Raw genomic sequence first — 52,754 nt, 5'->3', positions numbered from 1 at the left:
TTTTCATTAGAAATATTTTTTCACCACTTCATATAAAAAACTCAAAGTAGCATGTGAAATGTAAGTTTATTACAATTTTCCCGTGGTGACATTTGAGTCGTAAGTGGTCGTAAGTATCCTTATTCTTCTAGTTTTCCTATTAAATTTGCTACCAATTTATCAAACCTTAGGCAGAAAGCGGAGCAGGTGCCATCCCTTTAACTGTCCTCGTGGATGTTGGCTAAATAAATAATTCATTCAGTAACAATAACAATGATTACTTCCAAACGAAAATTTAATACATTATTTTTCTTCGCAGGCAAATAAGCTAGGGTCGTGGTGGCTCAGGTGATAGAGCGCTTACTACCAATGAGGTTCGGATACCACCAGGTTCGAATAACAGTGTTGGTTGATTTGAATTTGCTCCCGACTCTCACCGACCACTCTGCTGACCTAAAATATCCCTTGAGATATATGGATTATGGGTTCGAATCCCTTTATCGACTTGATAACCTAGGGAGATTTTCATGATTTTCCCTTCCATGTAACGCAAATGTGAATTATTTCCACCAAAAAGTCCTCCCCGAAAGCTTTTTTTCTCAAAACTTGATCCAGGATTTCCCTTGTCTTCTGGGTTGGTTTCAAAATTACAATGCTGTGAAGTGGAAAATTGTTAGTTGTAAATTCAGAATTAGGTCGGCTGTGTAGCGCCGTTTGTAAAAAAAGAAAAACAACACGCTCTATATTTTTTTTTTCAAATATGCTTTTCAAACTATGTAAATTTTTTTATAACGACGAACGTATTTTGAGCGATATCCTAAATAAAAACTCCCTGACATAATATTTTTGTAGAAAAAACGCTCGAAAAACATCCATTGTTCTATTTTCATTTTAGTTCAAAGTACAGAAAATAAGAAAAGTGAAATTAAAAATTATTCTCCTCATAAACGTGTCATGCTTTTGCCGTATGACCCACGAACAAAGGTAAGGAATTTTCTTATATTCATTGTATGTTATATCAAGATAATTCTAAGGTTTCATCTGAAATCACCATTAAGCTATCTTGTATGTTTACACTGGAAGAAGTTTCCACAGTTGTTTGCATATGAATAGTTAAATTAGTAATGTCAACAATTTCTTTTGGAATATTTAGCGATAACAAAATTTTTAAGCAAAGAAATTTCCTTATTTATCAATTACATTGTTATGTAAAAAGATTATTTAGTAAATCGAAATCTTTTAAAAAGAAAAATACTGGGTATACCAGAATAAGTGTCCTTTAAAGTGTAATATAAAATTAAAATATTCCAAAATATTTGTTTTGATTATTTTTACATATTTATGCGACAATTTGCTTGACGACAATTTATTTGATCAAATGTTTTCCCCACTTTAATTCATAAATTAGTAATATCAACAATATTTAGTGATAGCAAAGTTTCTAAGCATAGAAAAATATCCTTCTTTATTAATGACTTTATTATGTAAAAAGACTATTTTGCAAAACGAAATCTTTTAAAAAGAAAAATACCAGATATACCAGAATAAGTATCCTTAAAGTCTAATATAAAATTAAAATATTCCAAAATATTTGTTTTGGTAATTTTTACATAATAATGCGACTATTTGTTTGATGAAAGTTTAATTCATAAATTAGTAATGTCAACAATATTTAGTAGTAACAAAGTTTCTAAGCAATGAAATATCCTTCTTTATCAATGTCTTTGTTATATAAAATGATTACTTAGTAAACTCAAATTCTTTTAAAAAGAAAAATACTAAGTGTACCAGAATAAATGTCTCTAATGTCTAATATAGAATTAAATATTCCAAAATATTTTTAAACATATTTATGCGACAATTTGTTACATGAAAGCTCAAATATTTTCCCCATTTTCATTCATAAATTTATGCAAGCGATTAAAAAATTTCTTTTCAGCTACCATATACTGCTCTTTCTAGAGGCTGATACCAAATTTGTGTCAAATGTTTTTAATATTAATTTTTTTTTAATTTTTCAATAGTTTTTTCGTGGATTTTATCTTTGAGAACATATATACTACCACATAAAATAATAAAGTAAATTTAAATCTGCACTCTTACGTACAGATGAAGTCGAGAAAATTGCTTCTTGTCTGGACCGTTTTTGATAGGTGGACTGTCACTGAGTTTTGTTGGAAGCAATATGATTACCCTCTGAATAAAGCAGAATAAATCAAATGCTTCTTCAAGACTTTGTTTCAAGATAGCGTTGATTTTAACACCTATATCAATAAAGATAACTAGGAACTTTTTTATTGGGAAATTGAATTCATGTCTTCCTTCGGATTAGTTATCGTTCTTCTGCTAACGTATCTTTGGGTAAGTTCGCAAGAATTGCTACTGATACAAAACTGTTTTACTAGTTGCGATTGTCCTTTAGGGTAAAAAGCTACAATCCACGTGCAGATTCTCGTAGAAACATCTTCCTCTTCTTAACTTTAGCTTGCTTTGGTAGGACATCAATTTATTGCTTTTTGTATGGTTTCAGATATAAATCTTTGAGTGTTCCGTTTACCCCTTGGGGACGGGTGATTCATAAAAGCTTTCGTACAAAATCAGAATCAGGATGCAAATAAATAAAAAACGGTAGCTTAAATGTAGGCGTTGCTAATTTGACTGACTTACTCTGTTTTCACTTTAACACGTTCACGCCGGGAAAAGTGAAAATACTGGTACGGGAAGAGAGCAAATACTGGTAGAAAAACTATTTCAATATCAGATAATATTCGGGAGGAGTTGATCTATTCTCAACAATAACAATTCCCTGTAAGGAAATTTACATACTTTTCCCAAAACGTGTAGAAAGTTGGTAGCCCTGCCACTATAATGAATTAAATAATCACCAGTGCTTCTGCTTACTTTTAGAGTGCTAGAAAAGTTTTTTAACTCACGCCAAACTCTTGAACTCTCTCGAAAATTTCACAAGATCTTAACTTTTTCGAATAAAAGTTATCCATAAACTTTGACTGAATGAATTTAGTTTTGTTCATCCGTTTTGACTATGCGAATTTAGACTGCAAGTAGAGCCACAAGAAAATTATGGTCATAGCCATATGGTTGTTCGAGGCCTTTAGGCTCCATGGGGGCCTTTCACCTCTCTATCATCAGTCACTTTATCTTGAAGTTGTTTTGATCATGATTCAAGTAAGTTCTTACTTTAAAATAAACTTTAAAAGTTTTTTCATGTTGAAAAAAAAACTAGTGAGAATTGGGGACATCTATTCTGGTACACCCTGCAAGGAAAGCTTGTTGAGTAATATTATAATAACTACATTTTCACATTTAAAAAAAAATCTGAATATTTCCAGAATTTAAAAAGAAAAGAAAAAAAAGCTTAAAATATTAGAAGAAAGCACAAAATTAAGAAGTATTATGTCCGTAAGTAAATCACTTCAATAATGTACTTTGTTTGGCTAATATCTGCCCGTAAAATACACATGTGGATAAAATTTAAAATTTCTTTCTTTCCACCGTTAAGGGTTAAAAGAAAAGTCGTAAATCAGCCTGAAAAATAAATAATATACGTAGTACATATACATGCACACACATATCTATACATAATTGAATTTAAAGTCTTTATATTTTTAATAAAGGTCATGGTAATGCTGATCCCTAATGGGGCATAATGAAAATTTCTCCCAATTATATTCAATCTTGGCATCGAAAATTAAGCTGATTTTGAAATCTTTTATTTTCCCCAAATTCCTTCAAAAGTTTCATCTAGAAGATCACCTCTTTTTATAAGAAAATAATCTTTTTCTTTTATTTTTGCTGATTTAACCATTTATTTTTTAGTTCTCATTACGTTTGTTGCAAGAGAAGAAAGATATAGAATAATATATATCTAAAGTTACGATGACAGAAGTTCTTGACCTTTTTTAAAAGATGCCACCTAGCATAAATTGACATATCTCCCTCAATCTATATGTTTATCTATGTTTAAAAAGATAATTTTCTCTGTGAACTTATTTTATGTAAGTGCTCTAAATATGAAGTTAGAATCAATATCTATGAATGAAAACTTCGTCCTTGGATTTCTTCTGGAAAGTTAAAATGTAACCTATTTATAAAACCATGAAGATCAATGACAATTATTTATAAACCATTTACAATTTTTTAAAAGGTTAAATGACATTCATGATATTAAAACTTTAAAAATGAGTTTCAAGTGTTGTTTTGAATGGGTACTTGACTTTAATGTAAATTATTAAAGTTATCTCTGGCTATAGAATATTATTTATCGATAAACTTATTTCATCATCCATTAAAGTAATTTTTTCCTATAATTTCCATAAATCTGTATTTAAGCGAAAAATAGATAGTTTCAAATTTCGTGAAATGTTCACAATTCCGAAGGATTGTGAAGAATATTTTAGAAAGTTGCGATTGATTTGAAAACGACTCATTCAAATTCGACTTGTACTTCAACAGACTTCAACAGAAAAAAGTTATTTATTTCTCAAATTAAATATTATATATAGGGTAGAGTTTTGTATTTCTACCAATTTTAATTATTTTAATATTTATGAAGAAAATAATAATTCATATAACTTAGAAATTTTGTGGGAAATACATAATGAGATTATTTATTCTTATAATTTTTCGGAAACATTATAATTAATAAATTTTACTTGGTAAACTTTATAATTAATTCTATAACAATAATTTTTCGACTTTTTCCACACAAAAAAAACATTTTTTAAAGTAAAAAAAATTAACCTAAAGACAAATTTGATGTTGTCCCTTGAACCATCTTATATTGTATCTTAAACCACCGTATATTATCCCTGGGACTTACATTGTCCCTTGGAGCATCATATACTTTCTCTTGGACCAACATGCATTGTCCCTGGGACTTACATTGTCCCTTGGAGTATCATATATTTTCTCTTGGACCACCATGCATTGTCCAAAGACCTTGAACCACCATGCACTCCTTGAAAAACTCCCCTTTTGAGTAATTTTTTCAAACTTACTTATTTATTGAATTTAAATATTCATGCAACTAAAGTTTATTTCTCTTATTGCCTGCGTAAGCAAAAATAAATGAAGCTATCATAAACGCTATTAATAAGAATATTTAAAAAAATTGTAAGCTTAGTAAGAACCTAAAATTTTCCACTATTGGGAGTAGCATAGTTAGGGATATAAAGGTGTGCTTATTGGGCCTGTTGTACATTACATTTACTGATCCAAGGTAAAATATTAAATCTAGTTCAAGGTACAAAAATATGCATTTTTTCCGATTTTGTCGGAGTTAACAAAAATAAATTATTTTCTTTAAAAGACTGTTATTTTATCTTAAAGAGAATGATATTTTGGTACTTAAACACTTCAGTTATATGTTTTCAAATAAAAGCGCAACAAAGTTTTATTTTCCATTTAAATTGATTAAAAAAGTATTACGTAAATAATTACATTAGTTCAAGTTATGTATGGTCCAATGTACAGTCAGCAAAAAAATAAATAAATAAATAAATAAAAAAATAAAAATAGAAATTTGAAAAAATAAAAAGGATCATCCTTATATCTTTTGAAGGGTTGGTCGATTTTCATCCTGTAAAATATTACGGCAATGTCTCAAAGAAATCTTTTAAATTATATCTAACACTTAACTGTTAACGGAATATACTTATTTTGACGAAAAACGCTCTTTTTCTGTAAAAACATATAAGTTTTTTATTGCATTCGATTCAGCGAGTAAAAATAACCTCTGGAATCTAATTTCATAAAAGTCTGACCATTAAAAGGGTCCTGCAGAGACCAATGAACGTCGCCAATTTTTGGCATTGGTTGGAACAGATTTATGTAAAGCATCTCTTAGGAATCGTTTTGTCTTAAAGCAATTCATTGCGCAAACGTTCGTTTTCTACAGTAAAATGAAATAAATGTGATTCCAAATTTAAGAAATAAATAAAAAGTAGCAGAAGGAATTTTTATGATATTCATTGCAAAAAAAAAAATCTATCCGCGTCATGAAGCAAATCTGATCCCAGAATTATAAAATAAATAAAAGTGGTAGGAAACATTTTCTGTCTTCTAATAAAAACTAGGAAAAAAAGTATTTACTTCTTTTTTTCCTGGCTGTTTGAAGTCAAGTTTGCAGAACGATTTTGCCTTAACTATGACTTTCGCATTCTAATCCTGAATCAATTCGTTTTTTCTTTAAATCATACTAATTAAAAAACAAAACTCAATATTTACATTTGTTTTTTGTCTTGAACGAGTTATGCTTTTAAAGGCAGAAATTATCCTTTGCACGTTTGCCCCCATATCGACTAAAGTTGAATTATTATAAAAGCTAAAAAAAAACTGGTATCATTAAATATTTCATGTTTTGCTTTAATAATAGGAAACGAAGAGAGCAAAATTATGTATTATCTAATCACCACGTTAGATAATTGCAATAAAAATTAGAATTCGCATCTGTAAATATGTGGTTCTTAATTTTTAAGGAATAAGCTGTGGCTTACATAATGAATAATTACTTAATATACATGTTAATAAATTATCATACCTTTCATCTAGCACTTTCTATACCATTGTAATTGGACTTTAGTACATATTTATTGCGTATAGAAAGATTTTTTTCAAGATTTCTACTAATCCGTTGTTGCTAAGTCATCCTTTCGGGACAAGCGGTACTTTTATTAAAAAAGTCATTAATGGCATTAACATGATCTCATTATTCACATTTATCTTGGTTAAACAAATAATATAAGCAAAACATATTTTCTATGAAATCTTGTATAAATATAAGGAGTTAATATATATGTATATATATATACAAGTAGTTATATATAAATATATAATTACTTTTATAATGGGAGAATTTTCCAATTTTCTACGTAACTTAAGTTTTTTTAAAGTTTTTAAGTTTTTAAATTTGCGCGCTAATGTGTGAAATACAATCGGAATTTATTTTATTATTGAAAGTTACGCAAGTTGAATAAAAAAATTTCATAAGGTCAGCTGTCCGTGTTGTTGCTGGATAAGTAGTTCAAGCACATTGCTCGAGGAAATTAAAATAATTGAAAATAATAAGAAACAGCTTGCTGAAAAACTTAAGATTGTTGGCTGTAAATAAGGATGAGGTTCATGCACTTTGCTCGAAGAAATAATATTGGTAAGAGTAAGAAAGCAATTAGCTCAAAATTTTAATTTTTGGTCGCAGATGAGAGTAAAGTATCAGCATGAGGGAACGCCTTACATTTTTTTGCACGCTGAACAGCCTATATTTTGTTTTAGTAGAATTGGAGTTTAAGAATTGGAGTTGAGATCAGGAGTTAATATTTCCACTAAAAAAATCATCACCCAATGATATTTTATATTCGAATTGTTTAAATTTAAAATTGGTATTTTTCTAGAGGATTATGAGATAGAACTTCTTCAGGTAGAAATTTAAAATTATAATATCAAAGTTAATAAAATAAAGATAAACGTGTTAAAGAAAAAAACTAAAACCATGAAAACTAAAATCACATTAATAAACTATTAGAAGGAAAATGAGAGAAGCAAATATTAAATATATTTTTTTAAATTCAAGTTATGTAAATGAACCCTTCCTAAGGCCGATCTAAATTTTAAAAGTTCTTGGTAAACTATTTTAAAGCTTTCAATTTGGTAGACTGGTAGAAATCACATAAATCTCTGTGAGCTGCCGCGGAGCGGTATTAACCGATTCATCTGTAGTAATAAATCGATGATGAGGAGTAGTGAGGAGGAATGGAGATGGGAAGAAGAGGGGGTGCTTAGCGCCAAAAAATCGAGAGGGGGTTCGTGTGAGTCGGCTGGGTGAATTTCGTGTGCTAGGGCAACACCATATCCCTAAGGAAAAAGGCAGTGATTGGGCTAAATTTAGTGTTGTCGTCAATTAGTTCTATATCTAGGAATGAGTTAAAATTGCTGGTGGTACAGGTTTTTGCTTCATCGTAGAAATTTTTATTTAAATTTTTTATATAGACGTTGATGTCATCAGTTTTAAGATCCCTTTTTATACTATTATTGCTAATGCATTTAGGTGCGCCGACGAGTCTTCTAATAATCTTCCCTTCTGCCATAGAGAGTTTATTTTTTAAATGATCACTTAGAGTGTTAATGGCGGGGCAGGCATAAGTTAGGATTGGCCTAATTGCCATTCGATAGACAGTGCGCTTGCATTTTAAGTCTAAAGATGACTTCGAGTTTAATATGGAGTTGAGGGCCCAATAGGCACCATTCTCTTTTTTAATAATGTTATTTATGTGTTGTTTCCAACTTAAATTAGAGGTGATAGTGACTCCTAGATATTTTGCACTCTTTGTGGGTTTAATGATTTGCTAAGCTTTCAATTTGGGTTTCCATCTGTTATTATCTGCAGCTCTGGTAACTATATGCCAGTTTTAGTTAACGTATGAAAAGTTGCAATATACATAATTCTTTTCGCTATTTGCAGTATTGTAAAAAATTATTTTATATGTCAAAAGAAAGTTAGTAAGTTCCTTACTTTCTTATGACACCTAGTGGGCTGTTTCAAACATGCTTACCTTAGAAAAAAATTGCGCGGAAATTCAAATTAATTTGATCCAATAATCTGAATGAGTCTTTTTCTGATATCAATTTCAATACCAAAAAAATAAAAACCGATTATATTTCTGCCATTAGCGCACGAATTTCAATACATAAGTCTCGTAAAAAATGGTGACATTGCATTTAAACTCAGTGAACATTAGTTTTCACTTTAAATTATGATAGAAGAATATTCACGTAATTCCTTATATGTATAAAAGTTAGTATTATAAGTAGTTTATGGGGAATACCATTTATTATATTAACCAAGAAAAATATAAATAATGAGCTCATATTAATATCACTAATTACCTCTTAAATAAAATTACTGTCGCAGCTGAAAGGATGACGAGTCAAAAACAAGCCAGTTAAACTCTGGAAATAAAACTTTCCATCCACAAGAAATATATACTAAAGCTCTATTTTTTCATTAAAATGATATAAAAAGTGATATATGAAAAAATGAGAGTATATTAATGTGTACATTAAGTAATTCTTTTTTATGTAAGCTACCACTTAATATTTAAAAATTAATAACCACATAACTATACATCCGAATTAAACCTTTGTAATCAAGTCAGGTCGAAAATTTCATGCTAAAACGATGATTCGAAATTTGGTGGAGCGATGTGTCACGGATTAGATGCGGTGATGTCACTTTAAGGAAGAGTTTTTCGAAATGATGCCATGCGAAAACGCTGCCTATAACTGATGCTGATCATGCTCTACTGACGTTCTCTTCTCCCTTGCGATGCCGGTTATGCTGAATTGATGCTGATTATCCTGAACGTTACGAGGTGAGTGATACAGATTTTGATCTCGTCAGGTTCCTGAGTCGGGAGAGACAATACTGACAACTGGCCATTTTGATGTCTGGATTTTGAGCCCGCCATTTTGTTTTTTCAAGTCATGCCGTATCATAAAACAGCTCGTGGTGGAAAGGTCTCACTCTCCATTCGTAATTCACCGTCGCATTGCAAAGAATCCACGTCATTAGAAGAAATCATTGCTACCTGTGGGATTTCAAAAAGATATATTCCACCAGTTGAACATGAACATATTGACGATATTGTAGAGTTTTACACTCAGTTTGATACAGAGGAGCTGATTGGTTTAGATAAATTACTTAGCAAACTGCTCATTCAAATAAGATCAAGTTACTCTGGAGACTATGAATACTCCTACTTCCTAAAACTGACAAATGCAGCTTATCACGTCAGGTGGAAGAGGAAAAACTTTCAAGCGGAAGAAAACAAGGAGATGAATAAAAACTCCATTCAACTCGAATCAATAATGACTGAAATTAATCCAAGCACTGAAGACATAACCATGGAAAATAAAGATGAAAACCTGAATACAACACCGAATACAGAAACAGACACGGACATCAATATTAACAATAGCACAGAACCACCTGCAAAGAAAAGAAAAAAGAAGAAGAAAAAGCAAAATGCAATCAAAACAATTGAAGATAATTCTACACTCATATCTGCAAACAGCTGTCCTTCTTCTAGCCAACATAATTCAACAGATGACGTCACTATCTTGCCGACAACAAAACCTAAGGAGGATACCGACAAAGTACGGGATCCGCCCAGCAAACCTGAAATAACACTGCAAGCCAGATATATTAAGGTTTTGGTCCGGGGCCTGCCTGTGGACTTTGATACAGATGCCATCAATACAGAATTACAGAAAAACAGTATTGAAACCTTTAAAATTGTGCAGTTTAAGAAAAGAATGGGAGAGGCCTGTCGGCTCCTTCCACTTTTTCTCATAATCCTAACATCAACGGCGAATCACCAAAGAATATTCGAAGTCAACAACATACAGCAGATCCCGATCAAAATCGAACGATTTCGAGGAGGTCGAGGACCTATACAATGTTACAACTGCCAAAATTATGGACATACACAAAGCCACTGCAATGCACCTGCAAGATGTGTAAAATGTGCTGAAAACCACAGGTCACATGAATGCAACAAAGACAGAACTACACCTCCAAAATGCTGTAATTGTTACAAAAGCCACACAGCCAATTATACTGGGTGCGAGACCCGTCCCAGCAGAAGGAGCCCTCGAACAACATCATATTCGACGCCTAAACTTGCTCATCGATTAGTGTCATTAACCCCTTGGGGACGGGTGATTCAGAAAAGCATTCGTACAAAATCAGAATCAAGTTGCAATTAAATAAAAAACGGTAACTTAAATGTAGTCGTTACTAATTTGACAGACTTACTTTGCTTTTATTTCAATTATTGTTAGTTTAATCATATATATAATCAATGTTAATTCAAAGTATAACTAAATAGTTTTATTTTGAACAAAGTAATGGTGAATTAAATAAATCAAAAAATTATAACTCCGCCTACAAATAAACTGCTAAAGAAATACTTTGATTACCAGTTTTATCTTCTTAATCTGATTGATACGGTTTTTTGCTGTCACGTATTTGTGACAGTCGGCGCGAAAGGGTTAATCAAAGAATTACAGGAATTGCTCAAAAATGAAGAAGTGCTCCGTCTTCTGCGGGGGATCATCGGGGAAACATCTCAATCCCAGTGAGTTCTACTTTTATTTTCAAGACTCTCAAGTTAAATTCACTGAACTTTTCACATCAGACTTTTACTTAAGTTAATTTAAATTACATTAAGAATTATTTTCTGATAATATAACCAATTTATGCATACATATATATCAACTTTGCATGTTAAATTCTTTTGAAAATTCTATTGTATTTAATGAGCAATACTTCTCTGATAAAATATATTCACTGCATTTTCTCCAAATATGTTATTTCATCATGTATCAAGGTATGATTTATCTATATTCATCAATTATGCCTTTCATTTTTCAAAAATCAATTACTGTACATATCAAATCATGTTTTATCTTTATTTTTAATTTAAGTCTACAATCAATATTTCTAGTGTTAAGTCAATTTGTCATATTAAATTTCATTGTTTTATTATTTCACAAGCAAACGGCTTAATTTTTTTTTATGGTTACCACAATGTATTCGAATGAACTTCAATGTATGTCACAATTAAATATGTGCTAGTTAAAATATAGAAATTTAATTAGTGAAATATGTATCAATTTATGTTATTATTTATTTATGTCAACTTACGTATATATATGTCAAATTATGTTTATATTTATATATATCAACTTAGATTCGATGAATCAGATGTTCAAATGTTATATTTACTCAAGCAAAGTGCTTGTTTTTCTATTAGCTACCACATCGACTGCTAAATTCAAAATGTTATTACTATAAATTTTCTGTAAATTTCTAGATGTATGGGATAGGGGCCGCTAAGTGGCCCAGGTGCCCAATTTTTGTAAATAAAGTAAGTAAGTAAACCTTTGTAATTATCTATCAAGGTTACTTTTTCTAATCAAGGTCATATTTTCTGTACATTTTTTCATGGCAATTACTGTAAATATCTCTGTTCAAGTTTGTATTTTCTCTAATCATGGTAATATTATTGTAAAGCTACCACAACGACTGCTTATATTCAAAATGTTTTTAACTCATTTTTGAAGTTTCATGATGAATGGGATAGGGGCCGCTGCGCGGCCCAGGTGCCCAGCTGTTTTTAAATAAAGTAAGTAAAGTATCAAGGTTACCACCGAATATATAATTTTATACTCTTCATTTTATATGAAAAAAGCCATTTTGAAATAATTATTATCTTTATCTTTTATTTATAATTATTATCTATTATCTTTATCTCTTATTATTATCTTTATATTTTTTATCTTTTTTAATAATTTAATGGATGCGGGATCAACCTTGTGAAGATTAATTTCGGTGCATTAAGAGCATATTTCTTTTAAGACCGAAAAAAAAAATTCCTATTATCAAGCATTATTTTTTAATTCGAATGATTTAAATGAATACAAAAAAAAAACAAAAAAAAAGTAGAAACTCCTCGGGAATAGAATGTTTAATAAAGCAAGAGCGTTCAGCCCATTTGAATTCAACAGCCAGGAAAGAAAGTAAAATAGTTTTTTTTTCCTTTGAGGAAAGGAAATCTTTACATTACGATTTATTTATATTATTAATCAGAGGTCAGATATACTTCATTGGGTGGATTGATAGATTTATGCTATGAATAACCTAAAATATCATGCTACCACTTTTTATTTAATTCATTAATCGGGGGTCAGATTAATTTATCTGAGTGTGTTGACAAGTTTACTCAATGAATAACGTTGAAGATCCTGTTACCACTTTTCATTTATTTTGAAATTTGGGTCACATTTACTTCAATGTACGTAAGAGTAAGTTTATGCCATTTATTAATTAAAGACAGTGCAATTCCTAAGTAATGCTTTGCTGTTTCTACCAATGCCAAATTTTTTTCTTTTATTTTTAAGCCAATTATTCATTTGTGTTTGTATGCCCCCTTAACACGTTGAGCACTGCGTCAGCCATCGGTGGCTGACACTGGACTTTCCATTTATGCCGCGTTAGCCACCTGTGGCTGACACTGAAATTACATTTAGTCCACGTCAACCACCGATGGCTGACATTGAAATTACATTTAGGCCGCGTCAACCACCTGTGGCTGACACTGAAATGACATTTATGCCGCGTCAACCACCGGTGGCTGACACTGAAATTACATTTAGGCTGCGTCTGCCACCGCTTGCTGACACTGACCCTTCACATAGGCAGCGAAAAACAGCTGGCAGACATCGTATAACATGATATAGAACTATAAAATTTACACTCTTTCATGGAATTGCTGAAAATTTATTCAAAATTTACTTAATTATTGTGATTCTTCGTTTAATAAATTCAATTTAGTAGATTTTTATCCACCACTATTTTTAAACAATTCGTAGGCACGTATAATTCACCACTTTTTTCAGATATGTCATGCTAAATCTTTTATAAACTAGCAAAATCTGTCTATATTTGCAAATTTAGTTGTAGTTATTTACCGTGTGGCCAGACGAGCAAGCCATGTAAAATTATAGTGGCATTCAACGTATTAGTTGTTAGAATTTCTTGAAATTTGGTTTCAAGAGTTATTTTTTCACATTAAATCCTAACCAAACTATTGGGACCATATTTCTCAGATAGAAAGCTACCCCCCATATTTTAGTGGTCAGAAATCCGTATTCGTCGAAAAGAAGGTTTGTTTATTTGTCTGATTTCGTAACTTGAAATATCGTCTGCACTTATTAATTAGCCTATTTTAACGATTGAAACACTTAGAAAAGCTAGCCTAATGTAGGTAGAATGCAATACGAAATCAATCATACAGGACACAGACGAAATAGTTGCGGAAATTTCTTCAAATCGAATGGCACTTTGTGTTTATATCAAAATTTGATCTGTAAATGTTTGTTTTAGCGAAACCATAACAAAACATTTCTTTTATCTAGTTACATCTGGTTTTATTATTCAGAGCTAAAAATAGTTTGTTTTTAAGCCTCAAATCAGTGTTTTTTATGAATAAGTATTAAGGAGTGCGGATCATTAATAAGTGCAAAATTACAATGATTTTTTTTAAAAAAAAGAAGAAATTTATTAAAGATAGTTCCTCAATTTTATTCCGTTATTTTCTGCAAAATTATTTCCATTATGAGCCGAATATCCCGATTTATGCAAGTGATTTTTTTATATTTTAAGTGATACCAAAATGCATGTGCAGTAATTTTTATCTAGGCTTAACAAAGTTGTTTCATAATGACTTTGATTATCACTATCATATTAATAATTGAAAAAATATATAAATTCATAACGAAATTCTTTTAAACTATTAATTGTGTTTGCATAGTCAAAATTATTCCTTCTTGCAATTGTAACGCCAATTGCTATATATTGCATAGCTTCCACCAATTGCTGCAAGTGCGAAATACACCGAAGAGACATTACATTATGACCACCCTGCTAATAACATGTAGGACCACCTTTAGCCCTCAAAACTGCTAGCACCGGCCTTGGCATTGATTCCACAAGGTGCTGATAGGTAGTCTGAGGTATCTGGTACCAAGCGCTCACCAACTGGTTCTGCAATTCCCTCACATTACGAAGGAATAGCGTGGCAGCACGAATTTGGTTTTTCAAGTAGGACCACAAATGCTCTATTGGATTAAGGTCAGGCGAATTTGGGGGCTAAGACATGACTTGAAAGTCACTGGAATGCTCATCGACGATTCGACCCTTATGACATGGTCCATTATCCTGTTGGTAAACACCATCCCTGCAGGAAAAACTGTAGTCATGAATGGGGGAACCTGGTCTGCAACTATGTTCAAGTAGCTTACAAACGTCAGGGATTGTCCTATGAGGATTATGGATCCTAATGTGCCCCATGAAAACCTGGGCGAGCCCATTGTTATAGATAGAGGGTGGTCATAATGCAATGGCTCTTTGGTGTATATCTCCTAGTGGTAATGAACTGAAGAAGAAATTTTTATAACCCTTTTATAAATACACAAGTGGGTGACCTTTGTGTTAAATTCTTACTGTTGCACTGATGAAGGTTGCCTTTTGAGCATCCGAAACAGTTGTCTGTATTTTATAAATATTTTTGTTTTCTTTAACGTTGCTTGCCTTAATCCTTTTATAGCTTAAACTTTTTCGAGGCGGGTGAGTCATGAATGCATTCGTACGGAATCAGAATCATGATAGTGAAAAATAAAAAGCGGTAGCTTAAGTTTGGGCATAGCTACTTTGACAGACTTATTTTTGCTTTTACTTTAAATCTAACACATCCAATCCTGTCAGAAGTGTATTTATACATTTTTTAATTCGAATTAAGTAGTTACAAGTTAAATAAAACAAACTATTATTACCCCGCCCACAAATAAACTGCTGTAAAAATAGTTTAGCTACCAGTTTTATTTTCTTTTTACTCTGATTATAGCAGAGATGCCAACTGCTCCGGACACGCCAAAATAATTAAAAAAACGGTAAATAACAGCACAGTAAGTTTTTGAAATAATTGACGATTTTTGCTTGCTTTCTAAAAGGTATAGCATGACATAAGTAGTGTAAAATGGTGAATTACATAAACCTACGAATTATTTAGAAATAGTGGTGGATAAAAATCTACAAAATTGAATTTATTAAACCAAGAATCACAGTTGAAAAACTGCCACTTCAAAATATATATTTGCTGTCCGGAGCAAGTTGGCATCTCTGTTATAGACACCCTGAGAATGCATATACATACCTGCCAACTTCTAATCCCTTCCATTATCATTTTTCCCACTGGTATTAAAATGGAATTAAAATTTCAATTTTAAACAAAAAAATAAGTTCTGTTTGCAAAAACTTAAGTTGACAGCCATGATCCTAGTCCTAGTGTTTAGATTTTATTGGGCACCTGGGCCGCGAAGCGACCCCTATCCCATTCATCTGGAATTTTTGAACAGTTTTGGTTGAGCAATGAGGTAAGCAGGCACTGGAGTTGCTTTTATGAATGTTTCAAGCTCTTTGCTTGGATAACTAAAAAGGAATCAAAAATAAATTGAGCAGCTTGCTCTTAACTGTGTTTGTTTGATTTTGGAGTTGTTCAGAATTGTATCAGCATGAGTAAACGTTATTTTCAGAAAGGTTGATGAAATTATTTGTTTTGATAGTTATGATATGAGGCGTCGGAGGTGAAATGTGCAGCTATTGGTCTGTAGTTTTTATCTTTGATATAATTTTCAAATTTAAAGATTTCATTAAAATTTGCTGTTTTACATTCTATGTCTTTATCGAAAAAATCTGCGGATTCCGGATGAACCATCTTGCACAGGTTATTTTTCTAAGGATCTTGTTTTGGCATTGGTTTAATTTCTTCAGTAGATGTTGAGGTATCGTTGTCCAGGCAGGTGAGGCATAGGTAAGTATTGGGCGGATCATTGCTGTATATAGTAGCTTCTTTAGTTTAAGTGACATATTCTGATTATATATTAATGGTTGTATGGCTATTATTGCTGCATTTGCTTTATCTATTGTGCTTTTGATGTGATCATTCCAGGTGAGTTTGCTATTAATTATAAGGCCAAGATAATTTGCTTTTTTAACTATTGGTATTGGTATGTTGAACATTTTTGGTTGAAGTTCTAGAAGTATTTTAATTCTTCTTTTTTGTATAATTAATATTTGTGATTTTCCAGCATTTACTGCAGTTTTCCATTTTAAGCACCAGTCTTCTATTTCGTCTATATGGTCTTGTAGTTTTTGAAGAGCATGATTTGGGTTTCTGGATTTAATAATAATACCGGTACCGTCTGCGTAATAGGCTGTTATGCTGTTATAATCGGCTTTGTTTATAGGAAAATCGTAAGTGTATAATATGTATAATATCGGTCCCAGAATGCTACCCTGTGGTACTACAGCCATGATAGTAACTTCATACTGATATATGTGCTTAATTTTTTAAGAATAGTGGTGATCAAAATCATTGAAAAATTAAGTTTATAAAAGAAAAAATAGTATATATTTACTACCACTTTAAATATAAAAATAAAATTTTACGCCAAATGCGTAAAAGTTGGCAGGTATGCATATATGACTCGCCCGTTTCGATGAGGTTAAACATACAACTATTTCAGAAACTCGCTTATTTCTCAGCTTTTTCATCGTAAAAGTAATAAAGAAGACAAAGACATTTATAGCTTTGAAACATTTATTGGACACCTATGTTCAATTTTTACACTTTATAAATAATTTTAATAATTTAAAAATCGGCAATTAAATAAGACACACACATATATTAAATAAAAGTCCATTTATGATCAAGGTTGACTAATAAGTTGCTGCATTTTTTCTGGAAAAGAAAGAAAAGAATAATTAGTAAAAGCAAAATTATAGTTAAAATCTTAAAGTCCTATTTTCAAATGAAGTGATAAATTCCATCAGAAAAAAATATGAAATTAGGAAATTAAGCTAACAAGTAAAATCAGACCTATACATATTTTAATTATAATAATTATTAAAATCTACTTGACTATTAAACTTTACTCAACTCTAATTCCACCATTCATAAGGCTTTTAAGTCTTTTTAGTTAATACTCTTTCACTTAGAAAAATTGTTTCAGTTGGAGAAACTTAAACTCGATTAAAGCTTTTAATTTTGTAATATTATCTATCATGTTATAAAGAATTGACTCCGTATAAAAAACAAATATATATTTTTTATATTTTAAAATTTATTGAACATTTTTTTAAAGAATTCGCTATTTTCCCCCTAGATGAAAACAACCAACTGGCAATAAATGGATAAAAGTTGAAACAAAATTGAACGAAATAGAGTAACAAAACAAACAAATTGAGTTCAAAACAAAACTATTCTAAACAAAATTGAGTTCAATTTTTACTTACGTTGGCAAGCTCTCAATACGTTTTGCACTACTTGGATGTGGCTTTGTGTAAGGGGGTGACGAACTAAAACCTTGATGTTTCCTTGTTGAAGATCAAATTGTGGGACTTCTAATCGACCTTGCATCAATTCCTTGCTTTTGCTCATTAAACTTTGCTTCAGAGGGACCAATTCTTGCTTGACAAAAGATTCTTTGTCTTCCCATGCATTTTGTAATTTTCTGAGATGTTTTTCCTTGTTTTCCCATGCATTTTTCAGCTTTCTGAGATAATTGTCCCTGTTTTCCCATACTTTTTGAATTTTTCTTTTGCATTCTTCCCATACGCTTCGGATTTTTCTTTTGTATTCATCCCTGTTTTCCCATTGGCTCTTCAGTTGGGATTTCAGTTCGTCTTTGAGTTCCCATACTTTTCTCATAATGTTTTTAAGCTGTCTCACATAGCTTTCCCTGTTCTGCCACATGCTCTTTACCTATATTAATTATAAATTAACATAATTAAAAACTTAAAATGATTAAAATAAATATAATTTATAATAATAAATATTGAAATAAATAAGAATCGATGATATTAACCGCTTAAAGATGCAATACAAATATTAATGTGATTAATTAGGCGAAAATACTACGTAGCTGATATTCTATAGCAAATATTTCTATGTAAAACAGAAAGATGTGATTAATACCTGGTTCTCAACACCTTCAGTCATAAACTTAGTCATAGATCGAATAGTTTGGAAATCTTCATCTTCGCTAATAATGTGGAAAATTTTGCCCAGCTTGATAAGAACTTTTTCAGCGGCTACAGTGCTATAGTGGAAAACTTTTTCACTGACTATCTTACTGTATTCAATTACTTTTGCAAAGGCTTCAGATTCAATGATTGTCTTGATAATCTCCTCGACATTTTGTGCATACTTTTCAATGCTTTCAGCAAGTTTTTGACTGTATTCAGGAATCCCTGTAAAAAATACATATATTGAATATCGCTAAGTTGGAGAAAAACTTACATAAGCGTGGTTCATGAGCAATTGTTAAGGATACTTTTATTTTAAAGGCATGTTACATTTTTGAATTAAAAAAGCATATTCTTTTTATTAGATTTTAACTTATACTGTCATTTTAAACCTTTTCAGCTTTGCTATAAAGAAAAACAAAAGAAGAATGCTTATACGAGTCTGTCTGTTAAAAAAAGGTATGAAAGTATGAACAATAATTAGAAAATCGGCATGAAAGATGTAATCATCCAATGACACTTTCACAACATATTCATATTAAGAAATAAGACGCCATCTTGTCAATGACGCTTTCACAGTTTAGTAAAACTTATGCAACATAATATATTATACTCTCTCCTTCCCAAATTAGTTGCTGCATTTAGGGGGACTATTTTTGTCCCAAATAAGTTATTGCATTTTAAGTAGGTGGAGTTTTAGGTAATTCCTGATGCAGTTTTGTAAATCGACACCAGTAAAATTATACTAATAATAAAGTAACGATTCATTAGCTGGAAGATAATTTTATGCAATTACAGGTGTAACAGTTGAGTTCTTAGAAAAAGAGGCGTGGTTAAAGAGCGTATGAATTTTGAAGTTATAAAACTAATTTGGTACCAATTTAATGAGGTAATGCTTGGTAGGTAAATGTTCATTGAGTTCATAACTCTTTCAAATCTTTGAAAAATGTTCAAACAAAATCATTAATATCAATAATTAGTGCAAAAAGAATGAAATTCGGCATCGAATTTGAGGCAAAGGAAATACGTTTAAAGTCACTTTAAAACTGCTACTTACTATTCAAGAAAATAACAGATCTTAACCTACAAGATATATTTAAGAAACATTTATTAATTTACACTTACATTGCTCCATTTGTTCCCAACATTGTTTCTGGATTGATTGCTGAACTTTGATCAATTTTTGCATGGTTAATTGTTGAGCCTGTTGCAGTCCTTGACGTTCATATACTCGTCTGATATCGTAGCAAAAGGTTCCAGCAACGCAGAACTTCTTCAAACAGTATTCGAGTTGTTCTTTTGTAGCTTCCATGATGATTCTAGAGATATCTGGGATGTGTTTCATTGCAAGTTGCAAGTAGGAATCCATTACGCATTTCAAAGATTGATATACAGGAACAAGTACTTCGTCGTGAATGTACTCCCAGGGTCTACAAATAAATAAATGAAACATTTATCACAAGATAGTAAAAAGTAGGATGATTTGAAATTATATAAACAATTCTTAAAGATAGTACTTTTTGAGCTGATACTTTATTTTAACTTTATGCATAAATACCTTAAGGATAAATTTTAGTTTTGAAGCTTACTCAAAAATGTCAACTGTTTCGGATTGGACTAGATGTTTTTAAAAACGATAAAGAATTACAAACTAAAATTTTCAGATTTTCGGTTAATTTTTCCTACTTTTTAAAATACTCAACATGGTTTACCGGTAAAAAGTGTATTATCACATGAGGTTTTGAGTTATTTAGAATTAGTGATGAGTAAAATACCCACAAATAGAATTTACTAAACCGAGAATCAAAAGACTACCATTCGAAAATATGTACCCGCTGCAAGTTGGCATCTCTGATTTACTCTCATCTCTTTGCTTTCAGATTTTAATAAATTTATTGCCATCAATTAAATAGTTCCATACTTCCACAGTTAATTACGTGACATATGCAATCACTTCCATTGTTAATTACGTGACATATGCAATCACTTCCACAGTTAATTACGTGACATATGCAATCACTTCCACAGTTAATTACGTGATATATGCTATCACTTCCACAGTTAATTACGTGACATATTCAAGATACTTACATGATTGATTCAAGCAAGCTAGCAATAGACTCCTTATATTGTTGGAATCGTTTAACTTGGTCTTGCAACATTTCTTGATGTTGTTCGAGCAGATTTCTGACTCGTTGTTCCTGCAATTGTTTCAAGTGTCTAATTTTATCCATAATTTCGTTGTAAACGGGCATAATAACATCGTTTTTCAATTTTTCGATTTCCTGTCTCAATTTCTCTTCTAATTCTTGCAAAGAACGATCTTGCAGAAGTTCATTTAAACCAGTAACCTCCTCCTGAAAATAAAAGTTTTACTTATATCAATAAAATTTTTCGTAAATAATTATGATTGCACTAATTTCACTAAAACTTCGAATCTTACAATCATTTTAACGGGTTTCTACAGGTCCTGTAAATTTATAACATTAGTAATAAATTTTCATTAATGATAGAAGTTTTTTTCTACATACAGCTTTAACGTTTATAAATTTGACAAATTCTCATACTCATATTTTCTTTATATTTTCTCATGTTCTCCTATATTTCTCATCTCTCATTTCTCTTATGCTCTCAACTATTTTTTCATATTATTGCCATAATTTCTTTAACAAATTATGTCTAGTGTTTGTCACAAATGTATTAAAATGGACATTGTTGGTAATTTCACCATCATTTTTTAAAATTTTTAATAATAATGGGAAGGCTGATTTCAGTGCATAGGGAATACATATTATTTGTCAAGTTATTTATATAAAATATTTCATAAATGACTTGAAGGAAACAACTCACTTAAAAATATATATGAACTATTGTTTATATAGTTAGAATTTAGAACATATTGTTTATTTTTTTGATGTAAAATTATAAGCTAACTTACCAGAGCACGAACAATGTCTTTTTTATCCCATTGCATTTGGATTGTAATGAAAGATTCAGTTTGAGGGTCAATTCCAACGCTGAAGTCCAAACTCTTGTGTCTACGATAGTAAGCATCAGCACTTACGAATTGCAAAGTTTCTCCAACTCGCTTATTGACGCAAAGAGAGCTTTTCCAGATAGGAGCTGAAAAAGATGTTAATTACAAAATATGTAATCATTGTATGGTATATTCCAAATATTATCTTTAATATTTCATTAGTGTATCTTTACTTATTTAACTTTCCTCAAATTTGAAAAAAAAAACTATTATAAATGCTAAGTTTTGAATAATGTAATGATAATAGGGCACAAGAATGTTTTGTCATATGGTATTAACTTTAATCATTGAGCATTACTATTTATAAGGACCTGTTACTGTGAGAATTTTAGGTACTGTTAGTAAGAATCAATATGTATCATGAACGAATTACTTTATTTATCTTCTTTAAGTCAAGAAAAGAACTGTTTTAAAGGAATACAATTAGTGCCTAAGCACTTATTAGTGCAAAGAGATAATAGCAATAATTATAGTAAGAAGATTAATAATTGCTGAGATTCCAACTTGCTCCGAACAGTTTGTAAATATTTTCGAGTGGTAAATTATTAATCGTGATTCTTTGCTTAATAAATTCAATTTATTAGATTGTTATCCACTATTTCTAAAGAATTTGTAGGCTCATATTTTACCACTTTATTACAGTTATGTCATGTTAAGCCTTTTAAAAAATTAGCTAAATTATTCAAATTGCGAATTTTAGTTTGTAGTTATTTACCGTTTTTTTAATTATTTTGGCGTATCCGGAGCAGTTGGTAATTGTATTTTTAGAGGATAAAGTTTTCTGCAATGTACATACCTGATTCAAGTACTTGCAATTCAACACAGTTATTGTTTGATACAATTTTAACTTCTTTAGTTTTTTGTCCAGTTGATCGGAGTGACATTTTAACATGTGGTGCTTGTGTTGCTCGTCCTTGAATTTCTAAAGCCACATTTGGAGTATAGTACTGTAAAAGAAGAATTATTGTAATAACAAATATAACTACAATTTCATGTAAATAAATTCAATAATCATGGTGTATGGCTTACAGTAATGTCAAGATGTTGAGGTCGACCGTTCATTTTTTGAGAAAGCTTAATTGAAACTCCTCCTTTCTTAAGACTGGATTGTTTCTGGTAACTCCATTCATATCCATAAGAATCTTGAAGTCTGGAGCTCTCCTTTTTCATTTCAAGAGAAGCGCTTATACTTCGATCTATAATGCAAAATTACTAATTAAAATTCTGAAAGTTCAATGAACTATTTAAAAACACAAATAATATATATTATAATTTAACAAATTAAACATCTATTTACCGGCATTGTAAAGCTTGTAGTTAAGGAATTTCTTTCCTTGAGATCTTTGTTGCAAATGAGAAGAAACTTCTAAAGTCCAAACTTTTTGTTGAGTTCTTGATCCTTCGATAGAGGAGTATTGGAGCACCCATTTTCCTTGAACTGGAATCAAACCTTGTTTCTGCATTTGGACAGTCAAAATGATTGGCTGAAAGGTTAAAATATTTTTTAATTGCATACTCTATTAAACCCATAAGATTTTGTGATCTACAATTAAGTTTAAAAATTAGTGAAACTGTTCAATTATCTCTAATCATTTTAAGATGCATAAAGTAATTCCAGGTTTTCAATAAAATACTTAATGCTTTTTTTACATTTGTCAAATTAATATTACAATAACTAATTACTTGATATTATTATAGTAAATATCTTTGATTTGTTCAAGACATTAATTGATTGATTAACTATTATTTGGAGGATTAAGTTACTTTTAAAACGTATAACACTTCCTTCAGATAATGAATAATTAAGTATGAAAGAATTAGTTTTCTAAATTCAGTGAAGTAATGCTATGTATTTTAATTTCAAGTACAGCTATTTCTGCGTTGAATTTTTTTTTATTTCAGTTTTTATTTATTTTAAATTTATATATTTTTTTAAATTTATTAAATTTATATATATTTTCTTAAAGTGAGAAAAACTTTAAAAGTACCTTTTCACTTTTGGGGGAAGACAATTTAAGGGATCCAGACAATTCGTTTTTGTTTTTATGTTCTCTTTGGATTTCCAGGGCAAACTTTTTGTTTGGAACTGAAGAATCTGGAGTAGCTTCAATTTCCAGGGAAAGTCGGCCATGACTGTGCAAAACACTGGCTCTAAATCGAGATGTTTCACTTGGTTTAAAGATGTGGGCATCAATGGTACAGTGGTCATTTTCATTTACTCTTTTGTGAGCTCTGATTTCGTAGCCAAGAGTCTGTCCTTGGAATTCAACTGTAATTTTTGATATGAAGTCACGTTGTTCTGCACTTGCAAGTAAGTGGGCTGTGCCAACTACTTCACTTCTTGAGCCAGTTAATTTTTCGAGTTCTACAGACAGTTCTTGATGAAGATGATATTTTTGAGAGTTCTTTGGAGTTTTTTGTGTTGTTTTCAATTTATAACATTTACTTTGAGATTCTTGGCATGCACTAGCCTCTATGTATAGTCCATTACCCTGGATGCGAGATGTTGACATGCTTAGAGTTAAGGGTGTTACTGGTCCAGACAATCTCATGCTGTACAAATCGCTGCTTCTAGGGTCGGAAGAGGGTTGTCTTGAGATTTGAAGATCTAATAGAGTCTGTTCCATGCTTTCTGATTGTAGTCTGTTTCTGGATGACAGTAAAGTCGATGCTCCTTTTACCATCTTTGCTTGAAAGGTGAATGATTTTTCATCTTTTTCCAACTTGATGCGAGATGATAACTCTTGAGAATGAGCTGTTTTCATACGGCTTTTCAGTTCCATTCCACTGAATGATGAAGAGTAACTGATTTCAACATCTCCTTTTCGTTGTCCATTAGCATCAATGAAAGCAATGAGACTTTTTTGTGATGGTTCCATTTCAATTGAAATATGTGCTTTAGCATCTTTAAGACTGTAAGGAGTTGAAAGAGTTGATGTTGCAGAAAGTTTGGATGCTTCCTTTGCGAATTCAGATTTTACTGAAATTTCTTTGTCTTCCATGTATCGAACTGATCCTGCAAGCTGTACTGAACTTTTAGATTGCATCAAAGAAGTATTAATACTTTGAAGTCTTTTAAATGGTGTGTTCAAGCTGAAAGAAGCAGAAATTCCAGATCTTTGCTTAGATACTTGAGAAGAAATGGTAATTGTTTTTTCTCCTTGCATTTGAACTTCTCCAGAAAGTTCTAATGACGATTTAGTTTGCTTGAGAGACATGCGCAATCCTTGGAATTTTACCTTTGGAGATGGAGAAACTTTCAGTTGCCATCGCAGATTTGTTTCACTTGGTGATTGGGTCATGGTTGCTTCCACATCAGCTAACCTAGCGCTGTTCACATCCAAATAAGAAAGAAAGCTTTTAATGCTTCTGTGGTTATCAACTGCGAAATGTACTTTAATTTCTTGGGCTGACTCAAATGGAGATTTGACAACTACTGTAGCGCTTGCTTCATGGCTTCGCTTTTGCATCTCAGAGCTGATGGAGAACAATTTGTTTTCTGGGAGCTCAATACTTAAACTTGAAGAAATAGAGCTGTCTGATTTTTGGAAGGACATAACTGCAGTTTGTTGAGAAAACATTTTATGAGGAGTATTTACCTGTGCTCTAATTTGAACTCCTTTGGGTTGAGATTCGGAGCTTAATTCCGCTTTGTACTGTTTACTAGGAGATCTTTGGATACGGATTGAAGTTTGCCTTTCCACTGATGAACCACTTTTTTGGCTCGAATGCCTAATTTCAATTTCTTTAGTTTGGAAAGAATTAACCAATGATGTTAAGGAAGCTTTCATGTCTAAGTTTTGTCCATTTGAAGATTTCATTGACTTCATTTCCAACTTTGCTTCAACTTTTTCGACATTATTCCTAGAGAATTTAAGCTGACATTTACTTTGTCCGTTGGATAACTTATGGCTATAATCTACACGAATTGGTTGATGGTTTTTAATGCTGGCTTCTACGCTGCCTTGGTGGTTACCCAAAATAGATTTTTGTCCAGATTCGGTGAAAGATAAGCTTAGTAAATCAGCTATTTGCAATTGTGAACTTACAGAGTAACTGGTGCTAGCAACTTCTCCTTTTGAAGTGAAAGAAACTTTCTTTTCTGGTTGTCGATCAGCATCCCATGACATTTCCACTTCGAAAGATTTCTTCTGTCCCAACTGAACTTTTGTGGATGCAATTACCCGTCTTGATTGAGATCCCTTAAGTCTAAGATCCAGATCAAAAGCTTTCTTCTGTTGCTCATTTTGAATCTTCAAGTCTCCATCAACTTTTGGTGTTTGAAGTCTCAAGCTACTTCTTCCAGATGGAGTAAGTTCAGCCTGAATGGTATAATCGGGTGATCGTCGGGAACTCAAAGATCCATCAATCCTAACAGTCTGTCTGCTAACCTCTAAAGAGCATTTGCTTTGAATTGGACTTTGCCTTGAAGGAAGTTGAAGTGAAGCGTCAAGCTCATGATGCAATTTCGATCTGTCACTCAAAACTTGATAGATGTATTTAACTTGTACTGGTCTGCTTTCTTTCCATTGCATTTGTGTGTTTCCTTCATATCTTCTAGAACTTGTTTCTCTAATTTCATTAGAATATGACAGTTTACCAGAAGGCAATTCTAATTGGATTTCTGAGCTTGCTCTAAGTGGTTTAACAGATGGTGCGTCAAAATGTAAGAATCCCTTGATGTGTTTGTCCTCTTTGTAACATAAATCTGCTTCCAATTGAAGTTTGTGTGCACTTTCTGATGATGATAATTCATGAGTAACTGTCAGCTCACTATCAATGTTCAATTGTGGCACTTTAACTACAACATTACATTTTCCTTGTCCTTTTGATGGAACATGGCTACTCTGTTTAACACTAATGAAACTGCGTTCCTGGTTTTGGCCATACCTCAAAATAATATCATTTTTCATTGACTGATGTGGTTTTCCTTGCCTTTCCCATTTCAAACTCCAGCTTGTAGAAGGGAATTGAGTGGATTGGAATTGAGCGTTTGTACTAATTTTAGATGAACTCTGTTGAGCAGTACCAGAAAATGACATTGAATGCCTCTGAGATCCTCTCTTGTATTCTGTTTCAATGCTTGCAGATATGGTTTCAGCTTGCTTTGATTGTTTTTCAAGCATAGATCGGACTTGACTCTCAAAGAAGCTACTTTCAAAAGACAAATCAGAGCTTATTTTCCATTCGGATTTCTTAGAAAGAACAATGCTTCCCTCTTTTGTAATGCTACCTAAAAAATTAATAATTTTGTATTTTTAGTTTGATATTTCGATTAAAATTCCAGTTTTTCTATGATCCACAATTGTTTATTATGTTTCTGATAAGTTCAGTGATGAATAGTGCGAATTTTTTCAGTAATCCAGTTTATATATTAGGATTAAAAAGCGGATCAAAATTCTATTTACTAAAATAATTACTGGGAACAAATAAACTAAATAACTAATATTTAAACGAATTTAAAATTTTTTTTTGACATTTTGATAAACTATTGCAGAATCAAATTTGAAAATAATGAAGATTTCAATATCATACAAACGGAAATAAAATTTTGAAGAAAATAATATGCAAAAGTAATTTATGTAAATAAACAAATTTCTACGATTTTAAAATACATTTTTGGTAACGTCCTCAAAAGTCACTGAGTGTGCCAAGGAGTTAATTACTAACTGAAGAACATCAAGTGCTTTGTTAAATCAGTAATTTTATGAAATTCTATTAACTACAAAATATATTTTGTTATAATTAACTTTTACTTAGTTTGAACTTGAATACGTACCTCTTACAGACATAGGTCGTCTACTAGGCTTGTTAGCTTGAATGTCAATTGAAATTACTTGTTTTCTTCCGTGTGTGACAGAAACGACTCCACCAACTTGAAGAGGTGATTTGCTTCCAATTTGGAGATGTACAGATGGCTTGAACACTTTCTTGGCACGAGATGAAGAAATCTGAGAAGAAGCCTTGAATGAAAGCAATGGTGATGATCCACTGTGAATTTCAACAACACTATCAAGAAGTTCTGGTCTGAGAGTGAGTGAACCTGCGAAATTCAAACATTTTTTTTAACCAACTGACTCAGTTAAAACCATTTTTGTTATTAAATGAATCGAGATCAATGTACCTGAGCCACCGGCGTTCTTAAATGGAGATGTCAATTGCAAAGAATATTCTTGGTAATCTTCTCCTTGGCGTTTTACATCCAACTCGGCAGCAAATCGTCGATTAACTTGGGATCCAGGAGTGTCAAAAGATGCTCTGAACTTCTGAACAGGTGCCTAATCATATTTTAAGTTCATTAATATTGCGTAGTTTTTAAGGCAATATTTTTTTAAGTAAATGACTTCCGAATTTTAAAAGTTCTCAATATTATAATACAATGTAAATTTACTATATTTTAAATTATAAATATATATTTGTAAAAGGTACTGAATTACATGATGTAATTATTTGAACTCGAAATAAATGGTCCTCAATTACTATTGAATAAAAAAGCTTATCTTTATAAAACTAAATAAAATGTTATATCTGTAAATTTTGCACTTACGGCGTGTCTTGGTCGTTCCAATTTCAATTCAAATGATTTCAGATTACGGTCAGTCTTCTTAATTGAAAATTCAATACTTCCAACACCAGCGTTAATAAAGGGGAAAGATCTGGTCACAAAAGGTTTTGGAACTTCCAACATTCCGCAAATTGAAACACCCAATGGTTTTTGCAGTTTGTCAAAGCAGTAGTCAACCTTCTTCTGCATCTGTTCAAAAACTGGTCTTTCTTGGTGGTGAGAATCAACTTCAACAATATCAGAGCTGGAACAGAGATTTCATAAAAAATTAACTCCAAGCGAAATAAATACAACATGCTACTGAAACTCACCACTTATTGAAGAAACAAATAGTTTTACTCAAAAAGACATTAATATACAATGCAAATTCAGTGTTTCCTTATTATATATCGATGATATGTCTATTTTTAAAAGTAACGGCAACATAAAATGTGAAATTACATCTTCCCAGGCAGCCCAATGTGGACCAATGCCTTCTTCTGAAGATTTCTCCATATGGATTTAATAAATCTTCTCAGCTCATAGACAGTCTTGTTTGCCAAATTGAGTCGTTTTTTTTATTTCAGAAGCCATTTTGTTATTAATAAATATGAAGTTTATAATATATATAATTTTTGGGAAGATCAGCTAGCTTCTATTCTAATGCAAATTGATCTTGCATAATGTAAGTGAGACATCGCAGTTTTCTTTTTAAAACTTAATATCGCAAAAATTATTTTATAAATTGATATTTCTATGTGGAAACTTACCTAACTCTAGCTAGAACAACATTCTCAGTTGGAAGTGTGACACTGGCAATAGCGTAGTGTCCATCTCTAATTTTAAATTGAGCCTCCAAGTTAGATTCCAAGTGCATACGTGTTGACAATTTAATATCGGGTCTATGCTGGTTAGACTGGATACCAACTGTTGTAGACAGCTCAACGTTCAAGCTAAAATTTAAATAATTATATAAACAGTTATAATGGAAAGTAGAGTACATTTTTAGGAAAATATTATGTTGAACTAGGAGCACATGATTAATTACTTACCTTGGTTGGAAACGTGCATGAGCATCAGTGTTTCGTGGGAATCTCATGATATCTAATTTAGTAGTGGCTGTAAGTCCTACAGTAGCACTTCCGGTTACTCCCAAAGAATATGATCTACCTGTTACACTGGGAATAATAAGCTTTGAATTCAGGAAAAGGAAGCTTTGTGAGAAATCGGAACTCTTGCCTTGAGCAAGCTGAAAATATTAGAACAGAATTGTAATTGTTTTACAATAATTGATGGAATAAAATAAGCATTTATCTAGTATTATGGCTCACAACTAATCTATATTTAATATTAAAAAAAGTCTTATTTTGATGTAAGAAATTTCCTGTGGTTACAATTTTGCTCATTTTTTATATTCAATTTATCACCTAATTTAGACAAAATTATCAAATTCATGCATTTTGAAATATTTCTAGAAATTATAAAATGGAATTTTACTGAGTATGGGAAATTGTTAAAAAAAGAAAACTTTTCAAATGTTAGAAGTTGGATTTTAGATTACAGAAAGGTTTTTACGAATTAAAGGTAACTTGTTCTGTAATAAACAAAATTAAAGCTTGAAACGAAACAAATTATTACTTGGTTCATTAGGTCTGCAATTTTGATCATTTCTCCAACTTCAGACATATCAGAAGAAGAGATATCTAAGATTTCAGTGTTCATTGTTCTGATGAAAGCAGATGCTTCAGCTTCAACTCCTCCAAAAACCTAAAATAAAATTTAAAATTTTAGTTGTTAGTCATAATAAACTAATAATTTGCACGAAAATTTACATCAAAATGATTTCAACATACGCTTTCTGAGTTAAAGAGTTCCCAAGGAGATGATGATTTTGGAATCTTATCCTTCAACCCGAGTAAGTTCTTGAAGATGGCATCGAAACCTTCAGCTCGGACTCCAATCTGTTAAAAAACGAGATAATTTTATTTAAAATAATAATAGTATAAAACAAATACGTATGCAAATCACCCTATAAAATTCATTATTTTTCAGTAAGCCTTGAAGTTATGACTTAAACAACTCTTTTTGACACAGACCCACGGGATCTTATTAGAGATGCGAATGATTTATGAACAATACATAAGTTGTAATTATTATGATTGTGTCATTTTTCTGGTAAAATAGAAATGGTGTCACACAATCTAGATTACAACAAACTATTAACTGTTCAAGCATTGTGGCTTAACATGTTTTTATCCAAAAGTTTTTAACGGTTTGAAAATTGGTAAAATTACAGTTTAATTTAATTCTGGCTTTGTCCCCATTTGAGAATGAGTTTGAAAATTACGTCTTTGATCTAATAATATTACTTATTATCAAATAAGTTAAATATCTGATCCCCACTGAAATGGTTAAGTTGCTTTCGCTATTTACATTTCATTTTTTGGAATTTTTTTTTACTATTAATGGCTTAAGCCATGCATTAGCCTTTCAAATTAGGCTTTACACTTGAAAGAAAAAAATGGTTCATAACTTCAATGCAAGTTCTCTAATATAAATTTGCTGCTTCAACAAGCAATATCATGACAATGCTTACTTCAAAAATGTTCATGTTGTTGTTCAATACATCAGCGTCAAACCTTGCGGTTACGGATTGTGGAATCTTTGATTCTGGTGAATGAACAATGTCAGTTTCAACAGAGCCTCCAATGTTGAATGTTTCACTGAAGGAGGAGAATTCAATGTTTTTGGAATTTTGCCAGTAGCTGACTTTCGGTGGGTTAATTTCAACTTGTTCCAAAGCCCGTTTTACACTCTTCTTCATTGGAGATGAGGTTGTTTTCATGTTCTTGAGGTAGCTTGAAACGTAGGCAGATACTAAAATAATTCGAAATATTAGTGTTTTTGTGTTATTTCATTTTTATTGAATTCGTTAAAAGTTCGAGTTATTCGAACAGTGTATCAAATTTAATTAGGATTTAAAACATTACCTTGTACATCCCTTTCTTGTTCAACAGTTCGCTTGATGGTTCTAAGTTGCTGTTCATCACATTGCTTCATAACACTGGAGAAAGCAGCAATCCTGATTTCAGAACTGTCTTGAGTATCTCTGTAGATTTGAACTAACTTTTCAGGTCGTTTCTGTCAATAACAAGAAAAATTTTAATAATTTTAAGTGTTTTTTAAAAAATTTCACTTTACAATAGTCATTAATTAAATAATTTTAAGCTATAGAACAATAACAATTGTTGTTTTAATCAAGAAATATTGCTTATCGTTGAAATATGAAGATTTCAAATTGTTGAAAATTTGTCAAGTATCAACTTACTCCTCATTTACCTAGCATTTTCATATTTGTAAGAACAATACTGGTTTAGAATCTTAAAGATCAAAGCAAAAAGCTTACACAATTATTTTGACATTAACTAATAAATATACCTGGGTAATACGTCTGAAAGCATCAATGGCAGCCAACCTCAAACGAGCAGATTTGTCCTTGTCTTGTGCACATGCCAAAATGGTTTGTTCTGCATTTCCATGGTGTCCCATGTTACCAAAGGCTTTCAATGCAGCTAGAATCTAATGAAAAGAAAACTTATAAATAATAACAAAAGAGAATATTCCTTTTTAATTATATAATTAGATTGAATCGCACAATTGAAAACGATTATGTAGCTTTCATTGAAATTTCATAATTAATTGTTAAGTACCTGGGCTTCATTTTCGTTGGAGCATTGTCGTCCCATTTGCTGGTTTAAGATTGAAGTGATTTCTTGAACTGATCTTTCCTTTTCACAATCATGCACGCTACAGAATCTGTGGACCATAGCGGAGACTCCTAGCAATATAACGGGAGATGGTGGGCTTGATTCTTGTTCTGAGGATTGCATTCGCAACAAAGGCTAAAATGAAAAGTTCATATTTTCTTAAAAATTTAAACTAACTTAAACCAATTATTATAATTTTGAAAATGTAATAAAAAATTTAATCAAAAGTGTATCTTTGGTTTTTCGCATTATCTGAATTATTATTTAGTAAATGCCTTGAGAATTTGTTTTTAATATTCATTTATACAGATTTGTTTGAAAACATACTGAATCAAAAGTATACTTACAACAACTTCAGAAACAGCTTCCCTTGATGGATTTGGAATCAAAGCCAAAGATGCTGGCCAAAGCTTGGCTTTCAATCCAGTTATCTCTTTGCTTTCCAACAATTTTACCATGTGTTTAATAGCAGCATCAGATCCAGCCATTGGTAAGGTGTCCACGAATAAGTCACTGTAAAATAAATTTTATTTACTTTACCTTTTATTTTCAAATACTTAAGAAAATTTTCTTGAAGTCAAATTTTTCGAAATGTGTTATAACAACTTTCATCCAACTGCCAAACTTTTCACATTCAATTATGTTTAATTTTTCTGTTCCAGACATTGGAAAATTTATTTAATCGAGGCACTGTCAATCACACCTTATTTAGGCAATGGCAATTATTTTTTTTAAGTATATACGAATACTACTCATCCAGGCATCGATAAATCGATCTCATCTATACTGGAAGAAGTGGGTCTTAACCATTAGCACCAAAGAAAGTTGGAATCTTCTATATGACTTAGATATATTCATTAAAAATGTAAGTAAGTTGGTTTTAATAATCAAGGTTTCATTTGTATTTTTTTAATTTAGGCTCCTTAATTGTCCTTTATTGTATTAAGCAATTGAAATTGTATCCGATGAAGTTGATCAAATTTTAAGGGTATTTTACTTACTGTACTTTCCTTGATGAGCACAATCGACCAGACTCCAATGAAGAGTGGATTCGTGTCAAGGATGAGTATGGTAAATCCTTTACAAGGCTGACAAGTTGGATGAAATCCTTGCTGACGGTGATGTCCATTGATTGTTCATTTTTGGAGCACATTTGACGCAATAACTGTTCAGTTTCTCTTTCTTGGCTTTTGACGCTTTTGGGTTCCTCATAGTTGAACATAATTGATTGTTGCCATTTTTTACTTGATTCTTGTGAGTTTTGGGCATTGTTGAGCTGGGATTGTCTGGCCCCCGAAGCATGGTAATTGGAGCTTGAAGCTTCTGGGCTTTCTTCAGATTCGGACTGAGATTGTTGTGCCCAGTTAGAGTGCCCTGAAAATAGTTTTAAGTTAGAATTTAATTACATTCTAATCTTTTAAAAAACAGCATTTTATTTTACTTATTATGTAAGAATATAAAATAATAATTTTACAACATTCTTTATTAGTTTTTATCCTCTTGATCAACTTAAAAATGATCAAGAGAAACTTTTAAATTAAATTAAAAATTAAATTTGATTTCGATTTAAAGTATTTTATATAAAAAAAGCATTTTTCTAACAAAAGGTTTCCTAATATTTCATTATTAAACTAATTCTTAAAGTTTTATTTAATTTGAAGTATAGAATCAGGAACAATACTTGAATTGATGAAAAATACTATCTTGATATAATTGTAAGCATTTAATCTCAGTATAAATATTCTTTTCGTTGAATATTATCTCTGTAAAGAAGCCAGACTGTAAAGAAAAAACAAAAAATAAAAAAACTAACGCGTAATTGATTTTTAATGCATCTAATTATCTTAATTTAATTATCTTATTATGAAATTGTTATTTGATTAAATGCTCTGCTCAATTTTGCAGTTATATTAAAAGAAATTTTTTCTCGTCTGACTTTGAATGATCATTAAATTTGTTTGTCTGATAGAACTGAAATAGTTTAACTAAATGAATAAAATTAAAATGACCATATTATGATAACAGTAATAAATGACTTTTTTAACTTACATGTTCGTAATTGGTCGTCATTACTGGTGCTTAACAAATTAAGTTCAACTTGGCCTTCAAATTTAATGATACTGGATTTTTGACTCAGAGGTTTGATTTGGGCATGCTCTTGGCATTGAACACTCTTGATAATTTTGTTCTCAACAATTTGTGTGCACTCCAATTTCTCATCAGGGAATACTGGAAGAGTGTGAATCTTCTAAAAAGCAAATAATTAAATTAATGTTAATTGAGTTTAATTTAAAGTTTAAATTTTAAATAACATGTTAATATTGTCCTAACTTACGGAGTCAGAAGCTTCATATGGGTTTGTAATCATGGCGGTGACTGATGAATGTCTGTTAGTACATGACTTCAAACTCTTTTGTTTTCGGATTTCTGATCCTTGAACAGTGTATTTAGTCATACAGTGTCCTAAGCTGTCGAACTGAAATAAAAAACAAATATTCTATATAGTTAAATAATAAGCGTAGTATTAATTTTATAAGTATAGTAATACTATATATTAGTAATACTATGTTACCAACAATGTATCAGGTCTGTTTTGTTTCTCCGTTTTTAATGACATTCTATAGAATGCCTGCTTATAGTTTTTATGGAATTCTATATTCTAGTGGTCTTTAAAGAGTTCAAATTTTTAAAATATTATGAAGGAAAAAATTCATCTGGTAATTATGTTATTTCCAGGTATTTAAAAACGCTACAAAATTTCTTAAAAAGACTTATTTTACTTAATTAGTTCGTAAAAACTTTATTTTTTGTATCATAGCAACTTTAAATCAAGATTAAAATCAAAAAAAGATTATCTTAAATCAAGCTAATTTTTTTATGTTTTTTAATTGTCAAGTAAACTGATATAGCAAATTCGGAATGAAGGTAAAGTATTAATTTTAGGTCATGAATAAAGACAAATAAAACTAAACTATTAACTACGAATAAAACTATTAATTTTGTTTAAATTTCTAATTACTTATTGCGTTGTGTATAGCGATGCAAGCTTTGTTACAACTAACAAAAGAAAATATATTTATAGGTAAATTAACAAAATAAAATATGTTTTAGAAATATTAGAGGAATTTAATAAGGTTTAAAACTGATTAAATTTTAAAAAATATATTTATAGGATTATTAATTGATTGGAACATATTTGCAAGCATATTAGTAGAATAGAATACATCTTATGTAGGGTATATTTTTGTTTACAAGAATATTAAAAAAATATTTTTTACAGATATATTAATAAAATTATATATTTATAAGTATTTTAACTCACTAGTTTACATTTACAGTTAAGTAAAGTGAAGTATAAGTAAAGATAACTCACTTCTTTCACTTCTTGGGGTTTGTTGAGTTCTGACATTGTGTTTACGAAAGATGAAATCAATCCCTTTTTGATGTTCAGAGATTGAAGATCTTCATCTTGGCTTGGACATACTTGTTCAACTGCACCATCATTGAATGAAAATGGTACTGGTAACTCCAATTTTTGAGTCAGTTCAGTAATTTCTTCAGGTGATAGTTTTTGCGAAACTCTCAAGTTTTTCAACTGCAATTAAAAATAAGATATTAATTTGGAACAAAGGATTTAAACATAACTATGTGTAATCGGAATTACAGGTATTGATTTCAATGATGATCAAAGAATTTTTTTCAAAATTAGGTATTTTATTAGGTAAGGAAAATTTATTTAATCGAAAATGTTTGAATATAAATTATCATGAAGTAGGTAAAAAAAATATATAAATTTCATTCAAAATAGTACCCTAGTTAAAAAATTTAAATCATTAATGTCTTATCTATTTTATTATTTCTTTTTTTAATTGACTGATCAAATAAAGCATGAAATTATATTTTATGATTAAATTGTAATAATACAAAATCTCAAATTTGTTTGTAAGTGCAGTTTTGTACATTCCAAAAAAGTTATTTTATGAAATGTTATTCTCTGATTTTTTCTAATAGTATGAGGTAACTTGCTCTAAATTTTACAGCTATGCATTAATACTTATCCTTATTGTTAATAAGAATTTTTTGAACCAAAAAACTCTTTATTTGGATCCGTATTCATTGCAAAAATTAAACAGATGATAAAAGGGGCAAAAAGGTTTAAAAAGGTGCAATGCGCACAAATAATTTACTATTATATTTAGTTTTAAGTAAAAATAATTCAATAACCTAACAATGAAACTAAAATTGCCCTAATTTGAATAACAAAATGGTAATGAAGTTATAAGCTATAATATTTATGTAAGAAAATTAGATATTTCAAATTTTAACTTATGAGGAATAAAATAAATTTTTAATATTATTCTTTGTCGTTACTTGAAAATATATGAAGTTTCTATATTTATTATTTACATGAAAATTTTATTGAAATTATAAGTACCTTGAAATTATAAGTACAATATTGAAATTAAAAGTACAATGTTAAAATTATAAGTACAATGTTAAAATCATAAGTACAATGTTAAAATTATAAGTACCTGGAGAACCATCTCGCATTGGTCTACCACGTGAATAACAGCTAAACCTTCGATTGTTGCCTTTTGCCTTGGTTTTCCTGTAGCAGATACTACATTTTCGCCTCGGTATTCATAAGTGTAAGTCTTGCCGATTTCATATCCGAATTTTGGTTGGTTTAATGCTGAAAGAATAACAAGTTTACAATACACAAATTAATATACAAATTCTTAATATAAATAATGACAAAAATATGAAGAAGCACGGAGTATGGCGGATAGTTACTTGTTTTAGATAAAACCTGAATCTCGTAATGTTAGGTAGATTTCAAAAGATGGATTTATTAGCAACAAATAATTTTCAATAAATATATACCTGGTTTTAAGCCAAATTTCCCATTAATTTTATTTATTTGTTTATTTATTTACTTATTTATTATTATTACTTTTACTTTTAAGAAAAGTTATTATTTCCAACATATGTTCTTTAATCACTTAAAAGAAGCAAATCATTAATCATCATTTCGAAACATTAATTTTTATTATTTGCTTTTAGTTTTTATTATTGAAATTGATTTGCTCTCTTAATTTTCTCTAAAATTTAAATCTTTTATTTTTATATAAAAAATTCATTCGGGCAATAATTCTTAAAAATTTTTATATTATTTCTATTTTATTATATATAAGTTTGGGCCAATATATAGCATCAATAAAAATCTTTTAGATTTAAAAGAATATTTTTCATTGTACTTAAGATTTAAGTGAATTGTTTTGTTTTTATTGTACTGCATATTTAAGTTATGCATATTACTGCATATTTATGTAAGAAAGTATACTTACCTCGTGAGCATTGTTTAGCGCATTGTCTCTGACCCTCCTGAAGGGGGAGTGGGCCTGCAAATAAAATTTAAATGTATTCATATATATAATAATTTTCACATATTCACATACAAATGATTATCACGTATTCACATGCAGAATAATTTTCACATATTCACATGCAGAATAATTTTCACATATTCACAAATATAGGAATTAAGAACTTTTCATCAGTCCATATTTATTTAGAAATAATTTTACATTATTAATCATAAAGATTAAAAATTATGTATCTGTAGTTTATCGAAAACATAACGTTTTTATATATAGTTAATAATCCTTGGTATCATTTTAAGCATGTTTTTTAATCAGTATTATAATCAAAGGTCTACAAATTCTAGGTGGCGTGTCATCAAAGTGAGTAAAAAGCCGAGTAGCGACTAATATTTTTGTAAAATGTAACCTAATTTTTCTAAAATCTGAATAATTTTAAGACTATTTTCTCTAAAGTTATCCTGGCTTTTGGAAATTTTAATTTTCTGTAGACCCCAAGTTAAAATTGCTGACATAACTAATCTAAATGAGCGTATATTTAATATTACAAATTATTTATTATTAAGATTAAAATATTCAGCAATTATCTTTTGCATGTAAGTTATGATATATTCAATTATAAAGGGAATGCATAATTCAGAAACAATAATCACTTTGACTTTCTTAAGTTTAAAAAATTAATATTTCTATTTAATGGCGTAATGAAATAATTAAGTGATAATTTTTTTGATTTGTTATTTACATAAATTATTATTAGTTTTTTCGATAAATAAAAGTAGTTGAAACTTGCTATCTAATCATCTAATTAAAAATCCAATTATAATAGTGAAACAATTAATAAAATTGAAGAAATGCTATATACAACTAATTCAGTATATCCTAAATTATAAAGCTGAAACATTAGATAATAAGTTGAGTTATTTGTCAATTTAGAATATAACTATTCCTACAAAGACTTAGTTTTATTTTTAAATAAAATTTGATAAATTTAAAACTATATATTTCGACTTATTGACCAAAAGTTTCTTCTTCCTATTCATTTTTTTAAATATTACTTTGAAGCTTATAGAATACAGCTTATACATATATTCCTATAATGTCCTTGATATATTTTTAAATGCATATTTAATTATATGTTAATTTGCATTGCCTTATTTTAGAGCATAAGGAATACAGTTAGATAAAAATTTAATTATTTAATTTTATAATTGAAAAATAATCGATTAAATTATATATAAATGCTTGAATTAAAATTATGCCTTTAATTATGCTTTTAAATAAAAGGAATTAGTTAATGAATGATATAATTAAAAAGTTAATCATCCTTTTGATTTAATTTTATTCCACTGCTAAACAATCGATTCTATTCAATTGCTTGAATTGATAAAGTAATCCTTTTGATTAAATATTGGCCTATTTTAAAATTAAGGAAAAACTCTTTGCTGAGAACAAAATTTATTTTAACAATATAATTAAAATTTTATAATCATCCATTTGATTTAATATTGACTTATTGTAGCCTTAAGGAAATACTCTTCGTTAAAAATAAGTAAATTATATTAATGATATAAATAAAAAGTTAATCATCCTTTTGATTCAATTTATTTAAATGCCTGAAATAACCGATTCCATTCACTTGCGTGAAATGATGAAGTAATACTTTTGATTTAATATTGACTTATTTTAAAGTTAAGGAAATACTTTTTGTTAAATATAAGTAATTTATTTTAATGATATAATTTAAAAGTTAATCATCCTTTTGATTCAACTGTATTCGGTTGATAGAAATGATGAATTCAATTTATATCCTTGAAATGATAAAGTAATCCTTTTGATCGTAATCCAATGGTAATATGTTAACAACTTACCAGCTAATGCAGCTCCCACTAAGCACGCTAAAGCTAGAAGTCTCAGCCCCATGATTGCTGAGAAGCTTGATCGAATCTGGTTTTCGAACATTCAGAGGGCACTATTTAAACCCCTAGAATAGCTCACGTAAGGTACTTCCAGAAAAGAAGTAGATTGCAAAACAAAATCAATCATACAGGATGCTGACGACAGTGTCGCTAAAATTTCTGCTAATTTAGCATCGTTTAGAATAAATATCAAAATTTGATCTTTTCGAAGAATTATCAATGACTGGGATCAGAAAAGATTGAAAGAATCATGTACGTCTGTGGTAAATATTGCTGACTTTTGGTAAATAAACTCTGCAGCATTCTCAGAGTATTGATTTCATGGAAAATTGAACAGGTTGCAATGTGTTGAGATGTAAGGAAAACAATGACAAAGTTATGTAAATGTTTGTCTTAGCGAAACAGAAACAAAACATGTATTTTATCACAGTTATATCTACTTTAATTATTCAAAGTTAAAAATAGTTTTTCAAAGTATCATATCAATGTTTTTTTTCGCGAATAAGTATTAAAGTGTGCGTATTATTAAGTACGAGAGTACTATGGCCTCTTTTTTTTTCTTTTTTTAAAAAAAGTCTGCAAAAATTCTTTTGTTCCTTTTTTTTTCTGTTAAATTGTTATCGCTAATTGATCGACTATTAATTCTATCAATCAATACCATCAATTAATATCAAAAGTATGGCTTTTAATGGATAAATGAGAGGGTTGAAATTTTACAGATATCAAGATGGAAGAGAGCAAAATATGGTAAGAAAATCATTTCATTATAGCTTGCTTTTGGAAAGAATGTATAACCATTACAACCAAGACTTTTACAACAGTTACAATATGCATATAGGACTATTTTTAATCCAAGAGAAAGTAAATCATAATGGATAGTTTATAACTAAAATTAGTAATAGCTTGTTTAACTCCTCCCGAAAAATAGCTATAAATGAAATGGTTTTACTACCAGTTTTTTCTCTTTCTTGTTTTACAGCTCTGATAAATACATAACTGCAGATTCAACCGGATATGTTGGAAGATTTTAACTCGAACTCTTTGACGCAGAATTTATAACTATCATATTTTTCATACTTTTTTAATTATTCTGTATTAATTTAAGTCAAAATTAGAGAAAAATATAATATTTTGCAAATTAATTGTTTATGGTTATGAAATACAGCAAGAAACACTGAAGTCTCTTTTTTTTGTAAAAGGCATAATCTTCTCACACAGCTCACTCCCAAACAAATTTTTTTTTAAATTTGCACTTATTTGCAGTTATTTTGATCAAAGAGAAATAATAATTCATCATTGAAATTTCTTTAATTTACAAAATCAATTATTGATGAATTTTTGAGTATGAATGAAGAAAGAAAAAACTTCAAGCCACTTTTTTGAATTTTTTTTATTCTCCGTCAAAAGGTTAACCTTTTTACGTTGATAGGCCACCGGTGTCCCTTTTATATATTTTTTTTCTGTTGCCCTAATTGCAAGCAAAAACATGTTTTGTAATTTTTTAATCAAAACAGTCTAATGATTACTAAAAAAATCTCTTAGAATATCCAAATCATACTTGTACTAAAATATAAAATCCAAAAAAAGTAATTTGAATTTTTTTTCCTTCGTACTCAAAAGTAATCAATGATTAATTAAGAAATTTCAATGATGAATAACTATTTTTTTTAGTTCTAAATAACTACAGATAAATTCAAATTTGAAAAATTATTATTTGGAAATGAGTCGTGTTTGGATGATTTTCTTTTAGCACGAAAAAAAAAACATCTGTGCTGTGTCTCATAAACGTAAAATACTAAAAAGATAAATATTATATTTTTCACATATTCCGATCTAAATTAATACAAAATACAAAGCTGCCAACTCTTCCGGTTTTCCCGGAAGATTTTATTTTCATATTTAAAGTGCTAGCGAAATTTATGTTATTTCACTAAACGTTTTGAATTACAATAATAATTTTACATCAGTTTGACCACCACTATATATAAATAATTACAACAAATATATAAAAGCTTATTAATCCTTACGATAGCGAATTTCAACCCAATTGAAATATAAATATTTTTTTGAGGAAGAAAGTTTATCGGTAATTGCTTAACTACCACTTGGAAAATCCATTCTCGAAAAGAGTGAAAGTTGGCAGATATTAAAATAATAAAAAAAGTATGAAAAGATTGTTTAATAAAAATTCGGCGTCAAAGGGTTAATAGTAAATTGGCTATAAAATTCATGCTTATTTAATATTTATTCCATGTATTTTAAGTTGGCAGGTATGTACTTGTTAAAAATAACTTTTTTTTAAATTGTCAGTGCCTAAAGCTCCAATTATTAGTTTATAGATCTTAGATATATATGTTTAAATTTTATATATATATAGAGGGTTAAAAAATTACAAATCATATCTATTGAATCTAAAATTAAATATCAGTGCCGAAATTTTACTGGAAGTATAAAATATAAATGCAAAATAAATGTTTTACGAATAAAAAATAAAATCTTCCTGGAAAACCAGAAGGAAAAATTCAGCAATCTTTGTTTTTTAGAAAATTAAAACATATCGCTAAAATGAGAACTTCGGTGCCTAATATGCAGAGTTCCCATTTTTCTTAAAAAAATAAAAAAACTGGCATTAATTATCCTCGTAAAAAGCTGCAAATCTCTGTTTCAGCTTGCAATTTAATGCAAAAAAATTAAAATCCATAGACTTCGTATCTAGGTATAATTACTTAATATAAAATTATTGTTCTGTTTTCGAAAATCAGGTCTGCAAAACTTCTACCTCTTTTGTAAAATATTTATAGAGCGGTAGACATTTAAGAACTAGAGCTTTCAGAATTTTTGGTAATTTCGCCAACATTATAAAAGCTTCATTCTGAGAAAGCTGAAACAAAGTGGCTTTGCATATGAACTTTAAAATCATTTATATGAATTGTTGTGGAAAATAAGTTTAAATGAATAAACAATAATACATTAAAACATAAACTTAGATACCACTAGCATAAATTTTTACAAAAAGCTTAGAAAGTTGACCACGCTGGGAAAATAATAAAAAACAATTTTTTGTCTTGATTTTACCACCAGTTTTTAATTTTTTTTAACTACCGTACGATTCCTGGGTTAAATTGAATGAGAAAAGTTTGAAATTTAGCGTTGCCAGAATTCCTCTACTAGTTTATTTGCCCCGACAACTGGAGACTAATAAAGTTTGTCGAAACTACGTCTTTAACTCTTATCTATACCAGACACTCTTTACTCTTTCCGATGAAATATTTCTCAAGTAGTAGTGAAAGACTAATTGAAATGCAATTGTAGATAAAATTAACTTTTCACTATTGCATTCCTTCCAACTTTCACTCTTTCTGAGAATGATCCTGGGTTATGAATCCTAGGTAAAACTGAATGGGAAAATTATGAAAGTTAGCATTGCTTTAATTCCTCTGCAAGTTAATTTGTCGCCGACAGCTGGAGACTAATAAAGTTTGCCGAAACTACGTCTTTGACTCTTATCTATACCAGACACGCAACTTTTACTCTTTGCGAGGAAGTATTTCCCAAGTAGTAGTGAAAGAATAATTGAAATGCAATTGTAGATAAAATTAGCTTTTAACAATTCCATACCTACCAACTTTCACTCTTTTTGAAAATTGGTAGTAAAATAATTACCGAATAGCATTCTCACACAAAAATATATTTTATATTTTGACTAGGTTGAAATTTAGTTCTTTCGGTCGTTGTAGTGGAACTCGGAGTCTGAGGCCTTACGGCCCTTTTTCCATTCACATAACTGCCAACTTTTAAGCATTTGGCGTACAGTTTTATTTCTATATTTAAAATGGTAGTAAAATGTATGCTTTCTATAGATTCCAGAGATGCCAACTGCTCCGGACACGCCAAAATAATTAGACAAACGGTAAATAACTACAAAGTAATTTTTTCAAATATTTAACTATTTTTACTTGCATTTTAAAAGATATAGCATGACATAAGTACTTTACTTTACTTTATTAATCCAAAATTGGGTGCCTGGGCAGCGCAGCGGCCCCTAACCCATCCATCATGAAGTATTTACAAGTTGAATTAAAAACATTTTGAATTAGGCAGCATTAAGGTAGCAGAACAGAAGATCAAGCAAATTTGCTTGATAAATTAAACATGAATTGATATTTAATATGAGTCATGATTTATAAAGTAATCAGAAATTTTCATGAATTTAAAAAGCACAATTGATATTGAAGTATTGAATGGGATTAAATTTGATGCAATCATAAGTTGTGTTTTAAAAGTGAATTAATTTAAAATATAAACAAGTACAATTGAAATTTTAGCATTGAATGGAGTTTAAATTTGATTCAGTCATAAGTTGTGATATAGATATGAATAGAATCAAGCTATATACAAATACAATTGATATTTTAGCATTGAATTGAGTTAGAATTACGTGATTTGTAAGACAAATGTGAAATGAAACAAAATCATGAAGTTTTAGCATAAGTTTTGCATTTTCTTAGTGGTTTCCTTATCTAGCTTCCTTATCTAGTTAGTTTCCTTATCTAACGAGGCAATAAGCAGTATTAAATTTAGTGTTGAATTTACCAGTTCATAAGTTCAGTAGAATAGAGTTCTATGTTGAGTGAAAACAAGTCAGAGGGAGACATTGTTCAGAAGTGGACATGATTGTTTGCAGTAGTTGGAAAACTTCTCTGTCTTTTAATAGTTCTTGTAGTTCTTTTAAAATTGAGACCAGTCTATGAGCTTTGCCTGCTTTTGAAGTGGGAACTATAGCTGGAGTGACACGATGGCCCCTCCTAGGGGGACGGAAGCTGCATCCCGTGTAGTTAGCAGTGTGTGCTTCCCCACAGTTACAGCATTTTGGAGGTATGTTGATGTCCTTATGGCACAAATAGGATCGGTGACCCGCGGCACATTTAACACATCTGGGAGGAGAACAGCAATTTCTTTGAGTGTGACCAAAGTTTTGGCATTTGAAACATTGAGTTGGACTGTTCCCTCCACGGAACCTTTCTATTTTCACCGGGACATCGCATATGCTGGTGATTGAGTAGATTTGTCGGTTATTTTCGGATTCTATGAGTATTATGAGAAAAAGTGGGAGGAGCCGATAGGCCTCGCCCACTTTTCTCTTGAACTGGATAACTTTCTGTGATTTAATGCCTTTCTTGTCCAAATCAAGGTAAATATTATCTGTAGGGAAACCCTCTGGAAGTCCACGTGCCAGAACTTTTATGTGCGTGACTGTTTGAACAGTTTCTGAAGATGTGGGCAGAGCTCCGTCTTCAATCGCATCCTCTATGGGTGAAGCTATGTAGGAGTTGACTGTTGCATCTGGTAGTGGCAAGGAGGTGGCGGCATCTATTGGTGAAAAAGAGGTACTTTCTGTAATCATGATTTGCGTATCCTCAATATTTTTGGCTTTGTTTTGCTTTTTCTTCTTCCTTTTTCGCTTTTTCGTTGGGGGCTCTGCATTATTTTTAGCTGTATTTTCTGTATCGGTTGTCATTTCGCTTTTCTGTTCTAACATTTGGCCTGCATCTTGAGTTTCCATAAGTTGAGTTTTGAGTTGCGAGCAATCTTGGAGCACTTTCGCTGTTGTTTCAATTTCTTCGTTGGTCATCCTTATCATTTCCATCCATTCTTCATATAATTTTCGTTCACCTGGACTCAAGCTTTCCACATTTACCGTTGGTTCTCGTGAAGTCTTTTCGGTTTGCCATTTTCCGCCACGTGGATGATTTTGATATGTAGCCATATTGCGTGATTTGATTTTGATGTCGAATTCTGTGGATTCCTCATCCGTCGTAGAGTCACTGAGGTTTTGACGCCCGGTAGGCGTGCTTGTCTTTCCACCACGTCCGCAACGTCGAAGACTCATTTTGCAGTACTTTAAAGATTGAATTGAATAAACTTAATTTTTGTACTTTACTTTAAACTGCGAGCTTCAAACTTTGCCACGTCCAGACATAATTTCGAGAGAATTATTAAAAACTACTCACCAAAAGGATTAAACATCAATAACTCAAAACATCAAAATTTTTCTTCGTCAGGAACATCAAATGGGCGACATCCGTTTGGCAAGTTAAGATTCCAAAGTGACTACCTTGACTGAGAGCACGGCTTCATTGCTCTCGGAGACAAGCCAGTTGACCAACAATCAAGAAGTATCTAATATTCTGCCTCGAAATTTTCCTGACCGCATGACGATGACATCAAATTTGATATATCCATAAGTACTATACAGTGGTGAATTATCTAAGCCTACGAATTATTTAGAAATAATGGTGGATAAAAATCTATTAAATTGAACTTATTAAACCAAGAATCGCAATTGATAAACTACCACTTTAAAATATATATTTACTGTCCAGAGCAAGTTGGAATCTCTGAGATTCTTTGCATTTATAAACTTAATTTATAATCTTTTTGACCACCACTATTTTTAAAAAAATTAAGCATATATATTAATATATGTAATACTGATTCAGAGATGCCAACTTGCTCCGGACAGCAAATATATATTTTAAAGTGGTAGTTTATCAATTGCGATTCTTGGTTTAATAAATTCAATTTAGTAGATTTTATCCACCACTATTTCTAAATAATTAGTGGGCTTATATAATTCACCACTTTATAGTACTTATGTCATGCTATGCCTTATAACAGCAAGCAAATATAGTCAAGTATTGGCAAAATTTACTTTGTAGTTCTTTACCGCTTTTTTAATTATTTTGGCGTGCCCGGAGCAGTTGGCATCTCTGCTGATTCAGTTGTCCGCAAAAGCTTCTCTAAAATACAGCGTATGCTTCTGCCTAAAATTGTAATTTAAATTCCATTTTACTTCCACTGGGAAAAATCATCCTCGAAAGGATTAAAAGTTGCCGACCTGGTGGCCGAGTGGTTAGCGAGCCTGACTGCGGAGCCGCTGGTCGCGGGTTCGAAACCTGCTCAGGGCATGGATGTTTCTTTCTCTCTGTGTTCTATGTCCTTTCTCCTTTGTGTGTGATTGTGTGAATGTGACCCGCCCTATCAACGGGTTTGTGGTTGTGTGACGTGAGCGACGCTACTCCACCGTCGTGGCTTCGCCACAGGTGCCCACTGGGTAACGAGATGAGAGTAACAGTTCTGGCATTTCTGTGGTTAATGGGACAACCCCCAAGTGCCCGCCATTAAAAAAAAGGATTAAAAGTTGGCAGGTATGCCCATTCATCCTGAAATTAGACTAAGAAGCATACATGATAAAAATAAAGTTTGAGAAGGAAAACGGAGTCGGTTGAAATTTGCTATCTTAAAGACTATTATATTTTTGTTGTAATTATTTATATGTAGTGGTGAAGTGGTAGGCATTTAATTACTAATTTTGAGAATCTAAATCTAAAAATTTTGGAAATTTTCCAACACTTTAAATGCCTTACAATGAACGAGCTGGAACAAAATCACTTTGCATATGAGCTTTTAAATCATTTATGTATAGTCACGTGGAAAATAAGTTTAAGTTGGTAAAAAATAATGCATTAAAACAGTAACTTAGCTACCACTGGAATAATTTTTTTACAAAAAGCGTAGAAAGTTGGCAGCCCTGAGACTAATTAGAGAATGACATCACAAAGATACATCCAGGTTTATAACAGAAATCGAACTCGCGACCTCCACGCTTTAGACCGTTATTAATTATATTACACAATTAACTATATTTACTCAGGGCTAAAGGGAATAGAAGGGCTGGTTCACTCGTTTGAAGAAACTCTCGCCGTACTAAACCTCCAATTTTCTCCAGTGACGTCACTGTGGAGCGAAGCTTGCACTTTTACTTCAAGAACGAAGCGTTCGGTCTAACTAATATTGGAGCATTCATTTGTGTGACATATTCCAAAACATTTGTTGTTTTATAAAATGATTTTCCTCAGTTTATTTCCGCGAATTTACAAAAATTAAAAACTATTAATGAAATGCCAGTTTGCGCGATTGCAACTTGCAAAAATTCCTATAGAAACACAAAAGAAAAAAAATATATAATTTTCTACGTGTTCCCTAAAGTAAATGAGCAACTGTGTAAAGAATGGATTCAACGAATTGCAAACGAAATGACACAGTTAATATAAAACAGCAATACGTTTATTCTATCGTTAAGAACCTTTATAAAAATTCACCATCTAAATAGAATCGCCTCGTTAATTCAAAAAGAAAGGCAGGCGAAAAAATTAAAAATGGATAAATAAAGAAAATTAAAGCGTAAATAAAAATTATAAATAAAATATATAGTATATAGTTAAAATTCTCCGAATTTCATAACATATTATTTAATGTAGTAATTCTATATAATTATGATTTTTTTGAACTATATTCTCGTAAAATTAAATATCTATAAATTGTATTATCTTAAATGCAAATATCTATAAACAATTGTAAAATTTCAAATATCATTATGAACCTAAATTATTATTTTATTTCAGTAATTAGCGTTTAAGGTTGATGTTTCCTAATGACTAAGTATGAACAAATTGCCCATAAACGGCATATTTTAAAATCAGGATTCTAAATTTAACCCAACTTATAGTTATCAAAGATTATGTAGATAAAAAAGTGTCGATATATGTTTTTCTTAATAATTAAAGTTAAAACTGAACTTTTTAAAATAAAGTATTTATAGTGTCACTTTTGCCAATGTTTAAATTAATTTTCATGATGTATGGGATAGGGGCGCCCAGGTGCCCAGTTTTTGGTTAATAAAAGCCAAAAGTAACCTTTCACAAAATGCTAGGAAGGATAGCAAAAGCCAAATGGCTCGTAAGAAGCGATACAATACACCACGACCTCAAAGTAGATGCAATAGACAAACGTATGTCTAAATTAAATATCAAATTCTATGAGAAAGCCACCTCTTGCTCTGCAACATATCTCAATTAATTATTCCTACATTAAAATTTAGCATGTTGAGCGCCACGCTAATTTTACATGTCTTGCCCGTCAGGCCACAACGGTAAATAACTACGAACTAAATTTGCAAATATTAGACGGATTTTGCTAGTTTTTAAATGGTTTAGCATGACATATTTGAAAAAAGTGTTAAATTATATAAGCCTACTAGTTGTTAAGAAATAGTGGTGGATGAAAACCGAGTAAATTGAATTTATTAAACCAAGAATCACAATAATTAAGTAAATTTTGAATAAATTTTCTGCAATTCCATAAAAGAGGAGTGTAAATTTTGTAGTTCTATACCATGTTATTCGCTGTCAGCCAGCTGTTTTTCGCTGCCTATGTGAAAGGTCAGTGTCAGCCACCGGTGGTTGACGCAGCCTAAATGTAATTTCAGTGTCAGCTACCGGTGGTTGAAGCTGCCTAAATGTAATTTCAGTGTCAACCACCGGTGGTTGACTCGGCCTAAATGTAATTTCAGTGTCAGTTTTCAATCTGATTGTCTCAATCTGATTGGGGTGACCCACCAATCAGATTGAGACAATCCAATCAGATTGACCCGGGGTGACCCACCGGTGGGTCACCCCGGCGTGAACGTGTTAAATTTGATTTTCAACAACTATATCAATCGCAAATTACTATTATCTGGAGCATACGTCTTTATTTAAATCAAACTGGGTGCCTGGGCCGAGCAGCGGCCCCTCACCCATACATCATGAAATAATTTACATTGTTTGAAAACATTTTATATTATGCAACATTGTGGTGGCAAGATTAAAAAGACAGGAAATAAGAAAAAAGAAAATATAAAAAGAACAGAAATTACAGGCATTGTTTGTAGATTACATATTTGTCAGTTCTATTGGAATATGTTATTTAATAATTTTTACAGTAGGTTTCTAGATTTTAATAATAATGGATTTTTTAAAGTTCTGTTATATGTTCAGAGTTTGTGTTTTTGATTTTTATTTTCAGCTGCTCAGAATAGACTGCAAGATGACACATGAGATTGATGTAGCTCCGGATGCATTGGAAAGTTGATGATTTTTACTACGATCGATGATGCTGTGCACTATGCTGTTTCTAATGATTTGACGATATGCTGAAAGGATGGATGATTCTGATGATATTTAGAAAAAGTGATATCAGTTGGGGTCGAACCTGGGATCTTTGTGGTTGTATGCGGGTGCTTTATCCATTCGTCTATGGCTGTTTACTTCTATTTCTGTTGCTGATGATGAAATGAGGCATCAGATGTATAGAAGGCTGCAATAGGTCGGAGATGGCAATATTTTTCATAGTTTTCATAGGATAGGATCTGGTTGAAGTTGGCTGTTTGGCATTTTTCGACTTTTTTGTAGAAATCTGCATTTAATTTGTTGATGTATTCGGAGAGGAGAAGAATTTTGAGGTCTGGAACGTACGTAAATTTTTTTTTTTCTTTTAGCAAAAAAAAAAAAAAAATTAAAGTGGTGATGAAACAATTATGAGAGTATTTTATCTTGGTAGAAATCAATCTGGAAGTTGCAGCTCACGACAACATTCACAGTGGTAGGGAAATATCAATTCAGTATGATAGACAAAGTCCTATTATATTAAAGGTAAAAACATAAATTTTGCTACCACTTTCAATATCTAAGAATAATCTCCCACCAAAACCACTTAAAAAATTTCTGCGCCATATGTGCAGAGATGTCAACTGCTCAGGACACGCCAAATTAATTTTAAAAACGGTAAATAACTACAAATTAAAATTTGCAAATATTTGACTAATTTTGCTTGCTGTTTAACAGGTTTAACATGACCTTACTAAAATAAAGTGGTGAAGCCTATGCATTACTTAGAAATAGCGGTAGGTAAAAATCTAATAAATTGAATTTACTAAACAAAGAATCACAATTAATAAGCTACCATTCGATAATATTTATTCGCTGTCCAGAGCAAGTTGACATCACTGGATGTGACATGTATTTCTTATATGGGGAACAGGGAACCAATGTGGGGAAATGTTTGTATTTTGGACAATAAACCTTTGCTAACCCTAATTGTTATTGCTTTACCACTTGAAATATTTTAAAAATTTACAGCTTTCACATCGGTAACTATGTAAGTATAGTATCAGTCTTCGTACAGCTATTACAAGTTTTTACAAGTTTTCGAAATAAAAATGAAAGAAACTTTGATCATCTAACACACTTATGACCAACATTATATATTATCTAAAAAAATATTTTTACCAGTAATAATATGAATTAAAAACGAAATGTATTGATAAATATCGAAAAATCTATAAGTCTTAGAAATGTGCCTTACCAGGCCTATAAACGTTAAAGTGGCACCTTAACCAAGGCCTCATATAGCGGAAAGTCTCCACACGGTTTTTTAGAGGTTCTCCGATCAGACCACTATGAAGGTAAACAATATTACAAAATTTAATTAAAATCTAGTAAAAATACGATAATAGAAGCAAATACATGTCTAAAAATTTTTTAAATTTTTGAATACGATTGGTTTGTCTTATTTACTTGTCTACCACTACAGATTCAATTCTCAAATATATATGATAAATTTCTCTCAATTGCTTTTAAAAAAGAATTTGGATTCGTGCGCAAAACTGGTTCACTTTTTAAATGGTCTGCGCAGACTTCCTATAAAAAACCGTGTGGAAGCTTCCTGATGTAGGAAGTAATGTCTTAACCCATTGTCCAGATTTCTTTTAAAGAGTGGCTTCTTTTATCTTAAAAGAATGAAATGGTAGCCAAAGTGTTTTATTATCAGGGAGGATTTCGCAGAAACAGATTATTTTTGTCAACCATATTATAAAAAAGCAGTGATGGCTAGGGGGATAGAGTGCTCGTCTGTCAATGAGGTGAACCGGCTCGAATCCCATGGAATGCTGATCGACACGAATACCACACCCGACTCGCCCCGACAACAGTGCTGGCTTAAAATATCTTCAAAGGTAGGCTGATCATAAGCTGGAGTCCCCTTGCCATCAGGTTAACCATGGGAGTTTTTCGTGGTTTTTCTCTCCATGTAACGCAAATCCAGGTTGGTTCCTTCAAAAAGATTCCTCCACGAAGGCAAATTTCTCCTAATACTTGATCCAGGACTTCCTTTGTTTTCTAGATTAAGTTCAAAATTACAAGGCTACGAAGTTGAACATCGGTAGTAGTAAACACAAAATTGGGTCAGCTGTTCAATGACGGTTATAATACCACAATAAAATGGAGCCGCGATGGCTCAATGGATAGACATTTGCCTCCCAATCAGGTTCCAAGTTCGAATCCCAGTGGTCGTTCCCTGGCACGAATTATGTTTCCGCCTCGCATCTACCACAGTGAGCAGAGATACCAACTGCTCCGGACGCTTCATAATAATTTGAAAAACGGTAAACAACTCAAACTAAAATTTGCAAACATTTGCATGCCTGCCAACTTTCACTCTTTCCGAGAATGGATTTTCAGAGTGGATGTAAAACAATAAACGAAAAACAATCAGACTCAAAAATATATTTATATTTTGATTCCGCTGAAATTCGCTTGTTCAAGGATTATTATGCTTTCATATATTTATTGAAATTATTTATACGTAGTGGTGGTCAAACTCATTTATAATTATCATTATATAATTATCATTATATAATTCAAAAAGTTAATTGGAATAACCTTCATATTGCTACCACTTTAAATATGAAAATAAAATCTTCCGGAAAATCCGGAAGAGTTGGCAGGTATGCATTTGACTTATTTTGCTTACTTTAAAAACGGTAGAGCATGACTTAAATGTCACAAAGTGGCAAATTATATGAGCCTTCGAATTATTTAGAAATAGTGATGTCAAGAATCACACATTAATAAATTATCAGTCGAAAATATTTATTTGCTGTCCAGAGCAAGTTGGCATCTCTGGTTTGGTACTGATATAAGAAGCGATCTTATGGCATGTAAATATTGATTGAGAGAATAACACTCTGAAATCCATAAAAAATGTTGAAGCAAAATCATAGAATCAATAGTATCAATAAATACAAAAGTATTAAAATGTGGCACTAATTTGGGACAGAGGATGTAGCTAAAAATAAAAAAAGTTTTCATTTTTCTTTTTAAGAAATCTAAAAATTAAATAGTTTCACTACCAGTTTTTTCTTCTAGAAAAAATTCTTTTAAAACCCTTTTTTCCTACTGGAAAAGTGGCTACAATCTAAAAATATTTTCGTTAAATAAAGCATTGGCCATGAATTGGTCTTAGCTTATAATAACCAAATCTGAAAACTTCTCGGTTTATGATTACACAATTCATTTTTTTAACCTATTCATACTAAGTTACAAAACCTATGATCGGTCAATCATTGAAAATATTTTACGTCTGCACTGTGGTAGAATGGGTTTAAAAAAAGGAATTTCCGGCTTTAACGTTAATTTAATCAATTAAGACTAGTGGGAATTCTCTTTATCCACTATGAAGCAGTGCATTTCTTCCCGCAAGCTTCCTTAATTTTTAAATGTCGATAAGAAGCTCCTTCCCTCGTATGA

The 52,754-nt window shown here is 30.8% G+C and overlaps 1 protein-coding gene across 1 annotated transcript; it reads right to left on the bottom strand.

The window, feature by feature from the left end:
• Positions 1-17,198: 17,198 nt before the first annotated feature.
• Positions 17,199-39,595, bottom strand: LOC107450574 (uncharacterized). The gene is made up of 29 exons (XM_016066401.3): positions 39,241-39,595; positions 37,340-37,393; positions 36,524-36,684; positions 35,365-35,586; positions 34,327-34,467; positions 34,041-34,239; positions 32,993-33,365; positions 32,339-32,504; positions 31,935-32,126; positions 31,663-31,803; positions 31,215-31,365; positions 30,821-31,101; positions 30,078-30,185; positions 29,863-29,991; positions 29,277-29,473; positions 28,995-29,177; positions 28,228-28,489; positions 27,805-27,958; positions 27,460-27,723; positions 23,669-26,913; positions 22,978-23,164; positions 22,710-22,876; positions 22,477-22,627; positions 21,582-21,766; positions 20,735-21,000; positions 19,769-20,073; positions 18,594-18,868; positions 17,912-18,380; positions 17,199-17,357 (listed from the first exon to the last, which is right to left on the bottom strand). Exons 1-29 carry the CDS (start codon positions 39,329-39,331, stop codon positions 17,326-17,328), a joined length of 8,751 nt encoding a protein of 2,916 aa, XP_015921887.1. The 5' UTR covers positions 39,332-39,595; the 3' UTR covers positions 17,199-17,325.
• Between the last annotated feature and the right edge of the window lie 13,159 nt (positions 39,596-52,754).

Source organism: Parasteatoda tepidariorum, chromosome 12 (assembly GCF_982258835.1).
Source record: "Parasteatoda tepidariorum strain Cologne lab strain chromosome 12, Ptep-v5.0, whole genome shotgun sequence".
NCBI lineage: Eukaryota > Metazoa > Arthropoda > Arachnida > Araneae > Theridiidae > Parasteatoda > Parasteatoda tepidariorum.
Note: the sequence above shows the minus strand (reverse complement) of the source record. Positions and strands in the feature narration are given on the sequence as shown.

What these genes read in the sequence shown, in the direction of transcription:
- LOC107450574 (XM_016066401.3), bottom strand. Translation starts at nt 39,331, where the DNA reads ATGTTCGAAAACCAGATTCGATCAAGCTTCTCAGCAATCATGGGGCTG. An exon ending in CATATGAAGCTTCTGACTCC is followed by an intron (nt 34,240 to 34,326) that starts GTAAGTTAGGAC and finishes TTTGCTTTTTAG; the next exon opens with AAGATTCACACTCTTCCAGT. An exon ending in GTTGTTCTAGCTAGAGTTAG is followed by an intron (nt 28,490 to 28,994) that starts GTAAGTTTCCAC and finishes TCTCTGTTCCAG; the next exon opens with CTCTGATATTGTTGAAGTTG.